The sequence below is a fragment of the Oncorhynchus mykiss genome, chromosome 27 (genome assembly GCF_057628025.1).
Source record: "Oncorhynchus mykiss isolate SJ-2025 chromosome 27, ASM5762802v1, whole genome shotgun sequence".
NCBI classification, from domain to species: domain Eukaryota; kingdom Metazoa; phylum Chordata; class Actinopteri; order Salmoniformes; family Salmonidae; genus Oncorhynchus; species Oncorhynchus mykiss.
This window is the reverse complement of record NC_143048.1, coordinates 43,217,740-43,289,828: the sequence shown is the minus strand read 5'-3', so window position 1 is coordinate 43,289,828 and position 72,089 is coordinate 43,217,740.

The window sequence follows — 72,089 nt, the reverse complement described above, 5'->3', positions numbered from 1 at the left end:
TCAATCGTACTCCACTCTGCAATTTCCCACCTGGACAAAAGGAACACCTATGTGAGAATGCTGTTCATTGACTACAGCTCTGCATTCAACGTCATAGTTCCCACAAAGCTCATCACTAAGCTAAGGACCCTGAGACTAAACACCTCCTTCTGCAACTGGATCCTGGACTTCCTGACAGACCGCCCCCAGGTGGTAAGGGTAGGTAACAACACATCTACCAAGCTGATCCTCAACAGTGGGACCCCTCCGGGGTGCGTGCTTTTTAAAATGTTATTTTACTAGGCAAGTCAGTTAAGAACAAATTCTTATTTTCATGATGGCCTAGGAACAGTGGGTTAACTGCCTGTTCAGGGGCAGAACGACAGACCTTGTCAGCTGAGTAGTTTGAACTTGCAACCTTCCGGTTACTAGTCCAATGCTCTAACCACTAGGCTACCCTGACGCTTAGTCTTCTTCCCTGTTCACCCACCACTGCGTGGCCAAGCAAAACTCCAAAACCATCATTAAGTTTGCTGACGACACAACAGTGGTCTGATCACCAACAACGATGAGACAGCCTATAGGAAAGAGGTCAGAGACCTGGCAGTGTGGGGCCAGGACAACAACCTCTCACTCAGCATGAGCAAGACAAAGGAGATGATCGTGGACTACAGGAAAAGGCGGGTCGAACAGGCCCCCATTAACATCGACGGGTCTGCAGTGGAGCGGGTCGAGAGCTTCAAGTTCCTTGGTGTGCACATCACCAACAAACTATCATGATCCAAACACACCAAGACAGTCATGAAGAGGGCATGACAACACCTTTTCCTCCACAGGAGACCAAAAAGATTCATGGATCACCAAATCCTCCCAAAATTATATAGCTGCACCATTGAGAGCATCCTGACTGGTTGCATCACCGCCTGGTATGGCAACTGTTCGGCATCTGACCGTAAGCCACTACAGAGGGTAGTGTGTACGGCACAGTACATCACTGTGGCCAAGCTTCCTGACATCAAGGACCTATTTTCTAGGTAGTGTAAGAGGAAGGCCCAAAAATAAATATTTTCTTAACTTTATTTCTTGACCTGCATTGTTGGTTAAGGACTTGTAAGAAAGCATTTCACCGTAAGGTCTACACCCTCTGTCATCCTCTCCCCCTCTCTGTCATCCTCTCATCCCTGTCATCCTCTCCCCCTCTCTGTCATCCTCTCCCCCTCTCTGTCATCCTCTCCCTCTCTCTGCCATCCTCTCCCCCTCTCTGTCATCCTCTCCCCCCTCTGCCATCCTCTCCCCTTCTCTGTCATCCTCTCCCCCTCTCTGCCATCCTCTCCCTCTCTCTGCCATCCTCTCCCCCTCTCTGTCATCCTCTCCCCCTCTCTGTCATCCTCTCCCTCTCTCTGTCATCCTCTCCCTCCCTCTGTCATCCTCTCTCTCCCTCTGTCATCCTCTCCCCCTCTCTGCCATCCTCTCTCTCTCTGCCATCCTCTCCCCCTCTCTGTCATCCTCTCCCCCTCTCTGCCATCCCTTCCCTCTCTCTATCATCCTCTCCCTCCCTCTGTCATCCTCTCCCTCTTTCTGTCATCATCTCACTCTCTCTGTCATCATCTCCCTCTCTCTTTCCTGTCCTAATTGAATTTCATTATGTCATGGTGTGACTGTGTGGTATTTCATTATGTCATGGTGTGACTGTGTGGTATTTCATTATGTCATGGTGTGACTGTGTGGTATTTCAGCATGTCATGGTGTGACTGTGTGGTATTTCATTATGTCATGGTGTGACTGTGTGGTATTTCATTATGTCATGGTGTGACTGTGTGGTATTTCATTATGTCATGGTGTGACTGTGTGGTATTTCATTATGTCATGGTGTGACTGTGTGGTATTTCAGCATGTCATGGTGTGACTGTGTGGTATTTCATTATGTCATGGTGTGACTGTGTGGTATTTCATTATGTCATGGTGTGACTGTGTGGTATTTCATTATGTCATGGTGTGACTGTGTGGTATTTCAGCATGTCATGGTGTGACTGTGTGGTATTTCAGTATGTCATGGTGTGACTGTGTGGTATTTCATTATGTCATGGTGTGATTGGCTGGTATTTCATTATGTCATGGTGTGATTGGCTGGTATTTCATTATGTCATGGTGTGACTGTGTGGTATTTAAGTATGTCATGGTGTGACTGTGTGGTATTTCATTATGTCATGGTGTGATTGGCTGGCATTTCATTATGTCATGGTGTGACTGTGTGGTATTTCATTATGTCATGGTGTGATTGGCTGGTATTTCAGCATGTCATGGTGTGACTGTGTGGTATTTCATTATGTCATGGTGTGAATGGCTGGTATTTCAGTATGTCATGGTGTGATTGGCTGGTATTTCAGTTGGTCATGCTGTGATTGGCTAGTATTTCATTATGTCATGGTGTGATTGGCTGGTATTTCAGTATGTCATGGTGTGATTGGCTGGTATTTCAGTTGGTCATGCTGTGATTGGCTGGTATTTCATTATGTTATGGTGTGATTTGTTGGTATTTCAGCACGTCATAGTGTGATAGTGTGGTGTTTCAGTATGTCACAGTGTGATTGGCTAGTATGTAATGTTGATGTTGTTGTCGAGATGCCCTAATCACAATGTGGTGCTGATTCCACTCCCCAGTAACCACAGAGACCGGCAGGCCCAGGGCCACTAATTATCCCATCATCTCTCTCTCTCTCCCTTTCTCTCTGCCCTGGTATTAGTTCTGTCCATCCCTCCCACAGAGCAGTAAGTCATGGACACCATGTATGGTTCTCAGAGGAGAGAGGGAGAGGAAGAGACGGCTGGCATGCAGGGCCTCAGGTCTCCATCTCTGTTTCTAGTACCAGTAATATCTGATCTCCCTCAACCCCTCTCAGGTCTCCATCTCTGTCTCTAGTACCAGTAATATCTGTTCTCCCTCAACCCCTCTCTGGTCTCCATCTCTGTCTCTAGTACCAGTAATATCTGTTCTCCCTCAACCCCTCTCAGGTCTCCATCTCTGTTTCTAGTACCAGTAATATCTGTTCTCCCTCAACCCCGCTCAGGTCTCCATCTCTGTCTCTAGTACCAGTAATATCTGTTCTCCCTCAACCCCTCTCAGGTCTCCATCTCTGTCTCTAGTACCAGTAATATCTGCTCTCCCTCAACCCCTCTCAGGTCTCCATCTCTGTCTCTAGTACCAGTAATATCTGTTCTCCCTCAACCCCGCTCAGGTCTCCATCTCTGTCTCTAGTACCAGTAATATCTGTTCTCCCTCAACCCCTCTCAGGTCTCCATCTCTGTCTCTAGTACCAGTAATATCTGCTCTCCCTCAACCCCTCTCAGGTCTCCATCTCTGTCTCTAGTACCAGTAATATCTGTTCTCCCTCAACCCCGCTCAGGTCTCCATCTCTGTCTCTAGTACCAGTAATATCTGTTCTCCCTCAACCCCGCTCAGGTCTCCATCTCTGTCTCTAGTACCAGTAATATCTGTTCTCCCTCAACCCCTCTCAGGTCTCCATCTCTGTCTCTAGTACCAGTAATATCTGTTCTCCCTCAACCCCTCTCAGGTCTCCATCTCTGTTTCTAGTACCAGTAATATCTGTTCTCCCTCAACCCCTCTGAGGTCTCCATCTCTGTCTCTAGTACCAGTAATATCTGTTCTCCCTCAAATCCTCTCAGGTCTCCATCTCTCTCTCTAGTACCAGTAATATCTGTTCTCCCTCAACCCCTCTGAGGTCTCCATCTCTGTCTCTAGTACCAGTAATATCTGTTCTCCCTCAACTCCTCTCAGGTCTCCATCTCTCTCTCTAGTACCAGTAATATCTGTTCTCCCTCAACCCCTCTCAGGTCTCCATCTCTGTCTCTAGTACCAGTAATATCTGTTCTCCCTCAACTCCTCTCAGGTCTCCATCTCTCTCTCTAGTACCAGTAATATCTGTTCTCCCTCAACCCCTCTCATACCCGATATCTGTCTCTAGTACCAGTAATATCTGTTCTCCCTAAACCCCTCTCATACCCGATATCTGTCTCTAGTACCAGTAATATCTGTTCTCCCTCAACCCCTCTCATACCCGATATCTGTCTCTAGTACCAGTAATATCTGTTCTCCCTCAACCCCTCTCATACCCGATATCTGTCTCTAGTACCAGTAATATCTGTTCTCCCTCAACCCCTCTCATACCCGATATCTGTCTCTAGTACCAGTAATATCTGTTCTCCCTCAACCCCTCTCATACCCGATATCTGTCTCTAGTACCAGTAATATCTGTTCTCCCTCAACCCCTCTCATACCCGATATCTGTCTCTAGTACCAGTAATATCTGCTCTCCCCCAACCCCTTTCATACCCGATATCTGTCTCTAGTACCAGTAATATCTGTTCTCCCTCAACCCCTCTGAGGTCTCCATCTCTCTCTCTAGTACCAGTAATATCTGTTCTCACTCAACCCCTCTCATACCCGATATCTGTCTCTAGTACCAGTAATATCTGTTCTCCCTCAACCCCTCTCATACCCGATATCTGTCTCTAGTACCAGTAATATCTGTTCTCCCTCAACCCCTCTCAGGTCTCCATCTCTGTCTCTAGTACCAGTAATATCTGTTCTCCCTCAACCCCTCTCATACCCGATATCTGTCTCTAGTACCAGTAATATCTGTTCTCCCTCAACCCCTCTCATACCCGATATCTGTCTCTAGTACCAGTAATATCTGTTCTCCCTCAACCCCTCTCATACCCGATATCTGTCTCTAGTACCAGTAATATCTGTTCTCCCTCAACCCCTCTCATACCCGATATCTGTCTCTAGTACCAGTAATATCTGTTCTCCCTCAACCCCTCTCATACCCGATATCTGTCTCTAGTACCAGTAATATCTGTTCTCCCTCAACCCCTCTCATACCCGATATCTGTCTCTAGTACCAGTAATATCTGTTCTCCCTCAACCCCTCTCAGGTCTCCATCTCTGTCTCTAGTACCAGTAATATCTGTTCTCCCTCAACCCCTCTCATACCCGATATCTGTCTCTAGTACCAGTAATATCTGTTCTCCCTCAACCCCTCTCATACCCGATATCTGTCTCTAGTACCAGTAATATCTGTTCTCCCTCAACCCCTCTCATACCCGATATCTGTCTCTAGTACCAGTAATATCTGTTCTCCCTCAACCCCTCTCATACCCGATATCTGTCTCTAGTACCAGTAATATCTGTTCTCCCTCAACCCCTCTCATACCCGATATCTGTCTCTAGTACCAGTAATATCTGTTCTCCCTCAACCCCTCTCATACCCGATATCTGTCTCTAGTACCAGTAATATCTGTTCTCCCTCAACCCCTCTCAGGTCTCCATCTCTGTCTCTAGTACCAGTAATATCTGTTCTCCCTCAACCCCTCTCAGGTCTCCATCTCTGTCTCTAGTACCAGTAATATCTGTTCTCCCTCAACCCCTCTCAGGTCTCCATCTCTGTCTCTAGTACCAGTAATATCTGTTCTCCCTCAACCCCTCTCATACCCGATATCTGTCTCTAGTACCAGTAATATCTGTTCTCCCTCAACCCCTCTCATACCCGATATCTGTCTCTAGTACCAGTAATATCTGTTCTCCCTCAACCCCTCTCAGGTCTCCATCTCTGTCTCTAGTACCAGTAATATCTGTTCTCCCTCAACCCCTCTCAGGTCTCCATCTCTGTCTCTAGTACCAGTAATATCTGTTCTCCCTCAACCCCTCTCAGGTCTCCATCTCTGTCTCTAGTACCAGTAATATCTGTTCTCCCTCAACCCCTCTCATACCCGATATCTGTCTCTAGTACCAGTAATATCTGTTCTCCCTCAACCCCTCTCATACCCGATATCTGTCTCTAGTACCAGTAATATCTGTCTCTAGTACCAGTAATATCTGTTCTCCCTCAACCCCTCTCATACCCGATATCTGTCTCTAGTACCAGTAATATCTGTTCTCCCTCAACCCCTCTCAGGTCTCCATCTCTGTCTCTAGTACCAGTAATATCTGTTCTCCCTCAACCCCTCTCAGGTCTCCATCTCTGTCTCTAGTACCAGTAATATCTGTTCTCCCTCAACCCCTCTCATACCCGATATCTGTCTCTAGTACCAGTAATATCTGTTCTCCCTCAACCCCTCTCATACCCGATATCTGTCTCTAGTACCAGTAATATCTGTCTCTAGTACCAGTAATATCTGTTCTCCCTCAACCCCTCTCATACCCGATATCTGTCTCTAGTACCAGTAATATCTGTTCTCCCTCAACCCCTCTCAGGTCTCCATCTCTGTTTCTAGTACCAGTAATATCTGTTCTCCCTCAACTCCTCTCAGGTCTCCATCTCTCTCTCTAGTACCAGTAATATCTGTTCTCCCTCAACCCCTCTCATACCCGATATCTGTCTCTAGTACCAGTAATATCTGTTCTCCCTCAACCCCTCTCATACCCGATATCTGTCTCTAGTACCAGTAATATCTGTCTCTAGTACCAGTAATATCTGTCTCTAGTACCAGTAATATCTGTCTCTAGTACCAGTAATATCTGTCTCTAGTACCAGTAATATCTGTCTCTAGTACCAGTACTATCTGTTCTCCCTCAACCCCTCTCAGGTCTCCATCTCTGTCTCTAGTACCAGTAATATCTGTTCTCCCTCAACCCCTCTCATACCCGATATCTGTCTCTAGTACCAGTAATATCTGTCTCTAGTACCAGTAATATCTGTCTCTAGTACCAGTAATATCTGTCTCTAGTACCAGTAATATCTGTCTCTAGTACCAGTAATATCTGTCTCTAGTACCAGTAATATCTGTCTCTAGTACCAGTAATATCTGTCTCTAGTACCAGTAATATCTGTCTCTAGTACCAGTAATATCTGTCTCTAGTACCAGTAATATCTGTCTCTAGTACCAGTAATATCTGTCTCTAGTACCAGTAATATCTGTCTCTAGTACCAGTAATATCTGTCTCTAGTACCAGTAATATCTGTCTCTAGTACCAGTAATATCTGTCTCTAGTACCAGTAATATCTGTCTCTAGTACCAGTAATATCTGTCTCTAGTACCAGTAATATCTGTCTCTAGTACCAGTAATATCTGTCTCTAGTACCAGTAATATCTGTCTCTAGTACCAGTAATATCTGTCTCTAGTACCAGTAATATCTGTTCTCCCTCAACCCCTCTCATACCCGATATCTGTCTCTAGTACCAGTAATATCTGTCTCTAGTACCAGTAATATCTGTCTCTAGTACCAGTAATATCTGTCTCTAGTACCAGTAATATCTGTTCTCCCTCAACCCCTCTGAGGTCTCCATCTCTGTCTCTAGTACCAGTAATATCTGTTCTCCCTCAACCCCTCTCATACCCGATATCTGTCTCTAGTACCAGTAATATCTGTCTCTAGTACCAGTAATATCTGTCTCTAGTACCAGTAATATCTGTCTCTAGTACCAGTAATATCTGTCTCTAGTACCAGTAATATCTGTTCTCCCTCAACCCCTCTCAGGTCTCCATCTCTGTCTCTAGTACCAGTAATATCTGTCTCTAGTACCAGTAATATCTGTTCTCCCTCAACCCCTCTGAGGTCTCCATCTCTGTCTCTAGTACCAGTAATATCTGTTCTCCCTCAACCCCTCTCATACCCGATATCTGTCTCTAGTACCAGTAATATCTGTCTCTAGTACCAGTAATATCTGTCTCTAGTACCAGTAATATCTGTCTCTAGTACCAGTAATATCTGTCTCTAGTACCAGTAATATCTGTCTCTAGTACCAGTAATATCTGTTCTCCCTCAACCCCTCTCAGGTCTCCATCTCTGTCTCTAGTACCAGTAATATCTGTTCTCCCTCAACCCCTCTCAGGTCTCCATCTCTGTCTCTAGTACCAGTAATATCTGTTCTCCCTCAACCCCTCTCATACCCGATATCTGTCTCTAGTACCAGTAATATCTGTCTCTAGTACCAGTAATATCTGTCTCTAGTACCAGTAATATCTGTCTCTAGTACCAGTAATATCTGTCTCTAGTACCAGTAATATCTGTCTCTAGTACCAGTAATATCTGTCTCTAGTACCAGTAATATCTGTCTCTAGTACCAGTAATATCTGTTCTCCCTCAACCCCTCTCAGGTCTCCATCTCTGTCTCTAGTACCAGTAATATCTGTTCTCCCTCAACCCCTCTCAGGTCTCCATCTCTGTCTCTAGTACCAGTAATATCTGTTCTCCCTCAACCCCTCTCAGGTCTCCATCTCTGTCTCTAGTACCAGTAATATCTGTTCTCCCTCAACCCCTCTCAGGTCTCCATCTCTGTCTCTAGTACCAGTAATATCTGTCTCTAGTACCAGTAATATCTGTCTCTAGTACCAGTAATATCTGTCTCTAGTACCAGTAATATCTGTCTCTAGTACCAGTAATATCTGTCTCTAGTACCAGTAATATCTGTCTCTAGTACCAGTAATATCTGTCTCTAGTACCAGTAATATCTGTCTCTAGTACCAGTAATATCTGTCTCTAGTACCAGTAATATCTGTTCTCTCTAAACGTCTCTCCTCAACACATCTGTTCCTGACATGACCTGTTCCATAAAATACCTATATTATACCCTGACCTGTAGTATTATACAGTAACTAGACTATATAATACCCTGACCTGTAGTATTATACAGTAACTAGAATATATAATACCTATATAATACCCTGACCTGTAGTATTATACAGTAACTAGACTATATTATACCTATATTATACCCTGACCTGTAGTATTATACAGTAACTAGACTATATAATACCCTGACCTGTAGTATTATACAGTAACTAGAATATATAATACCTATATAATACCCTGACCTGTAGTATTATACAGTAACTAGACTATATAATACCTATATTATACCCTGACCTGTTGTATTATACAGTAACTAGACTATATTATACCTATATTATACCCTGACCTGTAGTATTATACAGTAACTAGACTATATAATACATATATAATACCCTGACCTGTAGTATTATACAGTAACTAGACTATATAATACCCTGACCTGTAGTATTATACAGTAACTAGAATATATAATACCTATATAATACCCTGACCTGTAGTATTATACAGTAACTAGACTATATAATACCTATATTATACCCTGACCTGTAGTATTATACAGTAACTAGACTATATAACACCCTGACCTGTAGTATTATACAGTAACTAGACTATATAACACCCTGACCTGTAGTATTATACAGTAACTAGACTGTATAATACCTATATAATACCCTGACCTGTAGTATTATACAGTAACTAGACTATATAATACCTATATTATACCCTGACCTGTAGTATTATATAGTAACTAGACTATATAATACCTATATTATACCCTGACCTGTAGTATTATACAGTAACTAGACTATATAATACCTATATTATACCCTGACCTGTAGTATTATACAGTAACTAGACTATATAATACCTATATTATACCCTGACCTGTAGTATTATACAGTAACTAGACTATATAATACCTATATAATACCCTGACCTGTAGTATTATACAGTAACTAGACTATATTATACCCTGACCTGTAGTATTATACAGTAACTAGACTATATAATACCCTGACCTGTAGTATTATACAGTAACTAGACTATATAATACCTATATAATACCCTGACCTGTAGTATTATACAGTAACTAGACTATATAATACCTATATTATACCCTGACCTGTAGTATTATACAGTAACTAGACTATATAATACCTATATTATACCCTGACCTGTAGTATTATATAGTAACTAGACTATATAATACCCTGATCTGTAGTATTATATAGTCACTAGACTATATAATACCCTGACCTGTAGCATTATACAGTAACTAGACTATATAATACCTATATTATACCCTGACCTGTAGTATTATACAGTAACTAGACTATATAATACCTATATTATACCCTGACCTGTAGTATTATACAGTAACTAGACTATATTATACCCTCACCTGTAGTATTATACAGTAAATAGACTATATTATACCCTGACCTGTAGTATTATATAGTAACTAGACTGTATTATACCTATATTATACCCTCACCTGTGGTATTATACAGTAACTAGACTATATTATACCCTGACCTGTGGTATTATACAGTAACTAGACTATATAATACCTATATAATACCCTGACGTGTGGTATTATACAGTAACTAGACTATATTATACCTATATAATACCCTGACCTGTAGTATTATACAGTAACTAGACTATATAACACCCTGACCTGTAGTTTTATACAGTAACTAGACTATATAATACCTATATTATACCCTGACCTGTAGTATTATACAGTAACTAGACTATATAATATCTATATTATACCCTGACCTGTGGTATTATACAGTAACTAGATCTAGACCCTATGCTACCCTCATGCTATCAATCCCCTATAATTTAGAACCAGCGTGTCTACATGTGAGGAATTAGCCTTGGATTTAGATCCAGTTTAGAATCAGTCATTTTTTGTTATGCAACAAAGGAAAACATATTATATTGGGATCACAAGTTTTTTTTATATTTATATTTAGAACCAGCATGTCTACAGGTTTGTTAATCCCTTAGAATTTAGAACCAGCATGTCTACAGGTGTGTTAATCCCTTAGAATTTAGAACCAGCATGACTACAGGTTTGTTAATCCCTTAGGATTTAGAACCAGCATGTCTACAGGTTTGTTAATTCCCTAGGATTTAGAACCAGCATGTCTACAGGTTTGTTAATCCCTTAGGATTTAGAACCAGCATGTCTACATGTTTGTTAATCCCTTAGAATTTAGAACCAGCATGTCTACAGGTTTGTTAATCCCTTAGGATTTAGAACCAGCATGTCTACATGTTTGTTAATCCCTTAGGATTTAGAACCAGCATGTCTACAGGTTTGTAAATTCCCTAGGATTTAGAACCAGCATGTCTACAGGTTTGTTAATTCCCTAGGATTTAGAACCAGCATGTCTACAGGTTTGTTAATTCCCTAGGATTTAGAACCAGCATGTCTACAGGTTTGTTAATTCCCTTAGGATTTAGAACCAGCATGTCAACAGGTTTGTTAATCCCTTAGGATTTAGAACCAGCATGTCTACAGGTTTGTTAATCCTTTAGAATTTAGAACCAGCATGTCTACAGGTTTGTTAATCCCTTAGGTTTTAGAACCAGTATGTCTACAAGGTGAGGAATTCCTGTCTGCTATGCTTCGGATCCATATTTCTAAAATTATATTTCGATTTATATACAATGAGAAGTTGCCAGTTTAAAAGACGTGGCGTTATGGTTGTACCGCTGGCGCAGATGTGTTTTTTATTAGTTGTGGGATGACAGGATCCTGTTTTACATCATTTGAGTCAATGCTGATATTGTTTTCAATGTGCTGTTGTGTCTCGGCAGACCGGTCTGGTTTTCAGACTTTCAGAATTTGCTGGAGGTAGGAGGTATTTTGTTATTATAACGTATAGGCTTTCGAACACATACCCACGCACTAAAACGCACCTTGCACACACACACACACACCTTGCACACATCGACATATTAATCTGTGCAGGAGCACACAGCAGTTTGTGGAACAAGGAATGATAGATAGAAAACATTGGATTTGAAAGAATGAGAAAGAAAGAGAGAAAACAGTGCATTAGTGAAGAGGAAGGAGAGAAAACAGTGCATTAGTGAAGAGGAGGGAGAGGAATAATGCATTCCATTCAGCCTTAGACCTTGAGCCTTAAACTTGAACCTTAATTCTTGAGCCTTATGCTTTGAGCCTCAAACTTGAGCCTTACGCCTTGAGTATTACATTTGAGCCTTACACCTTGAGCCTTACACCTTGAGCCTTACGCCTTGAGCATTACATTTGAGCCTTACACCTTGAGCCTTACACCTTGAGCCTTAAGCCTTGAGCCTTAAGTCTTGAGTCTTGAGAATTGAAACATGGATTGTTTATGTGTGTCATTCAGAGAGATAATGGGCAAGACAAACTATTGAAGGGCCTTTGAATGGGGTATATCACCAGAACAGCAACTCTGCTGAGTTTTTTCATGTTCAACAGTTTCCCGTGTCTATCAAGAATGGTCCACCACCCAAAGGACATTCAGCCATCTTGACACAACTGTGGGAAGCATTGGAGTCAACATGGGGAATCCCTGTGGAATCCTTTGACACCTTGTAGAGTCTGTGCTCTGATTAATTGAGGCTGTTCTAAGGGCAAATAGGGGTGCAACTCAATATTAGAAAGGTGTTCCTAATGTTTTGTCCACTCAGTGTATGAAGTGCATTCCGATATATTCAGATCTGTGCCTCGACACAATCCTGTCTCTGAACTCTACGGACAGTTCCTTCGACCTCATGGCTTGGTTTTTGCTCTGACATGCACTGTCAACTGTGGGACCTCATATAGACAGGTGTGTGCCTTTCCAAATGGAATGGAAACAGGATGCACCTGCGCTCTTTTTTTCTCATAGCAAAAGGTCTGAATACTTAAGTAAATAAGTTATTTCTGTTTTTATTTTTTAATACATTTGCAAAAATTTCAAAAAACCTGGTTTTGCTTTGCCAATATGGGGTACTCTGTGTAGATTGCTGAGGATTCTTTTTTATGTACATTTAGGATAAAACTGTAATGTAACAAAATGGAAACTTTTTTAGTACAATGTATATATATATATATATATATATTCACACAGTACACTGTATATATATATATATATATATATATATATATATATATATATATATTCACACAGTACACTGTATATATATTTATTCACACAGTGCACTGTATATATATATATATTCACACAGTACACTGTATATATATATATATTCACACAGTACACTGTATATATATATATATTCACACAGTACACTGTATATATATTTATTCACACAGTGCACTGTATATATATATATATTCACACAGTACACTGTATATATATATATATTCACACAGTACACTGTATATATATATATATTCACACAGTACACTGTATATATATATATATATATATATATATATTCACACAGTACACTATTACAGGGGCTGAGTCACTGGCTTACTGGGGCTCTCTCATGCCATCCCTGGATGGGGTGCGTCACCTGAGTGGGTTGATTCACTGATGTGGTCATCCTGTCTGGGTTGGCGCCCCCCCCCCCCTTGGGTTGTGCCGTGGCGGAGGACTTTGTGGGCTATACTCAGCCTTGTCTCAGGATGGTAAATTGGTGGTTGAAGATATCCCTCTAGTGGTGTGGGGGCTGTGCTTTGGCAAAGTGGGTGAAAAGTGGGTCCTTCCTGTTTGGCTCTGTCCGGGGGTGTCCTCGGATGGGGCCACAGTGTCTCCTGACCCCTCCTGTCTCAGCCTTCAGTATTTATGCTGCAGTAGTTTATGTGTCGGGGGGCTAGGGTCAGTTTGTTATATCTGGAGTACTTCTTCTGTTCTATTTGGTGTCCTGTGTGAATCTAAGTGTGCGTTCTCTAATTCTCTTATTCTCTCTTTCTTTCTCTCTCTCGGAGGACCTGAGCCCTAGGACCATGCCCCAGGATTACCTGACATGATGACTCCTTGCTGTCCCCAGTCCACCTTACCGTGCTGCTGCTCCAGTTTCAACTGTTCTGCCTTATTATTATTCGACCATGCTGGTCATTTATGAACATTTGAACATCTTGGCCATGTTCTGTTATAATCTCCACCCGGCACAGCCAGAAGAGGACTGGCCACCCCACATAGCCTGGTTCCTCTCTAGGTTTCTTCACACAGTACACTGTATATATAGCCGAGCAGTTGCACACAAGCCTAAGATCACCATGCCCAATGTCAAGCGTCGTTCGGAGTGATGTAAAGTTCGCCGCCATTGGACTTTGGAACAGTGGAACGCGTTCTCTGGAGATATATATATATATATATATATATATATATATATATATATATATATATATATATATATATATATGTATATATATATATATTCACACAGTACACTGTATAGCTCAGTGACTTTACAGTTGGTACTATGCATTGGGGCAAGTATCGTTCTCCTGGCATCCTCCAAACCCAGATTCGTTTGTCAGATTGTCAGATGGTGAAGTGTGATTCATCACTCCAGAGAACGCGTTCCACTGTTCCAAAGTCCAATGGCGGCGAACTTTACATCACTCCGAACGACGCTTGACATTGGGCATGGTGATCTTAGGCTTGTGTGCAACTGCTCGGCTATAGAAACCTGTTTAATGAAGCTCCCGATAAACAGTTATTGTGTTATTGTGTTGACTTTGCTTCCAGAGTCAGTTTGGAAGTCAGTCGTGAGTGTTGCAACTGAGGATAGATTATTTTTTACGTGCTACGCACTTCAGCACTGGGCGGTACCGTTTGTGTGGCCTACCACTTTGCCGCTGAGCTGTTGTTGTTCCGAGACATTTCCACTTCACAACAGCAACAGCACTTACGGCTCTAGCAGGGCAGACAATTGATAAACTGACTTGACTGTACCACATTGAAAGTCACTGAGTTCATCTGTCCAGTGTCTGTGTTCCTTTGCCAATCTTAATCTTTTATTTTTATTGGCTTGTCTGAGATATGGATTTTTCTTTTCAACTCTGCCTAGAAGGCCAGCATCCCGGAGTCGCCTCTTCACTGTTGACATTGACACTGGTATTTTGCGGGTACTATTTAATTAAGTTGCCAGTTGAGGACTTGTGAGACATCTGTTTCTCGAACTAGACACTCCAATGTACTTGTCCACTTAATCAGTTGTGCACCGGGTGTCACACCCTGATCAGTTTCATCTGTCCTCATTATTGTCTCCACCCCCTCCAGGTGTTGCTTGTTTTCCCCAGTGTATTTATCCCTGTGTTTCCTGTCTCTCTGTACCAGTGTATTTATCCCTGTGTTTCCTGTCTCTCTGTACCAGTGTATTTATCTCTGTATTTCCTGTCTCTCTGAACCAGTGTATTTATCCCTGTGTTTCCTGTCTCTCTGTACCAGTGTATTTATCCCTGTGTTTCCTGTCTCTCTGTGCCAGTGTATTTATCCCTGTGTTTCCTGTCTCTCTGTACCAGTGTATTTATCCCTGTGTTTCCTGCCTCTCTGGGCCAGTGTATTTATCCCTGTGCTTCCTGTCTCTCTGTACCAGTGTATTTATCCCTGTGTTTCCTGTCTCTCTGAACCAGTGTATTTATCCCTGTGTTTCCTGTCTCTCTGTACCAGTTCATCTTGTATGTTTCCATGTCAACCAGAGGTTCTCCCGTTCTCCTGCTTTTTTGCATTCTCCTTTTTCTAGTCCTCCCGGTTTTGACCCTTGCCTGGTTCTGGACTTTGTACCCGCCTGCCTAACCATTCTGCCTGCCTTGACCACTAGCCTGTCTGCCACTTTTTATCTCCTGGACTCTGATCTGGTTTTGACCTTTTTGCCTGTCCACAACCATTCTCTTGTCTACCCCTTTGGATTAATAAACATTGTAAGACTCCAACCATCTGTCTCCTGTGTCTGCATTTGGGTCTCGCCTTGTGCCTTGATTCCGGGGCCTCCCACTCCTCCTTCTATTCTGGATAGGGCCAGTTTGCACGGTTCTGTGAAGGCAGTAGTACACAGCGTTGTACGAGATCTTCAGTTCCTCGCAATTCCTCGCATGGAATAGCCTTCATTTCTCAGAACAAGAATAGACTGACAAGTTTCAGAAGAAAGTCACAAATGCTGATGCTCCAGATACTCAACTAGTCTAAAGAAGACAAGTTTTATTGCTTCTTTAATCAACACAACAGTTTTCAGCTGTGCTAACATCATTGCAAATGGGTTTTCTAATGATCAATTAGCCTTTTAAAATGATAAACTTGGATTAGCTAACACAACGTGCCATTGGAACACAGGAGTGATGGTTGCTGATGATGGGCCTCTGTACACCTATGTAGATATTCCATTGAAAGATCAGCAGTTTCCAGCTACAATAGTCATTCACAACATTAGCATTTGTACAACTACAGCATATAGATAATCCCTTTAAAGAATCAGCAGTTTCCAGCTACAATAGTCATTTACAACATTAACAATGTCTACAATGTATTTTTGATCAATTTGATGGGGGAAATGTTTTGCTTTTCTTTCAAAAAACAAGGACATTTCTAAGTGACCCCAACATTTTGAATGGTCGTGTAGATGTACAGTATCAGTAAAACGTTTCAGAACACCTACTCACCTCTGAACAGTTGATGTTGAGATGTGTCTGTTACTTGAACTCTGTGAAGCATTTATTTGGGCTGTAATTTCTGAGGCTGGTAACTCTAATGAACTGATCCTCTGCAGCAGAGGTCTTTCTTTCCTGTGCGTAGGCCTCATTAGAGCCAGTTTCATCATGGTGCTTGATAGTTTTTGCGAATGCACTTAAAGAAACTTTCACAGTTCTTGAAATTTTACGGATTGACTGACCTTTATTTTTTAAAGTAATGATGGACTGTTGTTTCTCTTTGCTTATTTGAGCTGTTCTTGCCATAATATGGATTTTGTCTTTTACCAAATAGGGCTATCTTCTGTATATCACCCCTACCTTGTTACAACACAACGGATTGGCTCAAACACATTAAGAAGGAAAGCAATTCCACAAATTAACTTTAAACAAGGCACACCCGTTCATTTAAATGCATTCCAGGTGACTACCTCATGAATCTGGTTGAGAGAATGCCAAGAGTGTGCGAAGCTGTCATCAAGGCAAAGGGTGGCTATTTGAAGAATCTCAAATATATATATATATATATATAATATATTTCGATTTGTTTAACACTTTTGTGGTTACTACATGATTCCATATGTGTTTTTAATTGTTTTGATGTCTTCAGAATTATTCTACAATGTAGAACACAGTCAAAATAAAGAAAAACCCTTGAATGAGCAGGTGTTCAAAATCTTTTGACAACTACACAATGCCTTCGGACAGTATTCAGACCCATTGACTTTTTCCACATATCTACACGTTACAGCCTGATATGTAAAGGCACATGCATGTCTTTATAAGGTCTCTTTGTTGACTGTGCATGTTAGAGAAAAAACCAAGCCATAGGTCGAAGGAATTGTCCGTAGACCTCCGAGACAGGATTGTACCGAGCAACAGATCCCCAAAAAATCTGCAGCATTGAAGGTCTCCAAGAACACAGTGGCCTCCATAATTTTTTCTTGGATTTGGATCGATGTTTGGAACCACCAAGACTCTTCCTAGAGCTGGCCGCCAAACTGAGCAATCGGCGGAGAAGGATCTTGGTCAGGGAGTTACTCTGTGGAGATGGGAGAACCTTCCAGAAGTACAACCATCTCTGCAGCACTCCACCAATCAGGCCTTTATGGTATAGTGGTCAGACATAAGACACCCCTCAGTAAAAGGCACATGACACCCCACTTAGAGTTTGCCAAAAGGCACCTAAAGACTGAAAGAAGTTTCTCTGGTCTGATGATACCGAGATTGAACTCTTTGTCCTGAATGCTGTGTCACGTCTGGAGGAAAACTGGCAACACCCCTACGGTGAAGCATGGTGCTGTGGGTATGTTTTCCAGCGGCAGGGAATAGGAGACTCGAGGCAAAGACGAACAAGAGTATCCTTGATGAAAACCTACTCAAGAGCACTCAGGACCTCAGACTGGGGCGAAGGTTCACTTTCAAACAGGACAACGACCCTAAGCACACACCCAAGACAATACAGAAGTGTCTTTGGGTAAAGTTTCGGAATGTCCTTAAGTGGCCCAGCCAGAGCCCAGACATGAACCTTATCGAACATCTCTGGAGAGACCTGAAAATAGCTGTGCAGCAACGCTCCCCATTCAACCTGACAGAGCTTGAGAGGATCTGCAGAACAGAATGGGAGAAACTCCCCAAATACACGTGTACCAAGCTTGTAGTGTCATACCCAAGAAGACTTGAGGCATCACTGCCAAAGATGCTTCAAGAATATATTGAGTAAAGTGTCTGAATACTTATGTCAATGTCATTTTTCATTTTTGTAAGTGTTGCGTAACTGGCAGCAGGGAAGTCAGGAGCAGGAGAGCAGAAATGGGTAACAGCCGGAGCACTTTAATGACTCAAAAACAAACGGCACCCAGAACAGCAAAATACGGGTTGAAAAAACCTGTCGCCAACCAGTCAGAAATGCACAAACAATTCCACACACAGACATGGGGGGAACAGAGGGTTATATACACTACAAATAATGAGGGAATGTAAACCAGGTGTGTGAGAAAACAAGACAAAACCAATAGAAAATGAAAAGTACATCAGCGATGGCTAGAACACCGGTGACGTCGACCGCCGAACGCCCGATAAAGGAGAGGAACCGACTTCGGTGGAAGTCGGGACAATTTTATTTTTCATAAATTAGTAAAAATGTTTAAAAACCTGTTTTTGCTATGTCATTATGGTGTATTGTGTATGGATTGATAAGGGGAAGAAACTATTTAATACATTTTAGAGAACGGATGTAACCTAACAACATTTTGGAAAAAGAGAAGGGATATGAATAATTTCCGAAGGCACTGTTTATATATTTGTATATATATATTTTGTATATATATCTGTATATATATATATATCTGTGTATACATATCTGTATATACAGTGCCTTGCGAAAGTATTCGGCCCCCTTGAACTTTGCGACCTTTTGCCACATTTCAGGCTTCAAACAAAGATATAAAACTGTATTTTTTTGTGAAGAATCAACAACAAGTGGGAGACAATCATGAAGTGGAATGACACTTATTGGATATTTCAAACTTTTTTAACAAATCAAAAACAGAAAAATTGGGCGTGCAAAATTATTCAGCCCCCTTAAGTTAATACTTTGTGGTGCCACCTTTTGCTGCGATTACAGCTGTAAGTCACTTGGGGTGTGTCTCTATCAGTTTTGCACATCGAGAGACTGACATTTTTTCCTATTCCTCCTTGCAAAACAACTCGAGCTCAGTGAGGTTGGATGGAGAGCATTTGTGAACAGCAGTTTTCAGTTCTTTCCACATATTCTCGATTGGATTCAGGTCTGGACTTTGACTTGGCCATTCTAACACCTGGATATGTTTATTTTTGAACCATTCCATTGTAGATTTTGCTTTATGTTTTGGATCATTGTCTTGTTGGAAGACAAATCTCCGTCCCAGTCTCAGGTCTTTTGCAGACTCCATCAGGTTTTCTTCCAGAATGGTCCTGTATTTAGCTCCATCCATCTTCCCATCAATTTTAACCATCTTCCCTGTCCCTGCTGAAGAAAAGCAGGCCCAAACCATGATGCTGCCACCACCATGTTTGACAGTGGGGATGGTGTGTTCAGCTGTGTTGCTTTTACGCCAAACATAACGTTTTGCATTGTTGCCAAAAAGTTCAATTTTGGTTTCATCTGACCAGAGCACCTTCTTCCACATGTTTGGTGTGTCTCCCAGGTGGCTTGTGGCAAACTTTAACCAACACTTTTTATGGATATCTTTAAGAAATGGCTTTCTTCTTGCCACTCTTCCATAAAGGCCAGATTTGTGCAATATACGACTGATTGTTGTCCTATGGACAGAGTCTCCCACCTCAGCTCTAGATCTCTGCAGTTCATCCAGAGTGATCATGGGCCTCTTGGCTGCATCTCTGATCAGTCTTCTCCTTGTATGAGCTGAAAGTTTAGAGGGACGGCCAGGTCTTGGTAGATTTGCAGTGGTCTGAAACTCCTTCCATTTCAATATTATCGCTTGCACAGTGCTCCTTGGGATGTTTAAAGCTTGGGAAATCTTTTTGTATCCAAATCCGGCTTTAAACTTCTTCACAACAGTATCTCGGACCTGCCTGGTGTGTTCCTTGTTCTTCATGATGCTCTCTGCGCTTTTAACGGACCTCTGAGACTATCACAGTGCAGGTGCATTTATACGGAGAATGATTACACACAGGTGGATTGTATTTATCATCATTAGTCATTTAGGTCAACATTGGATCATTCAGAGATCCTCACTGAACTTCTGGAGAGAGTTTGCTGCACTGAAAGTAAAGGGGCTGAATAATTTTGCAAGCCCAATTTTTCAGTTTTTGATTTGTTAAAAAAGTTTGAAATATCCAATAAATGTCGTTCCACTTCATGATTGTGTCCCACTTGTTGTTGATTCTTCACAAAAAAATACAGTTTTATATCTTTATGTTTGAAGCCTGAAATGTGGCAAAAGGTCGAAAGGTTCAAGGGGGCCGAATACTTTCGCAAGGCACTGTATATATTTGTATATATACCTGTATATATATATATATATATATATATATATATATATATATATTTCTGTATATATATCTGTATATATATCTGTATTTCTATATCTGTATATATATCTGTATTTGTATATATATCTGTATATATATACAAGGAGTGTGCAGAAGTGTTTCTAAAGATGTGTTTCAAATGCTGTATTCAAACCATGTTTTACCAGCCGACATATGATGAAAACCTCTCCTCTACTGTAAATCTATTGTTCACTGGTTTAGTGGGTAATCTCTTTTTGTTTAGCTCCCCTACGTTTTGTCTTGTTCCCAATGTCTTTCCCTTTATGACTTGCCTGGCCTCCAGATCTTAGAGTGTTTTAATGGACCAGCTTTCCTCACTTGGCCAGAGAGATGTGTCTTACCTTCCTCCCTCGTCCATTACTTCACCAACTGTCTTTCTCTATATCGTTCCTTCTCTCCTCCTTCTCACTGCCCCTCATTCCTCCCTTATTCCTTCTTTATTTTATCCCAAGTGCATCTCAGTGCAAGAGGCGTCACTACAGTACTTGGTTCAAGTCAAGGTTGTGTCACATCCGGCCGTGATTGGGAGTCCCATAGGGTGCCCAGCGTCATCCGGGTTTGGCCGGGGTAGACTGTCGTTGTGTTCTTTACTGACTTGCCTAGTTAAATAAAGGTTAAATAAAACATTTGACATTTTTTTTTAATCTCCCTCCCTTCTCCCCTCCCTCCCTTCTCCCCTCCGTCCCTCCCTTCTCCCCTCCCTCCCCTCCCTTCTCCCCTTCCTTGTCCCCTCCCTCCCTTGTCCCCTCCCTCCCTTGTCCCTTGTCCCCTCCCTCCCTTGTCCCCTCTCCTCCCTCCCTTCTCCCCTCCCTCCCTTCTCCCCTCTCCCCTCCCTCCCTTCTCCCCTCTCCCCTCCCTCCCTTCTTCTCCCCTCCCTCCCTTCTCCCCCCCTCCCTCCCTTCTCCCCCCCTCCCTCCCTTCTCCCCTCTCTCCCTTCTCCCCTCTCTCCCCCCTCTCTCCCTTCTTCTCCCCTCCCTCCCTTCTCCCCTCTCTCCCTTCTCCCCTCCCTCCCTCCCTTCTTCTCCCCTCCCTCCCTTCTTCTCCCCTCCCTCCCTTCTTCTCCCCTCTCCCCTCCCTCCCTCCCTCCCTCCCTTCTCTCCTCCCTCCCTTCTCCCCTCTATTTTACCAGCAGTCTGTCTCTATATGAATATTTATGGCCTTTATCTCATCTTCTCTGTGTAAACACTACTTACTTTACTGTACCCCCTGACACACACACACACACACACACCCCTCAGGGAGTTGATGTAAATGAGAATGTGATCTCAGTCAACTGGTCTGGTAAAACAAGGGTTTAATAAACAACAAGCACACACACATCATCAACAACCGTGATCAGGATAGGGGTGTAAAGGGTGATAGGACAGGGGTGTAGGGGTGATAGGACAGGGGTGTAAAGGGTGATAGGGCAGGGGTGTAAAGGGTGATAGGGCAGGGGTGTAAAGGGTGATAGGGCAGTGATGTAAAGGGTGATAGGGCAGGGGTGTAAAGGGTGATAGGGCAGGGGTGTAGGGGTGTAAAGGGTGATAGGGCAGGGGTGTAAAAGGTGATAGGGCAGGGGTGTAAAGGGTGATAGGGCAGGGGTGTAGGGGTGATAGGACAGGGGTGTAAAGGGTGATAGGGCAGGGGTGTAAAGGGTGATAGGGCAGGGGTGTAGGGGTGATAGGACAGGGGTGTAGGGGTGATAAGACAGGGGTGTAGCGGTGATAGGACAGGGGTGTAGGGGTGATAGGACAGGGGTGTAGGGGTGATAGGACAGGGGGGTAGGGGTGATAGGACAGGGGGGTAGGGGTGATAGGACAGGGGGGTAGGGGTGATAGGACAGGGGGGTAGGGGTGATAGGACAGGGGGGTAGGGGTGATAGGACAGGGGGGTAGGGGTGATAGGACAGGGGGGTAGGGGTGATAGGATAGGGGTGTAGGGGTGATAGGATGAGGGTGTAGGGGTGATAAGACGGGGATGTAGGGGTGATCATGGTAGGGGTGATCAGGGTAGGGGTGATGGGGTGATAGAACAGGAGTGCAGGGGTGATAGGATCGGGGTGTAGGGGTGATCAGGGTAGGGGTGTAGGGGTGATCAGAAGGTAAACCATATGTATTTAAAGGATGTGTACTGCCCAGAGTGTGATGTCTTCCTGTATGTAGCAGAGCCAAGTTCAGCAAGCAGATACATTTTTCACACCTCAACAGCGTAACACCTTAACACCTTAACACCTTAACACCTTAACACCTGTCGCCTAATACCTATTGCCTTATTTTACCTGGTAAAATAAAAACCTACCAGAGTCTAACCAGTCTAACCAGAGTGTAACCAGTCTAACCAGAGTGTAACCAGTCTAACCATAGTGTAACCAGTCTAACCAGAGTGTAACCAGTCTAACCAGAGTGTAACCAGTCTAACCAGAGTCTAACCAGTCTAACCAGAGTCTAACCAATCTAACCAGAGTCTAACCAGTCTAACCAGAGTCTAACCAGTCTAACCAGAGTCTAACCAGTCTAACCAGAGTCTAACCAGTCTAACCAGAGTCTAACCAGAGTCTAATAAGAGTCTAACCAGTCTAACCAGAGTCTAACCAGTCTAACCATAGTGTAACCAGAGTCTAACCAGTCTAACCAGAGTCTAACCAGTCTAACCAGAGTCTAACCAGAGTCTAATAAGAGTCTAACCAGTATAACCAGAGTCTAACCAGTCTAACCATAGTGTAACCAGTCTAACCAGAGTGTAACCAGTCTAACCAGAGTGTAACCAGTCTAACCAGAGTGTAACCAGTCTAACCAGAGTCTAACCAGTCTAACCAGAGTCTAACCAATCTAACCAGAGTCTAACCAGTCTAACCAGAGTCTAACCAGAGTCTAACCAATCTAACCAGAGTCTAACCAGTCTAACCAGAGTCTAACCAGTCTAACCAGAGTCTAACCAGAGTCTAATAAGAGTCTAACCAGTATAACCAGAGTCTAACCAGTCTAACCATAGTGTAACCAGTCTAACCAGAGTGTAACCAGTCTAACCAGAGTGTAACCAGTCTAACCAGAGTCTAACCAGTCTAACCAGAGTCTAACCAATCTAACCAGAGTCTAACCAGTCTAACCAGAGTCTAACCAGAGTCTAACCAATCTAACCAGAGTGTAACCAGTCTAACCAGAGTCTAACCAGTCTAACCAGAGTCTAACCAATCTAACCAGAGTCTAACCAGTCTAACCAGAGTCTAACCAGAGTCTAACCAGTCTAACCAGAGTCTAACCAGAGTCTAACCAATCTAACCAGAGTCTAACCAGTCTAACCAGAGTATTACCAGTCTAACCAGAGTCTAACTAGAGTCTACTCAGTATAACCAGAGTATAAGCAAAGTATATGCAATCTAATCAGAGTCTAACCAGTCTAACCAGTCTAACCAGTCTAACCAGAGTCTAACCAGTCTAACCAGTCTAACCAGAGTATAACCAGTCTAACCAGTCTAACCAGAGTCTAACCAGAGTCTAACCAGTCTAACCAGAGTGTAACCAGTCTAACCAGAGTGTAACCAGTCTAACCAGAGTCTAACCAGTCTAACCAGAGTCTAACCAATCTAACCAGAGTCTAACCAGTCTAACCAGAGTCTAACCAGTCTAACCAGAGTCTAACCAGTCTAACCAGAGTCTAACCAGTCTAACCAGAGTCTAACCAGAGTCTAATAAGAGTCTAACCAGTCTAACCAGAGTCTAACCAGTCTAACCATAGTGTAACCAGAGTCTAACCAGTCTAACCAGAGTCTAACCAGTCTAACCAGAGTCTAACCAGAGTCTAATAAGAGTCTAACCAGTATAACCAGAGTCTAACCAGTCTAACCATAGTGTAACCAGTCTAACCAGAGTGTAACCAGTCTAACCAGAGTGTAACCAGTCTAACCAGAGTCTAACCAGTCTAACCAGAGTCTAACCAATCTAACCAGAGTCTAACCAGTCTAACCAGAGTCTAACCAGAGTCTAACCAATCTAACCAGAGTCTAACCAGTCTAACCAGAGTCTAACCAGTCTAACCAGAGTCTAACCAGTATAACCAGAGTCTAACCAGTCTAACCATAGTGTAACCAGTCTAACCAGAGTGTAACCAGTCTAACCAGAGTGTAACCAGTCTAACCAGAGTCTAACCAGTCTAACCAGAGTCTAACCAATCTAACCAGAGTCTAACCAGTCTAACCAGAGTCTAACCAGAGTCTAACCAATCTAACCAGAGTGTAACCAGTCTAACCAGAGTCTAACCAGTCTAACCAGAGTCTAACCAGTCTAACCAGAGTCTAACCAATCTAACCAGAGTCTAACCAGTCTAACCAGAGTCTAACCAGAGTCTAACCAGTCTAACCAGAGTCTAATCAGAGTCTAACCAGTCTAACCAGTCTAACCAGTCTAACCAGAGTCTAACCAGTCTAACCAGTCTAACCAGTCTAACCAGTCTAACCAGAGTCTAACCAGAGTCTAACCAGTCTAACCAGAGTCTAACCAGTCTAACCAGAGTCTAACCAGAGTCTAATAAGAGTCTAACCAGTCTAACCAGAGTCTAACCAATCTAACCAGAGTCTAACCAGTCTAACCAGAGTCTAACCAGTCTAACCAGAGTCTAACCAATCTAACCAGAGTCTAACCAGTCTAACCAGAGTCTAACCAGTCTAACCAGAGTCTAATACGAGTCTAACTAGAGTCTACTCAGTATAACCAGAGTATAAGCAGAGTATATGCAATCTAATCAGAGTATAACCAGTCTAACCAGAGTATAACCAAAGGCTAACCAATCTAACCAGAGTCTAACCAGTCTAACCAGAGTCTAACCAGTCTAACCAGAGTCTAATAAGAGTCTAACTAGAGTCTACTCAGTATAACCAGAGTATAAGCAGAGTATATGCAATCTAATCAGAGTCTAACCAGTCTAACCAGAGTATAACCAAAGGCTAACCAATCTAACCAGAGTATAACCAGAGTATTACCAGTCTAACCAGAGTATAACAAGTCTAACCAGAGTCTAACCAGAGTATTACCAGTCTAACCAGAGTCTAACCAGAGTCTAACCAGAGTATATCCAGTCTAACCAGAGTTTAACCAGTCTAACCAGTCTAACCAGAGTTTAACCAGAGTCTAACCAGAGTCTATCCAGAGTTTAACCAGTCTAACCAGAGTCTATCCAGAGTTTAACCAGTCTAACCAGACTATAACCAGAGTTTAACCAGTCTAACCAGAGTATAACCAGAGTTTAACCAGTCTAACCAGAGTATAACCAGAGTTTAACCAGTCTAACCAGAGTTTAACCAGTCTAACCAGAGTATAACCAGAGTTTAACCAGTCTAACCAGAGTCTATCCAGAGTTTAACCAGTCTAACCAGAGTATAACCAGAGTTTAACCAGTCTAACCAGAGTATAACCAGAGTTTAACCAGTCTAACCAGAGTATAACCAGAGTTTAACCAGTCTAACCAGAGTTTAACCAGTCTAACCAGAGTATAACCAGAGTTTAACCAGTCTAACCAGGGTCTATCCAGAGTCTGACCAGTCTAGCACTGTTCCCTGGTATTCCATCATTGTAAATAAGAATTTGATCTTCACTGACTGGCCTAGTTAAATAAAGGTTTAAAAATATATAAAGTTGGATCTCATTTCCATGTTTGACACACTCACTTATTGATACAGTATGTAACGTCTTTCTTCCTGGGAAAGAGAGGACCAAAGCGCAGCGTGGTGAGTGTTCATCTTCTTTAATAATAAATCCCAACTGAACACTTCAAATGACAAAACAACAAATGTGAAAACAGTCCTATCTGGTGCATCGACACAAAGACAGGAAACAATCGCCCACAAAACCCAACACAAAACAAGCTACCTAAATATGGTTCCCAATCAGAGACAATGACTAACACCTGCCTCTGATTGAGAACCACATCAGGCCCAAACACAGAAACAGACAAACTAGACACACAACATAGAATGCCCACCCAGCTCACGTCCTGACCAACACTAAAACGAGGAAAACACACAAGAACTATGGTAGAACGTGACACAGTATACATACTCACTCTAGCTCTTTGCAATTGGATGAATTAGATTAACAAAAATGTATAATTCAACACTGGTAATGCCAAGTTATATGTGATGTGAAAGCCTGCTATTAATTTAACACAAAGCTGTCTTTGTTAATTTTAATCATTCTGTTCTCCGTACACATAGTGTTCTTCATGGCCTCACACACACACACACGCACACACACACACACACACACACACATGCAAACGCACAAGCGCACACGCGCACGCACACACGCGCACACGTGCACACACGCACACACGCACACACACGCACATGCACACGCGCACGCACACACGCGCACACGCACACGCGTACACACGCACGCGCACAAGCACAAGCGCACGCGCGCACACACACACACACACACACACACGCGCACACGTACACACACACACACACACACACAGTGTCTTTGGGACTTGTTGTCTGATAAGGCTGACTCACAGTGCAGTGGTCTGCAGCACTCGAGAGGTGTATTGATATTAGATTAGCACTAACTACCCTGCTGCCTCCTCCCTGCTGAAGCCTCAATTAAACCAGCCATGTCTAACCCCGGCTTCACACCAATAACCCTGCAATAACCCGCTGACTACCCATCCAACCCCAACATCACACCATTGACCCTACACTAACCCCCTATAATATCCTCTCTCTCCCAGGCTACATTTCTGTCTCTCCCAATCTACCACTCCATCTCTCCCAGTCTACCTTTCTCTCTCTCCCATTCTACCTCTCTCTCTCCCAGTCTACCTCTCTCTCTCTCTCTCTCCTAGTCTACCACTCCCTCTCTCCCAGTCTACCTCTCTCTCCCAGGCTACATTTCAGTCTCTCCCAGTCTACCACTCCCTCTCTCCCAGTCTACCACTCCCTATCTCCTAGTCTACCACTCCCTCTCTCCCAGTCTACCACTCCCTCTCTCCCAGTCTACCTGTCTCTCCCAGGCTACATTTCAGTCTCTCCTAGTCTACGACTCCCTCTCTACAAACGTTGCTTCATCTTTTGCTCAAGACCTTGTCTCTATTGCTGACTAATTTCTTCCAGTATTTTCCCTCCTCCTTTATTTCCCATTGTCCTTCCTCCCTATCCTACCTTACTCCCTTTCTCCCTTGCACCCTTGCTCCCTTGCTCTGTTCCTCCCTTGCTCCCTTGTTTGTTGTTTAATTAATTTCTTAGACCTATATGAGAAGTGTAGTAGCCATTGTGAGCTGTGCATGTGGTTCCTAAAGCAACCTGCGGAGTGTGTGTGCCTGTGTGTGTTTGTGTGTGTGTGTGTGTGTGTGTGTGTGTGTGTGTGTGTGTGTGTGTGGTGTGTGTGACTTGATGAAGGTCTGGGTTCCCCTGCTCCCTGGCGTGGTGCTAAGGGGATTTGCTATGCTCTGGTAATGCTATTAGTGCTGCTGTGGATTATACTCACTCACAGAAGGGGTAGAGGGGTTTAGACATGCCGTGCTGTGCCACCGGGTTTGTGTGTGTGGATCAGTGGCTGTAGTGGCTGTGTTGTCAAGCGTTTGGGCCAGTGTAGGGTTGATGTATACAGACAAAACTGGCATGCAAGAACACAAACAAACACAAACATGCAAGAACACACACAAACACAAACATGCAAGAACACACACAAACACAAACATGCAAGAACACACACAAACACTCACACACTCATAATCAAAGACTCTCAAACATTCTCCACTGCTTCTCTCATTCTCCACTGCTTCTCTCATTCTCCACTGCTTCTCTCATTCTCCCCTGCTTCTCTCATCCTCCCCTGCTTCTCTCATTCTCCCCTGCTTCTCTCATTCTCCACTGCTTCTCTCATTCTCCACTGCTTCTCTCATTCTCCACTGCTTCTCTCATTCTCCCCTGCTTCTCTCATTCTCCACTGCTTCTCTCATTCTCCACTGCTTCTCTCATTCTCCACTGCTTCTCTCTTTCTCCACTGCTTCTCTCATTCTCCACTGCTTCTCTCTTTCTCCACTGCTTCTCTCATTCTCCCCTGCTTCTCTCATTCTCCACTGCTTCTCTCATTCTCCACTGCTTCTCTCATTCTCCACTGCTTCTCTCATTCTCCACTGCTTCTCTCATTCTCCACTGCTTCTCTCTTTCTCCACTGCTTCTCTCTTTCTCCACTGCTTCTCTCATTCTCCCCTGCTTCTCTCATTCTCCACTGCTTCTCTCATTCTCCACTGCTTCTCTCATTCTCCACTGCTTCTATTTGCTCTCTTATTGAATGATTACATGTATTACCCTGCGTTAGGCTGATGAGTCTTATCACCTCAGAGAACTATGGGTGTTAATAGAGCTCACAGAAAGAAGGCTTTCCTCAAACGTCATGTAACTCAAACGTCTGAATCTGAGACAGCAGGCAGAGGAGGAGTGGAGGCTCCAACCATTTCACGTTTTGTCATGCTCAAATCACCTACTCGATAGATGACGTTTTGTCATGCCCAAGTGACCTACTCCATAGATGACATTTTGTAAAGCCCAAATCACCAAGTTGATGAATGAAAATTTGTAAAACCCAAATCACCCACTCGATGGGAGACATTTTGTCATGCTCAAATCACCCACTCGATGGGAGACATTTTGTCATGCTCAAATCACCCACTCGATGGGAGACATTTTGACAGCAGAGACGCTGCCAAAACCTACCATTACATTTCAGAAACTTGGTGAAGCATTTAAATGAAGGTCTAACGTATTTTAACTGTAAGTTTTCACTGCTTCACAATCTGTCAGACGGTGGCCTGTTATCATACAACGTTATTGTAGACATCAGATCATCTGTCCGCCTGAAATCAATACAGGAAGCACAACCCAAGCTGCTCATAATCGTCTGACATTGAAGAGGTCAGAGGAGGATATGGATTTGGAAAGTTGGTAAAGGTACACATTTCACAAACACACACACACACACACACACACACACACACGCGCACGCACGCACGCACGCACACGCACACGCACACACACGCACCACCTCTGACTTCCAGTATTGGTTTTGCGACAGAACAGAGCTTCTAACGACCAGCAGTCTTCCCATAACATCAGTACAGCGTTTCATGGCATCAGCGTGCTTTCTCTTGGTGAAGAGGAGCTCCATTCCTGCCTTCCTTCCTTCCTTCACAGGGCTTTATTAAACTTGCTGTGTGAGGTGGAAGGGGAAATGTGTGGGATAGATGGTGAACAAGTCTAGTGGGCAATTCCCCTCGCCTCCCTGATGGCCAATCCCTTGCCTCCCTGACTGACAATCCCCTCACCTCCCTGACGGCCAATCCCTTGCCTCCCTGACTGACAATCCACTCGCCTCCCTGACGGCCAATCCCTTGCCTCCCTGACTGACAATCCCCCTTTCCCTGAACCCTCCCTCTGTATCGATCGTCTGTCTCCATAGGTTATGTTTCCGTAAACATCAGTGGACATGTGAGGAAAACGTCAGCGAGGGAAAACATTCCTATAGACCAGTGTTTCCCAAACTCAATCCCCTTCAAGTGGTGCACAATTTGGGGGTTTCCTACCACTGTACAGTTAATTCAAATGATCAACTCATCGTCAAGCTTGGCTTTAACCACGACATGTGCCATGAGGTCCCAAAAGGACAGAGTTTGGAAACATTTCAATAAACAGTCCAAACTATCGACAGTCCAAGCTATGGTCCAAGGATCGATGAAAAGGAGGGTTCCACTAGATTGCTTTCACCAATCCAGTTAAATCAGATTGGTGACTAACTACTTTGAAAGCGGTTTTGGCTTGAAGGGATGCAACTGTAAAAGTGATATATCAAAGGTAAAACTTTGGAAAGAATCGTTCAATTTTGATCTGAATAATTATTAGTTGTTGTTTTCTAGACAAAACCCATTACGGAGGACAGGAAGTAGGGGTGGCCTACTCATATCAAATAACATTTATTTTTAAAGCCCTTCGTACATCAGCTGATATCTCAAAGTGCTGTACAGAAACCCAGCCTAAAACTCCAAACAGCAAGCAATGCAGGTGTAGAAGCACGGTGGCTAGGAAAAACTCCCTAGAAAGGCCAAAACCTAGGAAGAAACCCGGCTATTTTTATTTATTTTTTTGCGTTTATTTTACTAGGCAAGTCAGTTAAGAACAAATTCTTATTTACAATGACGGCCTAGGAACAGTGGGTGAACTGCCTGTTCAGGGGCAGAATGACAGATTTGTACCTTGTCAGCTCAGGGGTTTGAACTTGCAACCTTCCGGTTACTAGTCCAACACTCTAACCACTAGGCTACCCTGCCTATGTGGGGTGGCCAGTCCTCCTCTGGCTGTGCCGGGTGGAGATTATAACAGAACATGGCCAAGATGTTCAAATGTTCATAAATGACCAGCATGGTCAAATAATAATAATCACAGTCGTTTTCGAGGGTGCAGCAAGTCAGCACCTTAGTTGGCTTTTCATAGCCGATCATTAAGAGTATCTCTACCGCTCCTGCTGTATCTAGAGAGTTGAAAACAGCAGGTCTGGGACAGGTAGCTTGTCCGGTGAACAGGTCAGGATTCCGTAGCCGCAGGCAGAACAGTTGAAACTGAAGCAGCATAATTTAAGTGTTGGAACAGGGCCTTAGACTTGGCTCATCCAAACAAACACTAAACCAGGGTTTTCTCTCTCTCTTGGTGCTGATCTGAGGTGTTTTGAAGTGAGCACTGTGGCCGACGCTCCTGTTGATGAATAGGTACAGGTAGTTATTTTGAGAAATATTCATGTAGCCACATAAAAGTTGAGGTTTGACCGCAAGCATTCCAGGAATTCTGAGAGTATCTCGAAATTCTTTAGGATCAGGCCTAACCCAATACACCCCTGTTCTGTCTCATCCACCATCCTTTACAGCTGTCTGTGTGTGTGTGTGTGTGTGTGTGTGTGTGTGTGTGTGTGTGTGTGTGTGTGTGTGTGTGTGTGTGTGTGTGTGTGTGTGTGTGTGTGTGTGTGTGTGTGTGTGTGTGTGTGTGGATGTGTGTGTGGATGTGTTTAACTATACTTGTGGGGACCAGAAGTCCCCACAAGAATAGGTAACAAACAAACATACAAACATTTGACCAACTGGGGACATTTTGTTAGTTCCCACAAGAGAAAATGCTATTTCTGGGGGGTTTTATGGTTAGTGTTAGTGTTGGGTTAGAATTAGGTTTAGGGTCAGGGTTAGGAGCTAGGGTTAGGTTTAGGGTTAATTATCAATTATGTTTTTGGGTTAGGGTTGAGGTTAGGGTTATGGTAAGGGTAAGGGTATGAGTTAGAGTACGGGATAGGGTTAGGTTTAATGATCAATTATGTCAATTATGGCAGCCCCCCAGACCTCTCTGATTCGAACGGGTTGGGTTAAATGTGGAAGACACATTTTAGTTGAAGGCGTTGACTTGTACAACTGACTAGGCACCTCCCTTTCCCCTTCTATTCACTATTTGAGGGCATACTGATGCACTTTCTTGATAATGGGCCATTCTAAATCAAAACAAGTTTGACATACTAGTAAATGCAAGATTACATTTAGAATAGTGGAAATCTGATCTGACATGATAAGAGAAAGGCGTGTGCAGGGGGTCATGACATGTTGTAAGCTGGCTGCTGTCATGCTGTGGGGGTCATGACATGTTGCAAGCTGGCTGTTGTCATGCTATGGGGGGTAATGACATGTTGTCAGCTGGTTATTGTCATGCTGTGGGGGTCATGACATGTTGTCAGCTGGTTATTGTCATGCTGTGGGGGCCATGACATGTTGTCAGCTGGTTATTGTCATGCTGTGGGGGTCATGACATGTTGTCAGCTGGTTATTGTCATGCTGTGGGGGCCATGACATGTTGTAAGCTGGTTATTGTCATGCTGTGGGGGTCATGACATGTTGTCAGCTGGTTATTGTCATGCTGTGGGGCTCATGACATGTTGTAAGCTGGCTGTTGTCATGCTGTGGGGGCCATGACATGTTGTAAGTTGGCTGTTGTCATGCAAAACACTGTCGGGCTCACGGTAGTTGACCATTAATCAACATAAACATGTTGAGCATCTCCAGTCCTCCAGGCATAAAAGCCGTATATAAACCGTTGATTCGCGCCTTTGGAATATCTACATTTAAAAAGTCTAATAAATATATTTAATATAAAACCTCACAATAAATCAATGATTTATCTTAGGCAGGTTTAAAGAAACATTATGATACTGTATGAAGAAAATGTATTACTAACCATACCCCAAAACCTAACCTTACTAACCCTAGCTCCTAAACCTAACTCTAAAACTAACCCTAGCTCCTAACCCTAACTCTAAAAGTAACCCTAGTTCCTAAACCAAACTCTAGAACTAACCAAAGCTCCTAAACCTAACTATAAAACTAACCCTAGCTCCTAAACCTAACTCTAAAACTAACCCTAAACCTAACTCTAAAGCAAATCCTAGCTCCTAAGCCTAACTCTAAAACTAACCCTAGTTCCTAACCCTAACTCTAAAACGAACATTAGTTCCTAAACCTAACCTTCCTAACCCTAGCTCCTAAACCTTACTCTATAACTAACCCTAGTTCCTAAACCTAACTCTAAAACTAATCCCAGCCCCTAACCCTAACTCTAAGACATACACTAGCTCCTAACCCTAACCCTAAAGCACACACTAGCTCCTAAACCTAAACCTAACTCTAAAACTAAAACTAACCCTAGCTCCTAAACCTAACTCTAAAACGAACCCTAGCTCCTAACCCTAACTCTAAAACTAACCATAGTTCCTAAACCTAACTCTAAAACTAACCCTAGCTCCTAACCCTAACTCTAACACTAACCATAGTTCCTAACCCTAACTCTAAAACTAACCCTAGTTCCTAACTCTAAAACTAACCATAGTTCCTAACCCTAACTCTAAAACTAACCATAGTCCCTAACCCTAATCCTAAAACTGACCCTAGCTCCTAAACCTAACTCTAAAACTAACCCTAGCTCCTAACCCTAACTCTAAAACTAACCCAAGATCCTAACCCTAACTCTAAAACTAACCCTAGTTCCTAACTCTAAAACTAACCATAGTTCCTAACTCTAAAACTAACCATAGTTCCTAACCCTAATCCTAAAACTAACCATAGCTCCTAACACTAAACCCTAAAACTAACCCAAGATCCGCACCCTAAATTTAAAACTAACCCTAGTTCCTAACTCTAAAACTAACCATAGTTCCTAACTCTAAAACTAACCATAGTTCCTAACCCTAATCCTAAAACTAACCATAGCTCCTAACACTAAACCCTAAAACTAACCCAAGATCCTAACCCTAACTCTAAAACTAACCCTAGTTCCTAACTCTAAAACTAACCATAGTTCCTAACCCTAATCCTAAAACTAACCATAGCTCCTAACACTACACCCTAAAACTAACGCTAGTTCCTAACCCTAACTCTAAAATTAACCCTTGCTCCTGACACTAAACCCTAAAACTAACCATAGCTCCTAACCCTAACTCTAAAACTAACCATAGCTCCTAACACTAAACCCTAAAACTAACCCAAGATCCTAACCCTAACTCTAAAACTAACCCTAGTTCCTAACTCTAAAACTAACCATAGCTCCTAACACTAAACCCTAAAACTAACCCAAGATCCTAACCCTAACTCTAAAACTAACCCTAGTTCCTAACTCTAAAACTAACCATAGCTCCTAACACTAAACCCTAAAACTAACCCAAGATCCTAACCCTAACTCTAAAACTAACCCTAGTTCCTAACTCTAAAACTAACCATAGTTCCTAACACTAAACTCTAAAACTAACCATAGCTCCTAACACTAAACCCTAAAACTAACCCAAGATCCTAACCCTAACTCTAAAACTAACCCTAGTTCCTAACTCTAAAACTAACCATAGCTCCTAACACTAAACCCTAAAACTAACCCAAGATCCTAACCCTAACTCTAAAACTAACCCTAGTTCCTAACTCTAAAACTAACCATAGTTCCTAACCCTAATCCTAAAACTAACCATAGCTCCTAACACTAAACCCTAAAACTAACCCTAGTTCCTAACCCTAACTCTAAAATTAACCCTTGCTCCTGACACTAAACCCTAAAACTAACCATAGCTCCTAACCCTAACTCTAAAACTAACCATAGCTCCTAACACTAAACCTAATTCTAATCCTAACACTAATTCTAACCACAACCCTTAACACCCTAGAAATAGCACCCCCACAAGTATAGTTAAACACACACACACACACAAACGCACAAACGCAAAAACACACAAACACACACAAACACACACAAACACACAAACGCACACACACACATGCTGTACAAAAACTCAAACACTCTCAAGAGTAAAATTGACTGCAGCTTCTACAACCAAACTATTTACCTAGCGATCACCATGGTTACAGATTCCATTTCCCTTAGTCATAGTCAATCACATGGCCAGTGGCTTCTCTCACAGTTTTACTTCGAAATGTTTGTCCACGTTTTTCAAAATGCCTATGGCGTTTTAAAAGAACATACTGTTTTGATGATAAGTGTTTGATGTTATTTTCCATTGTATTTGCATTGATGTCAGAATGGTTAGAGGGACATTAGAGCCCTGAGTACCAGGCCATTAGCAACCTGATCGAGGAACAATAGAGCCCTGAGTACCAGGCCATTAGAACCAGATGGAGGGACAAATGAGCCCTGAGTACCAGGCCATTAGCACCTGATGGAGGGACAATAGAGCCCTGAGTACCAGGCCATTATGACCTGATGGAGGGACAATAGCGCCCTTGATAACCAGGCCATTAGCAACCTGATGGAGGGACAATAGAGCCCTGAGTACCAGGCCATTAGCACCTGATGGAGGGACAATAGAGCCCTGAGTACCAGGCCATTGTGACCTGATGGAGGGACAATAGCGCCCTTGATAACCAGGCCATTAGCAACCTGATGGAGGGACAATAGAGCCCTGAGTACCAGGCCATTAGGACCTGATGGAGGGACATTAGAGCCCTGAGTACCAGGCCATTAGGACCTGATGGAGGGACAATAGAGCCCTGAGTACCAGGCCATTAGGACCTGATGGAGGGACAATAGAGCCCTGATTACCAGGCCATTAGCAGCCTGGTGATCATTAATGAGTTGGGTTCTCCTAACACATGTCCAGAGTAAATGAGACGAGATTACCGTAACTCAACGTTTACAAATAATTTTACTGCAGTCATGACTCATGACTGCCGGTGTAAAGGTCATACGGTCCCGGCAACAGCCTTAAGTGTGTGTATGTGTGTGTGTGTATGTATGTGTGTGTGTGTGTGTGTGTGTGTGTGTGTGTGTGTGTGTGTGTGTGTGTGTGGTAGGGTCAAAAAGAAGTGAGGCTCAGTTTGGGGATGAATGGGAGAGTGAAGTGATAACACAATACATGCAGGAGAGAGAGAGAGAGAGAGAGAGAGAGAGACGGAGACGGAGAGACTATTGACTTTTCATTAAAAACTCAACCCCACCCCGCAAAAAACAAAACACCCTAAAATCTCATGTACATGTACCATACTCATCTTGCCCTCTACCCCACGATGCAAAACACCACACATCACAATAACCAAAACCTCACCGCTTCTACAACCGTATATCCAACCCATCTCCCCAGCTGTACAGACAGCTCCCCCATCACACCATATCTCCTGAAACATCTCCACAATTTTTATCATTCTATAGAACCCAAATTCAACCCTAAGGTGCGCAGAGAGCATCCCATTAAATAATAGAAAAGGGTATTCCCCCCCCCCACCTTTGACCATGTTCCTCCTTGTTAGCCAAATAGCAAACTTTGCATGAGCAAACAGAAAATTCAACTCAACACATTTGGCCTTTTCCTTATTTGAATACCTGTACACCATTATAAACATCCCAACAGTAAAAACCACCCCCAACCTCTCACACAGACATTCCAACAAAGACATTAATGGCCTTAACCTGGCGCACAGAGAAAACACATGAATCACAGTTTCGCTCACAACACAGAAAGAACACCCGTGCCTGACTCCCGGTTCAACCTGTACCAACCAGCTGTTACTGTCCAGGGCTCCATGTAGAACCCTCCACTGGAGGTCCCCTGACCTCTTTGGTACTGGGGGTTTGTAGAGCCCCCTCTATCTAAAACCCACCATACTCTCCTCCCCACATACCTACTGCCACTGATGTGCCTTCACTCCTGTTAGGCTCCTAATGTTCTTTACCTTAATGCAAAGGTTGAAGAGAGCCTTACTTCTCACCGCCTCAAACTTCCCCAGGCTAGGAGTGTTAAAATCGAACAAGTCTTCCAGACCCCTTTGCCAATCCCCAGTCTCTGCCGTCACCTGCAGTGGCAGAAACATTAGTGGCCCCTCACCCTTTGGACGCTCAAACATCCCCCTCACAAGCTCAGACAGTGCCTCCTGGACCTCCTCCAGGAATCTCTCCAACAGCCTAAGAGACATTATTCCTGTTTGTTGTGCCAGGACTTCCTGGGTTTTCCACCCCTCCTCTCCCAGCAGTCTCAGGTCAACCAGCCTTTGTAAACCCACTACCATCAGTCGCCTCTGCAGGGTGGCCGACTGAACCGATCTCAAAGGGATGGCTGGGTTGTGGAAGAAAGGCTCCTCCCACACCCACAGCCCAGGCTCCACCCCCTTCTTGTGAGGGCCTTAGCAGCTGCCAGGCCTTCAGCACTGCAGAGTAAAAATCAGAGAGACCTGCTGTACTCAGCCTCTCCAGCTTCATGAGGAACAGCTACCAGGCCCTCAGCACTGCAGAGTAAAAATCAGAGAGACCTGCTGTACTCAGCCTCTCCAGCTTCATGAGGAGCAGCTGCTGGTCCACCTCTAATCCGCCAGCTCTCCTCAGCAGTGTGCATGCTGGTTCCCTCCAGCAGACATCAGTATGGTACAGCAGTCTCTGCACTGCCTTTAGTCGGAAAGCAGCCACCCTGCTCTTCAGTTCCACCAGGCCCTGACCTTCTTCGTGGACGGTCATGTACAACACTGCCGCCCTCAGCCAGTGATGGCCCTACCAGAAAAAGTCCACCAGCTTGCATTGCAGGTCTGCGAGCAGACCGGCGGGAGGGTTGAGGACAGTCAGTTTATCGCAAAGGGAAGATGCCACCAGGATGTTAATTATCAGCACCCTCCCTCTATATGACACTTGGGACAGGATCCACCTCCACCTGGCCAGTCTTGACACCACTGCCTGTGTCAGCTCCTCCCAGTTCTTCCTGACCCACCTCTCTGAGCCCAGGTACACCCACAACATTTTAAGCCCTTCACAACACCAATATGGCTGGTCCTTGTGTACTATAAAGTCCAGATGGGACATCAGTCTAGAATAGAAGACCTTGGCAAATATCTTGTGGGACTCCACTGGGAGTCCATTGACCACCGATGCACGGCCGGGGGACATCTGGGTTACGGCCTCTGCCAGTTCATGGGACAACAGAGAAATGTCAATTTTATCCCTCTGTGCCAGAGAGAGCTTAGGGAGTTCTGCAAACAAGACCTGAGCACACATAGGACCATACATTTCTGCCCTATACAATTCAGTATAAAACTCCACAGTCCGCTCCCACATCTCCCCCACCACAGAGGTCACCCACCCATCAGACAGCCTTAGACAATGCATAACCTTGGCTTCACTCCTCTGTCTTTCCAAACCAAAGAAGAAGGAGCTGAGAGCGTCCATCTCGTGGAGCATGGAGAACCTAGCTCTTACACGTGTTCCCTTTGCTTTAACCTGGAAAAAACTGCCCAGGTCCCTACGTAATACAGCTAAATTAGTCTGGATGCCTACATTGCCTTGCCCCACCATCTCCACCTGCATCTCACTAATACTACGCTTGAGTTCCCCCAATAATCTCCCAGCCTCTGAGAATAAGAGAGCTGTATACTATTGTCAGAAAAGCTGAATTTGGACTTTCCCCACATCCCACCATTGACTCAGAGACTCATACTTTTCTATTTGCTGCCCCCACTTTTCCCCAAAAATCTGGAAACCCGAGCAAAAAGTAGCTTCTTGTAAGAGCTTTACATTAAACTTCCAATAGGATGCATGGCGAGGCCCTGGTGAAATAGACAGCCGAGCCATGGTTATGTGGTGATCCAAATAACCCACTGGGAGAATGGTAGAACCCAAGAGCCTATGGCTCTGATTCCTGGACATGTAAAAACGAGCTGCACTCACCCTAGCCCCAAAAACCTTCACCCATGTACTGTATACTGTCTTGTTTCAGGATATTTAGTTTTCCAAACATCCACTAGGTCGAACTGATTAATGCCATCTGACTAAAAAAATGCCGATAGTACATGAAAAACTGCTAGCAAACTTACCAAAATGACTCAGCTCTTTCCTGATTTGATCATCCGTAATAAACACAAGCAAATTTGCAACTACCACCCTTGTCGAAGGGGTTGAAAGAGGTGAAATTGGCACCAACACACCCCTTAAAAATATTCCACTAGCAATGAGCCTACCAACCAAATTTGCTCTTTTCATGAACACAACCACAGCTTGGTTCATTCTGGAGAATGTATAAATTCAGCTCTCCTACTTGTTCACGACCGCGAGCAGAACCTCCTCCACCTTATTAAGTTGGATAAATGTAGATGAACTTGAATTTTTTTTCTCAAGGACTTATACAGGATACTAACCTCAACATCAAAACCTTCCATCCAAATCAAAATTCCATACCTCAAAACCTTGATTTTGGACAAAATTACCTGAATGGACTATTACTACCAAGGACTACCAAGAGTAAAACTTCTAAGAATCCAAAACCTGCAGAAGAAACACAGAGGAAATACCGTCCAACACAAAACTGAGTTAGTAATGTTCCGTTCCGAAAAGAATGACGCTAAAAAATTAGCTTCAACATCATCTTTGATAATACCAGCTACAGTAGCCGCCCCACACTAGCCTACAACAAAAACTAGCTATCTTAGACTGTGGGAAACTACTGCTCGCCATTGCACAGTTAAATGTGAGTCTTCGAGAACGACAAAGGTTACCTACAAGTCAAAATGTGATTGGTAGATTCCACTGTCACTTAAAAATTCTGATCTAATATGGTTGAATGGCAGATACCTTCTATTGAGCTTCTGAGGGCCTAGCCATTGGTGAAACATACTTCTGAAGCCAAAATGTAAAATACAATAATGTCTAATTACATAGGTCTACTAAGCTACCACTCTGCTAGGACAGAAACAGGCCTGGCGGCACCTACAGATAGCACTGAAGTGTGAAGTCAGATGTGTGAAAACTATTGAGCCCAACATTGGTAGGAGAGTTTCATGCCCCCCCCCCCCCCCCCCCCCCCACCTAAATGCAAAGGCCTTTGAAGCCCCCATGGCTTATTCCTGAGCAGATTACATCATTACAATACCTTACCCCATGGATATTAAAAATGTCTCTGAACGCGATCAGTACAGTTGAAGTTGGATGTTTACATACATCTTAGCCAAAGACATTTAAACTCAGTTTTTCCACAATTCCTGACATTTAATCCTAGTAACAATTCCCTGTCTTAGGTCAGTTAGGATCACCACTTTATTTTAAGAATGTGAAATGTCAGAATAAGAGTAGAGAGAATAATGTATTTAATATTTTATTTCTTTCATCACATTCCCAGTAGGTCAGACGTTTAACATATTCTCAATTAGAATTTGGTGGCATTGCCATTAAATTGTTTAGCATGGGTCAAAAGTTTCAGGTAGCCTTCCACAAGCTTCCCACAATAAGTTGGGTGAATTTTGAACCCATTCCTCCTGACAGAGCTGGTGTAACTGAGTCAGGTTTGTAGGCCTCCTTGCTCACACACACTTTTCAGTCCTGCCCACAAATTTTCTATGGGATTGAGGTCAGGGCTTTGTGATGGCCACTGCAATACCTTGACTTTGTTGTCCTTAAGCCATTTTGCCACAACTTTGGAAGTATCCAAATAATTTTCCTCCACATGATGCCATCTATTTTGTGAAGTGCACCAGCCCCTCCTGCAGCAAAGCACCCCCACAACGTGATGTTTGCCATCCCCGTGCTTCACGGTTGGGATGGTGTTCTTTGGCTTGCAAGCCTCCCACTTTTTCCTCCAACATAACGATGGATATTATGGCCAAACAGTTCTATTTTTGTTTCATCAGACCAGAGGACATTTCTCCAAAAAGTACAATCTTTGTCCCTATGTGCAGTTGCAAACCGTGGTCTGCCTTTTTTGTGGCGGTTTTGGAGCAGTGGCTTCTTCCTTGCTGAGCGGCTTTTCAGGCTAAGTATATAGAGGACTCGTTTTACTGTGGATGTAGATACTTTGTAAATGTTTCCTCCAGCATCTTCACAACGTCCTTTGCTATTGTTCTGGGATTGATTTGCACTTTTCACACCAAATAACGTTCATCTCTAGGAGACAAAACACGTCTCCTTCCTGAGCAGAATGACGGCTGCGTGGTCCCATGGTGTTTATACTTGTGTACTATTGTTTGTACAGACGGACGTGGTACCCTTAGGCATTTGGAAATTGCTCCCAAGGATGAACCAGACTAGTGGAGGTCTACAATTTATTTTCTGAGATTTTTTGATTTTTTGATGTCAAGCAAAAGAGGCACTGACTTTGAAGGTAGTTCTGGAAATACATCCACCGGTATACCTCCAATTGACTAAAATTATGTCAATTGGGCTATTAGAATCTTCTAAAGCCATGACATCATTATCTGAAATTTTCCAAGCTGTTTAAAGGCACAGTCAACTTAGTGTATTTAAACTTCTGACCCACTGGAATTGTGATACACTGAATTATAAGTGAAATAATCTGTCTGTAAACAACATTTCTACTGTGTCAGTGACTTGTTAATTGTTTACTCCATGTGTAACTCTGTGTTGCTGTCTGTTAACACTGCTCTGCTTTATCTTGGCACGGTAGCAGTTGTCAATGATAACTTGTTCTCAACTAGCCTACCTGGTTAAATAAAGGTGAAATAAAAATATAATAAAAATTGTTGGAAAAATTACTTGTGTCATGCACAAAGTAGATGTCCTAACCAACTTGCCAAAACTATAGTTTGTTAACAGGACATTTGTGGAGTGGTTGAAAAACTATTTTTAATGACTCCAACCTAGGTGTATGTAAACTTCCGAATTCAACTGTACATAACCTTTTTTTAAACTCATTTTGTACATAATATTGCTGCTACCGTCTCTTATGACAGAAAATAACTTCTTGACATCCGGACTGCGATTACTCATCACGGACTAGCAGAATCCTTTTTCTTCTTTCACGACTCTGATGAGCCCGGGGCGGAGGATATATGGCTCCCTCGGGAATAGGCCCTGACCCCCATGATCTGCGTGAAGAAGAGGCAGAGCAAGAGAGGCCGGAGAGCAGGCTGCCTTCTGAAAATTCAAAGGCTATTGAATAAACCACCACTTCCCTCAATTCTGCTAGCAAACATGCACTCTTTGGACAATAAAATCACCGATTTACGGGGAAGATTAAACTTCCAACGGGACATTAAAAAGTGTAACATCTTATGCTTCACAGAGTGGTGGCTGAATAACGACAATAACAACACACAGCTGGCTGGTTATACAACGTACCGGCAGGATTGAACAGCAGCATCTGGTAAGACAAAGGGCAGCGGACTATGTATTTCTGTAAATAACAGATGGTGCACTATATATAAGGAAGTCTCAAGCTATCGCTCGCCTGAGGTTGATTAAATTATGATAAGCTGTAGTCCATACTACCTATCGAGATAGTTTTCATCTGTATTCGTTGTAGCTGTTTACATACCACCACAGTCAGAGGCTGGCACTAAGCCAGCATTGCTTGAGCTGTATTCCGACATAAGCAAACAAGAAAACGCTCACCCAGAGACGGCGCTCCTGGTAGCCGTAAACTTCAATGCAGGGTAACTTAAATCAAATTTATATCAGCATGTTAAAAGTGCAACCAGAGGGAAAAGAACTCTAGACCATCTTTACTCCACACACAAAGACGCATACTAAACTCTCTCCTCACCCTCCTTTTGGCAAATCTGACCATATTTCCATACTCCTGATTCCTGCTTACAAGCAAAAATTAAAGCAGGAAGAACCAGTGACTAGATCAGTAAAAAAGTGATCAGATGAAGCAGATGCTAAGCTACAGGACTGTTTTTCTGGCACAGACTGGAATATGTTCAGGGATTCCTCAAATGGCATTGAGGAGTACATCACATCAGTCACCGGCTTCATCAATAAGTGCATCGATGACGTCGTCCACACAGTGACAGTACGTACATACACCTACCAGAAGACATGAAACAGGCAGCATCCACACTGAGATAAAGGCTAGAGCTGCCGCATTCAAGCAGCAGGACTCTAACCCGGAAGCTTAAAATAAATCCCTCTATGCCCTCCAGAAGGACCATCAAACAGGCAAAGCATCAGTACAGAACTTAGATCGAGTCGTTCTACACCGGCTCTGATGCTCGTCGGATGTGACAGGGCTTGCAAACCATTACAGAATACAGAGGGAAGCACATCCGCGAGCTAGCCAGTGACACAAGCCTACCAGACGAGCCAAACTGCTTCTATGCTCGCTTCGAGTCAAATCACACTGAAACATGCATGAGAGCACCAGCTGTACCAGAAGACTGTGTGATCATGCTCTCCGCAGCCGATGTGAGTAAGACCTTTACACAGGTAAACATTCACAAGGCCGCAGTGCCAGACGGATTACCAGAACATGTACTGCGAGCATGCGCAGACCAACTATCAAGTGTCCTCACTGACATTTTCAACCTGTCTGACTGAGTCTGTAATACCAACATGTTTTAAATAGTGCCCAAGAACACTAATGTAACCTGCCTAAGTGACTACGGGTCATAGCACTCAGATCTGTAGCCATGAAGTGTTTTGAAAGTCTGGTCATGGCTCACATTAACACCATCATCCCAGAAACACTAGACCCGCTCTAATTTGCATACCGCCCCAACAGATCCACAGATGATGCAATCTCTATTGCACTCCACACTGCCCCTCTCCCACCTGGACAAGAGGAACACCTATGTGAGAATGCTGTTCCTTGACTACAGCTCATGGTTCAGCACCATAGTGGCCTCAAAGCTCGTCAATAAGCTAAGGTCCCTGGGACTAAACACCTCCCTCTGCAACTGGATCCTGGACTTCGCGACGGGCCGCCCCCAGGTGGTGAGGGTATGTAACAACACATCTGCCACGCTGATCCTCAACACAGGGGCCCCTCAGGGGTGCGTGCTCAGCCCCCTCCTGTACTCCCTATTCAAACATGAGCGCACGGCCAGGCACGACTCCAACGCCATCGTTACATTTGCCGATGACACAACAGTGGTAGGCCTGATCACCGACAACAACCTGACAGCCTATAGGGAGGAGGTCAGAGACTTGGCCGTGTGGTGCAAGGACAACAACCTCTCCCTCAACGTGATCAAGATGATTGTGGACTACAGGAAAAAGAGGACCGAGCATGCCTCCATTCTCATCGACGGGGCTGCAATGGAGCATTTTGAGAGATTCAATTTCCTTGGTGTCCACATCACCAACAAACTAACATGGTCCATGAACACCAAAGACAGTTGTGAAGCTGGCACAACAAAACCTATTCCCCCTCAGGCGACCATCAAGAGCATCCTGGTTGCATCAATGCCTGGTATGGCAACTGCTCTGCCTCCGACCGCAAGGCACTACAGAGGGTAGTCGGAACGGCCCAGTACATCACTGGGGCCAAGCTTCCTGCCATCCAGGACCTCTATACCAGGAGATGTCAGAGGAAGGGCCTAAAAATTGTCAAAGACTCCAGCCACCCTAGTCATAGACTGTTCTCTCTGCTACAGCACGGCAAGTGGTACCGGAGAGCCAAGTCTAGGTCCAAGAGGCTTCTAAATAGCTTCTACCCCCAAGCCATAAGACTCCTGAACATCTAGTCAAAAGGCTACCCAGACTTTTTGTATTGAAACTGCACTGTTGGTTAGGGCCTGTAAGTAAGCATTTCACTGTTGTATTCGGCGCATGTGACTAATACAATTTGATTTGATTTGAATCAGATGCTCAACATGCTCTGCTCACACCTACTGTGATGGTCCGGGCCTAAACCATACAAAAACAACACTAGACGGTATGGAACACAAAGCTTGTACTGTCTCATCCTGGAATGTACAAGGTCTGAGATCATCTGGAAATACAGACATTGTCATCGTACAATAAACATGGTATAGAGGAGATGGACCCACTGGTTGCCCTCTAGGTTACAGATACAGCTGGTAGTCCCATCCACCACACTACCAGGTGGGTGGTATAGAGGAGACGGACCCACTGGTTGCCCTCTAGGTTACAGAGAGCTGGTAGTCCCATCCACCACACTACCAGGTGGGTGGTATAGAGGAGATGGACCCACTGGTTGCCCTCTAGGTTACAGAGAGCTGGTAGTCTCATCTACCAAACCACCAGGAGTGATGCAGGGAAGAGACTCGGGGGGTATGCTAATTTGGAATAGAGCACTCTAACCCACTCTATTAAATTATTCAAAACAGGAACATTTTACATCAGGCTAGAAATGAATAAGGAAATTATCTCAACAGAGAAAAATGTCCTGATGTGTGTTACCTATATACACCAAATAGAATCCCCATACTTTAACGATGACATCTTCTCCATCGTAGAGGGGGATATAAACCAATTCCAGGCCCAGGGACATGTACTAGTCTGTTGCGACGTAAATGCCAGAACTGGACAAGAACCTTACACCCTCAGCACACAACGGGACAAACACCTTCCTGGAGGTGACAGCATTTCCTCCCCCATAAGCCCCCCATAGACACAACTACTACAACATAACCCACAAAAACGGGTCACAATTCCTGTAGCTCTGTTGGACACTGGTTATGTCAAGGTCAATGGTCAATGGTAGGCTTCAAGGAGACTCCTATGGAAGGTGCACCTATAGCTAATCTCTTGGAAGTAGTACTATAGATTTCTTTATCATTGACCTCAACCCAGAGACTCTTAGAGCGTTCAGTCCACTGACACTCCTATCAGATCACAGCAAAATAACACTATACTTCAACAGAGCTATGCTCAGTCATGAGGCATCAAAGCCAAATAAACTGAATAATATTAAGAAATGCCATAGATGGAAGGAAAGCAGTTTGGAAATCTACCAAAAAACATTTAGGCAATAACAAATTCAATCCCTTCTAGACAATTTCCTGGACAAAATGTTGCACTGCAAAAGCAAAGGTGTACATTTGCTAGTAGAAAACCTAGACATTACATTTGACCTCTCAGCTTCCCTATCAAATCAAAAAATGTCAAGCATGCAACCTAAGAAAATTAAGAAACAATTACAAATGGTTTGATGAAGAATTTAAAAAAGAATGAAAGAAATTGAGAAACCTGTCCAACCAAAAATATTGAGACCTATAAAAACTAAGCCTATGCCTTCACTATGGTGACTCACTGAAACACTATAGAAATACATTACGGAGAAAGAAGGAACAGCACGTCCTAAAGCTGCTCAATCTAATTGAAGAATCCATAGACCACTTCTGGGAAAATTGGATAACACAAAGAGTTATCTATCTGAAACGGAGACCTATGAATAAACCACAAGTGCAAACTTTTTTGGCTGTATAACAAAGAACACACAGCAAAAACATATACATGATCAAGTAAAAATCTTAAAATCAACTTTTAAAGACTACCTGAATGCTCTACAGGGGGTAAATTCAATCTCTCCAACCCAAAACGACCTGTGGGGTTGATGGTATCCTAAATGAAATGATCAAATATACAGACCACAAATTCCAATTGGCTATACTAAAACTCTTTAACATCATCCTCAGCACTGGCATCTTCACTAATATTTGGAACCAAGGACTGATCACCCCAATCCACAAAAGTGGAGACAAATTTGACCCCAATAACTACTACTACGTGTCAACAGCAACCTCGGGAAAATCCTCTACATTATCATAAAAAGCAGACTCGTACATTTCGTCAACAGAAACACTGTACAGAGCAAATGTCAAACTAGCTCTCTAACAAGTTACTGTACGACAGACCACATATTCACCCTGCAAACCCTAATTGAAAAACAAACAAAACAAAACAAAGGTAAGTAAAAACACACAACATTATAAAATCCATGTACAAACAACAAGTGTGCGGTTAAAATTGGTAAAAAAAAAACACACATGTATTTCCACAGGGCCGTGGGGTGAGACAGGGATGCAGTTTAAGCCCCACGCTCTTCAACATACATATATCAACGAATTGGCGAGGGCACTAGAACAGTATGCAGCACTCAGCCTCCCTACTAGAATCTGAAGTCAAATGTATCCTGTTTGCTAATCTGGTGCTTCTGTCACCAACCAAGGAGGACCTACAGCATTACCTTCTGCACAGATTCTGTCAGACCTGGGCCCTGACAGCAAATCTCATTAAGACCAAAATAATGGTGTTCCACAAAAGGGCCTTCTATGCCATCAAAAGGAACAAAAAATGTGACTTACCATTTAGGATCTGGCAAAAAATACTTGAATCAGTTATAGAACCCATTGCCCGTTATGGTTGTGAGGTCTGGGGTCCGCTCACCAACCAGGAATTCACAAAATAGGAAAAACTCAAAATTGAGACTCTGCATGCAGATTTCTGCAAAAGTATCCTCAGTGTAAAACATAAAACACCAAATAAAGCAGGCAGAGCAGAATTAGGCCGTTAACCGCTAATTATAAAAATCCAGAAAAGTGCCATTAAATTCTACCACCTAAAAGGAAGCGATTCCCAAACCTTCCATAACAAACCTGGTCCTGGGGCTCTGTTCACAAAAACAAAAAGACCTCACAGAGCCTCAGGACAGCAACACAATTAGAGAGACACAAACAGGAAAGAGGGAAAGAGAGACTAACAGGAGTGAAGGAGAGAGAGACTAACAGGAGGGAGAGAGAGAGCAACTTACAGGAGGGAGGGAGAGAGACTAACAGGATGGAGGGAGAGAGACTAACAGGAGGGAGGGAGAGAGAGACTAAAAACAGGGAGAGAGAGAGAGACTAACAGGAGGGAGGGAGAGAGAGAATAAAAACAGGGAGAGAGAGAGAGAGACTAACAGGAGGGATGGAGAGAGAGACTAAAACAGGGAGAGAGAGAGAGACTAACAGGAGGGAGGGAGAGAGAGACTAACAGGAGGGAGGGAGAGAGACTAAAACAGGGAGAGAGAGAGACTAACAGGAGGGAGGGAGAGAGAGAGACTAACAGGAGGGAGGGAGAGAGAGACTAACAGGAGGGAGGGAGAGAGACTAACAGAAGGGATGAAGAGAGAGAGAGAGAGAGAGAGAGAGAGGGAGAGAGACTAACAGGAGGGAGGGGGAGAGAGACTAACGGGAAGGAGGGGGAGTGAGACAAGCGGGATGGGGAGGGAGAGACCAAGACAGCGAGGGCGAGGAAATGTGTTGCTATAGTAACCTATGTCACGGTGGTCGTCATGGTGATGCTGCTCCTGCGTTTTGAGACACATTTGGTGCGTGTGTATGTGTGACGTGTAGAGCGAACAAGTGTTTATCCATCTCTCTCCAGACAGGGGAGGATGACATCCCCCATCACTGTGCCAACAGAGGGAGAGAGGGAGAGAGAGAGAGAGAGAGAGAGAGAGAGAGAGAGAGAGAGAGAAACTGCAACCCCATAAGGCACTTTATGGTACGGTGCTTGTGTCAGATTCATAAGTTCCTCTTGGGAGAATCGACTAGGGACAGAGACACACACCCAGTCAGGCTGTGAGACACACAAACACACACAGGTAGGTAAGCTCAACTCTTCTGTGTCCATCTGTCTGTCTGTCTGTCTGTCCTAACTGTCAGTTTGGAGTATTCACAGCTCTATACCTGTCTGTCTGTCTGTTTAGAGTATTCACAGCTCCATACCTCTGTCTGTCTAGAGTATTCACAGCTCCATACCTGTCTGTCTGCCTGTTTAGAGTGTTCATAGCTCCATACCTGTCTGTCTGTCTGTTTAGAGTATTCACAGCTCCATACCTGTCTGTCTGTTTAGAGTATTCACAGCTCCATACCTGTCTGTCTGTCTGTCTGTCTGTCTGTCTGTTTAGAGTTTTCACAGCTCCATACCTGTCTGTCTGTCTGTTTAGAGTTTTCACAGCTCCATACCTGTCTGTCTGTCTGTTTAGAGTTTTCACAGCTCCATACCTGTCTGTCTGTCTGTTTAGAGTTTTCACAGCTCCATACCTCAGTCTGTCTAGAGTTTTCACAGCTCCATACCTGTCTGTCTGTCTGTTTAGAGTTTTCACAGCTCCATACCTCTGTCTGTCTGTCTGTTTAGAGTTTTCACAGCTCCATACCTGTCTGTCTGTCTGTTTAGAGTTTTCACAGCTCCATACCTCTGTCTGATTCAGTCTATTTCCAGGGAGATAGTAATATTTATATTTCAGTTGTCTGTTAGTTACAAATACAAAAACAGAAGAATAGCATGAAGATATGATGTATTGTGATTGTTACAACTTCTCTGGCTGCCTGTTGCTGCTATTGTACGCCTCCTTCTCTGGCTGCCTGTTCCTGCTACTGCACGCCTCCTTCTCTGGCTGCCTGTTCCTGCTACTGCACGCCTCCTTCTCTGGCTGCCTGTTCCTGCTATTATATGCCTCCTTCTCTGTCTGCCTGTTTCTGCTACTGCACGCCTCCTTCTCTGGCTGCCTGTTCCTGCTACTGTATGCCTCCTTCTCTGGCTGCCTGTTTTAGTTACTGCACGCCTCCTTCTCTGGCTGCCTGTTTCTGCTACTGTATGCCTCCTTCTCTGGCTGCCTGTTTCTGCTACTGTATGCCTCCTTCTCTGGCTGCCTGTTTCTGCTACTGTATGCCTCCTTCTCTGGTTGCCTGTTTCTGCTACTGTATGCCTCCTTCTCTGGCTGCCTGTTTCTGCTACTGTATGCCTCCTTCTCTGGCTGCCTGTTTTCTGCTACTGCACGCCTCCTTCTCTGGCTGCCTGTTTCTGCTAATGTACCCCTCCTTCTCTGGCTGACTGTTCCTGCTACTGCACGCCTCCTTCTCTGGCTGCCTGTTTCTGCTACTGCACGCCTCCTTCTCTGGCTGCCTGTTTCTGCTACTGCACGCCTCCTTCTCTGGCTGCCTGTTCCTGCTACTGTATGCCTCCTTCTCTGGCTGCCTGTTTCTGCTACTTCACGCCTCCTGCTCTATACATGACATCAACTGGTAGATAATTAACATTTGCAAAACCAAGGTTCAATCGTTGACTAAATGAACCTTGTTGGAGGTTTGGACGTCTTAGTGAGCTTGGTCCTAAAGCTCAAGGCTGTCTTGTGACTGTCTTGTGTTTTTTACTTTTGCAGTCTACTAGTCACTCTCCTAATGTCGTACTGTTTCTCTTATCCTCTGTCGTACTGTTTCTCTTAGCCTCTATCGTACTGTTTCTCTTAGCCTCTATCGTACTGTTTCTCTTAGCCTCTGTCGTACTGTTTCTCTTAGCCTCTATCGTACTGTTTCTCTTAGCCTCTGTCGTACTGTTTCTCTTAGCCTCTAGGACTGATGGTTCAGTTGAATGTTTGAAATGAGGGTGCAGTTGATTGTTTGACATTTAGTGTGACAGGTCGTCTAGCGGATAAGCGAAAGAATGTTTGTTTCAACCCCCGGAGCCGACTAAGTGAAAAATCTGTCGACGAGCTCTTGAGCAAGGCACTTAACCCTAATTGCTCCTGCAAGTCGCTCTGGATAATAACGTCTTCTAAATGACAAAAAAATGTCATATGTAAATTTGCCACTGGGCTTGTTCGCATGCAGTCAAATTAGGTATCAAGACAAACATTTTACATCATACTGTATCTATTTAAATATGTATAAGCTACATATTCTATTGGGCCCCCTAGCGCTTTAACACAAAATATTCTGACACATCTTTTGAAAAATATATTTGAAATGCGTCACAGCAACTGTCTTTCTTGATTATAACTTTTAAATATTATTGAGAATTCCTTTTGTTTATGTTTGGGGGACAATAGAAAAACAAGTAACCTCTGTTGATGTGGTTTGTTGTCACTTGGTTGATGCTTAAAAATCCATGACCCCTCCAGTACAGGTCACTTTGTGGTTGACCCCTTTCTGGGGGCCATTATCTCTTCACCAATCTGTAGCTGTGAATGGCTGTGACATATAAACAGAAAATGGCAACAAATTCAACCTCTGTTTGAGACTGAGCAGTTTCTGCTGAATATGCATGTACACAGTGTATGTAATAGAAAGCCATGAAGGAAGAAACACAAAACACTTATCTAGCTACACTTAGAATAACATAGCTTTGAAACACAACACAATTTAAACCAATGTTCACAACAGCCTATCTGTCAAAACAGATGCTTTTTCCCTGCCATCTCTCCAGTCTCTCCCCTCTCTCCAGTCTCTCCCCTCTCTCCAGTCTCTCCCCTCTCTCCAGTCTCTCCCTTTTCTCCCGTCTCTCTCTTTTCTCCAGTCTCTCCCTTCTCCCCTCCGCCCTCTATCCTGTCTGTCTCCATCTCCCCTCTCTCCAGTCTCACCCCTCTCTCCAGTCTCTCCCTTCTCCCCTCCGCCCTCTATCCTGTCTGTCTCCTTCTCCCCTCTGTGTCTCTGCCTTTGCTGTTTCATAGAAATGTCCAGAGACCTATTTAAAAGGACTGACAGTGCTGGAATTATCTCTGTCTCTCCGCACTAATACTAATTTGGTGCTGCTGTCCTGGAGTCTCAAAGCCCATGAGAAGAGAGTATGGTCAGGGTGAATTTGTGATGGAGGTAAGTGTACTTTGTTGTGTTTGCCCAGCGCTAAGTTGTAGGTAGGTACAGTGAACAATGTTTGAAATGGATTAAAACATTTGGAACGCTGAGGTAAATGTCAATTGAGGTTGGGATGATGGGAATTCGTTCAGAGAGACAATCAGTTTAATTCTCAAGCAGGCCTGATTATGTACTGTAGAGACTTGTGGTCTATATTCTGGTGGGGGAGGTGTGCAGGTTTATATTCTGCTGGTGTGTAGGTCTATATTCTGGTGGTGGTGGTGGTGATGGGTACTGTAGTTTTATGTTCTGGTGATGGTGGTGGTGGTGGTGGTGGTGGTGATGGGTACTGTAGTTCTATATTCTGGTGGTGGTGGTGGGTACTGTAGTTCTATATTCTGGTGGTGGTGGTGGTGGTGGTGGGTACTGTAGTTCTATATTCTGGTGGTGGTGGTGGGTACTGTAGTTCTATATTCTGGTGGAGGTGGTGGTGGCAGTGGTGGTGGTGGTGGTGGGTACTGTAGTTCAATATTCTGGTGGTGGTGGTGGGTACTGTAGTTCTATATTGTGGTGGTGGTGGTGGTGGTGGTGGGTACTGTAGTTCTATATTCTGGTGGTGGTGGTGGTGGTGGTGGTGGTGGTGGGTAATGTCGGCCTATATTCTGGTGGTGGTGGTGGGTACTGTAGTTCTATATTCTGGTGGTGGTGGTGGTGGGTACTGTAGGTCTATATTCTGGTCGTGGGTACTGTAGGTCTATATTCTGGTGGTGGTGGTGGTGGTGGTGATGGGTACTGTAGTTCTATATTCTGGTGGTGGTGGTGGGTACTGTAGTTCTATATTCTGGTGGTGGTGGTGGGTACTGTAGTTCTATATTCTGGTGGTGGTGGTGGGTACTGTAGGTCTATATTCTGGTGGTGGTGGTGGTGGGTAATGTAGGTCTATATTCTGGTCGTGGGTACTGTAGTTCTATATTCTGGTGGTGGTGGTGGTGGTGGTGGTGATGGGTACTGTAGGTCTATATTCTGGTGGTGGTGGTGGTGGTGGGTACTGTAGTTCTATATTCTGGTGGTGGTGGTGGTTACTGTAGTTCTATATTCTGGTGGTGGTGGTGGTGGTGGCAGTGGTGGTGGTGGTGGTGGCGGTGGTGGCAGTGGTGGTGGTGGTGGTGGTGGCGGTGGTGGTGGTGGTGGCGGTGGGTACTGTCAGTCTATATTCAAATGGTGGTGGTGGGTAATGTAGGTCTATATTCTAGGGGTGGTGGTGGTGGTGGGTACTGTAGTTCTATATTCTGCTGGTGGTGGTGGGTACTGTAGTTCTATATTCTGCTGGTGGTGGTGGGTACTGTAGTTCTATATTCTGCTGGTGGTGGTGGGTACTGTAGTTCTATATTCTGCTGGTGGTGGTGGGTACTGTCAGTCTATATTCAAATGGTGGTGGTGGTGGTTGTGGTGGTGGTGGGTACTGTAGGTCAATGTTCTGGTGGTGGTGATGGGTAATGTAGTCCTATATTCTGGTGGTGGTGATGGGTAATGTAGGTCTATATTCTGGTGGTGGTGGTGGGTACTGTAGGTCTATATTCTGGGGGTGGTGGTGATGGGTACTGTAGTTCTATATTCTGGGGGTGGTGGTGGTGGGTACTGTAGGTCTATATTCTGGTCTTGGGTAATGTAGGTCTATATTCTGGTGTTGGTGGTGGGGATGGGTACTGTTGGTCTATATTCTGGTGGTGGTGGTGGAGGTGGTGGGTACTGTAGGTCTATATTCTGGTGGTGGTGGTGGTGGTGGTGGTGGTGGGTACTGTAGGTCTATATTCTGGTGGTGGTGGTGGGTAATGTAGGTCTATACTCTGTTGGTGGTGGTAGTGGTGGGTACTGTAGGTCTATATTCTGGTGGTGGTGGTGAGTAATGTAGGTCTATACTCTGGTGGTGGTGGTGGATAATGTAGGTCTATACTCTGGTGGTGGTGGTGGGTACTGTAGGTCTATATTCTGGTGGTGGTGGTGGTGGTGGTGGGTAATGTAGGTCTATATTCTGGTGGTGGTGGTGGGTAATGTAGGTCTATACTCTGGTGGTGGTGGTGGGTACTGTAGGTCTATATTCTGGTGGTGGTGGTGGTGGGTACTGTAGGACTATATTCTGGTGGTGGTGGTGGTGGGTAATGTAGGTCTATACTCTGGTGGTGGTGGGTAATGTAGGTCTATACTCTGGTGGTGGTGGTGGGTACTGTAGGTCTATATTCTGGTGGTGGTGGTGGTGGGTAATGTAGGTCTATACTCTGGTGGTGGTGGTGGGTACTGTAGGTCTATATTCTGGTGGTGGTGGTGGTGGTGGTGGGTACTGTAGGACTATATTCTGGTGGTGGTGGTGGTGGGTACTGTAGGTCTATATTCTGGTGGTGGTGGTGGTGGGTACTGTAGGTCTATATTCTGGTGGTGGTGGTGGTGGGTAATGTAGGTCTATACTCTGGTGGTGGTGGTGGGTACTGTAGGTCTATATTCTGGTGGTGGTGGTGGGTACTGTAGGACTATATTCTGGTGGTGGTGGTGGTGGGTACTGTAGGTCTATATTCTGGTGGTGGTGGTGGTGGGTACTGTAGGACTATATTCTGGTGGTGATGGGTAATGTAGTCCTATATTCTGGTGGTGGTGATGGGTAATGTAGGTCTATATTCTGGTGGTGGTGGTGGGTACTGTAGGTCTATATTCTGGGGGTGGTGGTGATGGGTACTGTAGTTCTATATTCTGGGGGTGGTGGTGGTGGGTACTGTAGGTCTATATTCTGGTCTTGGGTAATGTAGGTCTATATTCTGGTGTTGGTGGTGGGGATGGGTACTGTTGGTCTATATTCTGGTGGTGGTGGTGGAGGTGGTGGGTACTGTAGGTCTATATTCTGGTGGTGGTGGTGGTGGTGGTGGTGGTGGGTACTGTAGGTCTATATTCTGGTGGTGGTGGTGGGTAATGTAGGTCTATACTCTGTTGGTGGTGGTAGTGGTGGGTACTGTAGGTCTATATTCTGGTGGTGGTGGTGAGTAATGTAGGTCTATACTCTGGTGGTGGTGGTGGATAATGTAGGTCTATACTCTGGTGGTGGTGGTGGGTACTGTAGGTCTATATTCTGGTGGTGGTGGTGGTGGTGGTGGGTAATGTAGGTCTATATTCTGGTGGTGGTGGTGGGTAATGTAGGTCTATACTCTGGTGGTGGTGGTGGGTACTGTAGGTCTATATTCTGGTGGTGGTGGTGGTGGGTACTGTAGGACTATATTCTGGTGGTGGTGGTGGTGGGTAATGTAGGTCTATACTCTGGTGGTGGTGGGTAATGTAGGTCTATACTCTGGTGGTGGTGGTGGGTACTGTAGGTCTATATTCTGGTGGTGGTGGTGGTGGGTAATGTAGGTCTATACTCTGGTGGTGGTGGTGGGTACTGTAGGTCTATATTCTGGTGGTGGTGGTGGTGGTGGTGGGTACTGTAGGACTATATTCTGGTGGTGGTGGTGGTGGGTACTGTAGGTCTATATTCTGGTGGTGGTGGTGGTGGGTACTGTAGGTCTATATTCTGGTGGTGGTGGTGGTGGGTAATGTAGGTCTATACTCTGGTGGTGGTGGTGGGTACTGTAGGTCTATATTCTGGTGGTGGTGGTGGGTACTGTAGGACTATATTCTGGTGGTGGTGGTGGTGGGTACTGTAGGTCTATATTCTGGTGGTGGTGGTGGTGGGTACTGTAGGACTATATTCTGGTGGTGGTGGGTACTGTAGGTCTATATTCTGGTGGTGGTGGTGGTGGTGGGTAATGTAAGTCTATATTCTGGTGGTTGTGGTGGGTAATGTAGGTCTATATTCTGGTGGTGGTGGTGGGTACTGTAGGTCTATATTCTGGTGGTTGTGGTGGGTAATGTAGGTCTATATTCTGGTGGTGGTGGGTAATGTAGGTCTATATTCTGGTGGTGGTGGGTAATGTAGGTCTATATTCTGGTGGTGGTGGTGGGTACTGTAGGTCTATATTCTGGTGGTTGTGGTGGGTAATGTAGGTCTATATTCTGGTGGTGGTGGGTAATGTAGGTCTATATTCTGGTGGTGGTGGGTACTGTAGGTCTATATTCTGGTGGTGGTGGTGGTGGGTAATGTAGGTCTATGTTCTGGTGTTTGTGATGTTTGTGGTGGGTTACTTTAGATCTTCCATGATAGCTCACAAAATAACAAAACACAAAAATATGAATTAACAGGAGATATTTTCTGAAAGATGGATAGTGTATGGGTCTAAACTACACGATTACAACCTTAGACACAATGGAACACAAAGCTTTTGCCATCTCATCCTGGAATTTACCATGTCTGAGGTCATCTTCCTTTAGCCTAAAGAGCAGTCACACAGACTTTATTAAAGAAATTGGAAATGCAGACATTTTCATCCTACATTAAACATTGCATAGGGGAGATGGACCCACTGTTTGCCCTCTAGAGAGTTGATTGTCCCATCCACCAAATTACCAGGAATGAAACAGGGAAGAGACTCAGATTTGTGCTGATTTGGTATAGAGCAGACCTAACCCACTCTATTAAATGAGTCAAAACAGGAACATTTTACATCTGTCTAGAAATGAATAAGGAAATGATCTCAACAAAGAAAAATGTCCTCATGTGTGTTACCTATATCCCCAAATAGAACCCCCATACTTTAACGATGACAGCTTCTCCATCCTAGACGGGGAGATCAAACATTTCCAGGCCCAGGGACATAACTAGTCTGTGGCGACCTAAATGCCAGCACTGGACAAGCACCAGACACTCTCAGCACACAGGGGGACAAACACCTACCTGGAGTTGACAGTATTCCCTCCCAAATATTCCCCCCAAGACACAACTATGACAAACAACCAACAAAAATGGGTCACAACTCCTGCAACTCTGTCGCACGCTGGGTATGAACATAGTCAATGGTATGCTTTGAGGAGACTTCTAGGGAAGGTACACCTATAAGTCATCTCTTGGCAATAGTACTGTAGATTTCTTTATCACTGACCTCAAACCAGAGACTCTTAGAGTGTTCACAGTTCACAGTCAAACCCTTTTAGACAACTTCTTGGACAAAACATTTCACTGTAATAGTGAAGGTGTAAACTTGGCAGTAGAAAGCCTAAACAGAATATTTTACCTTTCAGCTTCCCTATCAAATCAAAAATGTTGAGCATGCAACTTAAGAACATTAACGACAATGACACAATGGTTTATTGAAAAATCCAAAAACCTAAGAAATGAATTGAGAAACTTTTCAACTAAAAGCATGGAGACCCAGAAAACCTGAGTCTGCTCGTTCACTATCGTGAATCACTATAACAATACAGAAATACACTGCAGAAAATAAGGAACAGCTAGTCAGCATTCAGCACAATGTAATTGAAGAATCCATAGAATCTAACCACTTCTGGGAAAATTGGAACACAATGAACAAACAACAACACAAATAGTTATCTATCCAAAATGGAGATGTGTGGATAAACCACTTTTCCAATCTTTTTGGCTCTATAACAAAGAACAAACAGCAAAAACATATACATGATCAATTACAAATCTTAGAATCAGACTACCAGGACCGACTGGATTCTCCAATTACATTGAATGAACTACAGGACAAAATACAAACCTTCCAACCCAAAACGGCATGTGGTGTTGATGGTATCCTCAAAAAAATTAAATACACAGACTTCAAATTCCAAATGGCTATACTTAAACTCTTTAACATCATCCTGACCTCTAGCATCTTCCCCAATATTTGACCAATTTGATCACAACAACTACCATTTGTTTTGCGACAAAAGAAACCCTGGGAAAATCCTCTGCATTGTCATTAAAAGCAGACTTGTACATTTCCTCAGTAAAAATAATGTACTGAGCAAATGTCAAAGTGGTTGTTTACCCAATTACCGTAAGACAGATCACATATTCACCCTGCTCACCCTAATTTGACAAACAAACAAACCAAAACAAAGGCAAAGTCTTCTCATGCTTTGTGGATTTCAAAAAAGGTTTTGATTCAATTTGGCAGAAGGTATACAAATAAAAGGAAATAGGTGTTGGGGGAAAAACATACGACATTATAAAATCCATGCACACAAACAACAACTTTGTTGTTCAAATTTGCAAACAACACACATTTCTTTCCACAGGGCTGTGGGGTGAGACAGGGATGCAGTTTAAGCCCAGCCCTCTTCAATATGCTGTTGAAGTCGAAAGTTTAAATACACCTTAGTCAAATACATTTAAATTCAGTTTTTCACAATTCCTGACATTGAATCCTAGTAAAAATTCCCTGTCTTAGGTCAGTTAGGATGACCACTTTACTTTAAGAATGTGAAATGTCAGAATAATATTAGAATTAATTACTTATTTCAGCTTTTATTTCTTTCATCACCTTCCCAGTGGGTCAGAAGTTTACATACACTCAATTAGTATTTGGTAGCATTGCCTTTAAATTGTTTAACATGGGTTAAACGTTTCGGGTAGCTTTCCACAAGCTGCATTTTGGCCCATTCCTCCTGACAGAGCTGGTGTAACTGAGTCAGGTTTGTAGGCCTCATTGCTCGCACACACTTTTTTAGTTCTGCCCACACATTTTCTATGGGATTGAGGTCAGGGCTTTGTGATGGCCACTCCAATACCTTCACTTTGTTGTCCTTAAGCCATTTTGCCACAACTTTCGAATTATGCTTGGGGTCATTGTCCATTTGGAAGACCCATTTGCGACCAAGCTTTAACTTCCTGATTGATGTCTTGAGATACTGCTTCACTATATTCAAATACTTTTCCTTCCTCATAAGCCATCTATATTTGTGAAGTGCACCAGTCCCTCCTGCAGCAAAGCACCCCCACAACATGATGCTGCCACCCCCGTGCTTCACGTTTGGGATGGTGTTCCTCGGCTTGCAAGACTCCCCCTTTTTCCGATGGTCATTATGGCCAAACAGTTCTATTTTTGTTTCATCAGACCAGAGGACATTTCTCCAAAAAGTACAATCTTTATCCCCGTGTGCAGTTGCAAACAGAAGTCTGGCTTTTTATGACAGTTTTGGAGCAGTAGCTTCTTCCTTGCTGAGCGGCCTTTCAGGTTATGTCCATATAAGACTCGTTTTACTGTGGATATAGTTACATTTGTACCTGTTTCCTCCAGCATCTTCACAAGGTCCTTTGCTGTTGTTCTGGGATTGATTTGCACTTTTTGCACCAAAGTACGTTCATCTCTAGGAGACAGAACGCGTCTCCTTCCTGAGCGGTATGACGGCTGCATGGTCCCATGGTGTTTAAACTTGCGTACTATTGTTTGTACAGATGAACGTGGTACCTTCAGGTGTTTGGAAATTGGTCCCAAGGATGAACCAGACTTGTGGAGATCTACACATTTTTTTCTGAGGTCTTGGCTGACTTCTTTAGATTTTCCCATGATGTCAAGCAAACAAGCATTGTATTTGAAGGTAGGCCTTGAAATACATCCACAGATACACCTCCAATTGACTCAAATGATGTCAATTAGCCTATCAGAAGCTTCTAAAGCCATGACATCATTTTCTGGAATTTTCAAAGCTGTTTAAAGAAACAGTCAACTTAGTGTATTTAAACTTCTGACCTACTGGAATTGTGAAACAGTGAATTATAAGTGAAATAATCTGTTTGTAAACAATTGTTGAAAAAATGTCTTGTGTCATGCACAAAGTAGATGTCCTAACTGACTTCCCAAAACTATTGTTTGTTAACAAGACATTTGTGGAGTGGTTGAAAAACAAGTTTTAATGACTCCAACCTGCAGTGGGGAGTATTTGATACACTGCCGATTTTGCAGGTTTTCCTACTTACAAAGCATGTAGAGGTCTGTCATTTTTTTATCATAGGTACACTTCAACTGTGAGAGACGGAATCTAAAATAAAAATCCAGAAAATCACATTTTTATTATTTTTAAGTAATTCATTAATTCATTTTTATTGCATAAGTGTATCTAATCTTCTGACTTCAACTGTATATTTCTACAAATTGGCACTATAACAGTCTGCAGCACCCGGGTTCACCCTACTTGAATCTGAAGTCAAATGTCTACTGTTGTTTGCTGAAGATCTGGTGCTTCTGTCCCTAGCCAAGGAGGGCCTACAGCAGCACCTACAGTGCCTTGCGAAAGTATTCGGCCCCCTTGAACTTTGCGACCTTTTGCCACATTTCAGGCTTCAAACATAAAGATATAAAACTGTATTTTTTTGTGAATAATCAACAACAAGTGGGACACAATCATGAAGTTGAACGACATTTATTGGATATTTCAAACTTTTTTAACAAATCAAAAACTGAAAAATTGGGCGTGCAAAATTATTCAGCTCCCTTAAGTTAATACTTTGTAGCGCCACCTTTTGCTGTGATTACAGCTGTAAGTCGCTTGGGGTATGTCTCTATCAGTTTTGCACATCGAGAGACTGACATTTTTTCCCATTCCTCCTTGCAAAACAGCTCGAGCTCAGTGAGGTTGGATGGAGAGCATTTGTGAACAGCAGTTTTCAGTTCTTTCCACAGATTCTCGATTGGATTCAGGTCTGGACTTTGACTTGGCCATTCTAACACCTGGATATGTTTATTATTGAACCATTCCATTGTAGATTTTGCTTTATGTTTTGGATCATTGTCTTGTTGGAAGACAAATCTCCGTCCCAGTCTCCGGTCTTTTGCAGACTCCATCAGGTTTTCTTCCAGAATGGTCCTGTATTTGGCTCCATCCATCTTCCCATCAATATTAACCATCTTCCCTGTCCCTGCTGAAGAAAAGCAGGCCCAAACCATGATGCTGCCACCACCATGTTTGACAGTGGGGATGGTGTGTTCAGCTGTGTTGCTTTTACGCCAAACATAACGTTTTGCATTGTTGCCAAAAAGTTCAATTTTGGTTTCATCTGACCAGAGCACCTTCTTCCACATGTTTGGTGTGTCTCCCAGGTGGCTTGTGGCAAACTTTAAACGACACTTTTTATGGATATCTTTAAGAAATGGCTTTCTTCTTGCCACTCTTCCATAAAGGCCAGATTTGTGCAATATACGACTGATTGTTGTCCTATGGACAGAGTCTCCCACCTCAGCTGTAGATCTCTGCAGTTCATCCAGAGTGATCATGGGCCTCTTGGCTGCATCTCTGATCAGTCTTCTCCTTGTATGAGCTGAAAGTTTAGAGGGACGGCCAGGTCTTGGTAGATTTGCAGTGGTCTGATACTCCTTCCATTTCAATATTATCGCTTGCACAGTGCTCCTTGGGATTTTTAAAGCTTGGGAAATCCTTTTGTATCCAAATCCGGCTTTAAACTTCTTCACAACAGTATCTCGGACCTGCCTGGTGTGTTCCTTGTTCTTCATGATGCTCTCTGCGCTTTTAACGGACCTCTGAGACTATCACAGTGCAGGTGCATTTATACGGAGACTTGATTACACACAGGTGGATTGTATTTATCATCATTAGTCATTTAGGTCAACATTGGATCATTCAGAGATCCTCACTGAACTTCTGGAGAGAGTTTGATGCACTGAAAGTAAAGGGGCTGAATAATTTTGCACGCCCAATTTTTCAGTTTTTGATTTGTTAAAAAAGTTTGAAATATCCAATAAATGTCGTTCCACTTCATGATTGTGTCCCACTTGTTGTTGATTCTTCACAAAAAAATACAGTTTTATATCTTTATGTTTGAAGCCTGAAATGTGGCAAATCGTCGCAAAGTTCAAGGGGGACGAATACTTTCGCAAGGCACTGTAGATATTCTCTACAGATTCTCTCAGACCTGGGCCTTGACAGTATATCTCAGTACGACACAAATAATAATAATGTGTACCAAAAAGTACAGTTTCCAGGACCACTAAAACAATCTTAATCTAGACACCGTTGCCCTAGTGCACACAAAAAAACTATACATACCTCGGCCTAAACATCAGCGCCACAAGTAACTTCCACAAAGCTGTGAACGATCTGAGAGACAAGGCAAGAAAGGCCTTCTATGTCACCAGAAGGAACACAAAATGTAACACACCAAAGCTTCATAAAAAAAGCCATCACCTACAGAGAGATAAAACTCTTGAGTAGAGTCCCCTAAGCAAGCTGTTACGGAGGCTCTGTTACCAAACACAAACACACCCCACAGAACCCCAGGACAGTAACACAATTAGACTCAAACAAATCATGAGAAACACTTTGGAAAGAATGTATGGAAAACAGAGCAAACTAGAATGTTATTTGTTATAAAATGGGACAAACACCAAATTGAGGCTATGCACGCAGAATTCTGCAAAAATATCCTCTGTGTACAACGTAGAACACCAAATAATGCATGCAGAGCAGAATTAGGCCGATACCCACTAATTATCAAAATCCAGAAAAGAGCCGTTAAATTCTACAACCACCTACAAGGAAGCGATTCCCAAACCTTCCATAACAAAGTCATCACCTACAGAGAGATGAACCTGGAGAAGAGTCCCCTAAGCAAGCTGGTCCTGGGGCTCTGTTCACAAACACACCCTACAGAGCCCCAGGACAGCAGCACAATTAGACCCAACCAAATCATGAGAAAATTACTTGACACATTGGAAAGAATTAACAAAAAAATGGAGCAAACTAGGATGCTATTTGGCCCTAAACAGAGAGTACACAGTGACAGAAAACCTGATCAATGTGACTGAGCCAAAATTAAGAAAATCTTTGACTATGTACAGACTCATTGAGCATAGCCTTGCTTTTGAGTAGGTCACCGTAGGCAGACCTGGCTCTCAAGAGAAGACAGGCTATGTGCACACTGCCCACAAAATGAGGTGGAAACTGACCTGCACTTCCTAACCTCCTGCCCAATGTATGACCATATTAGAGAGACATATTTCCCTCAGATTACACAGATCCAAAATGTATTAGAAAACAAACACAATTTTGATAAACTCCAATATCTACTGGGTGAAATTCCACAGTGTGCCATCACAGCAGCAAGATTTGTGTCCTGTAGCCACAAGAAAAGGTCAACCAGTGAAGAACAAACACCATTGTAAATATGGTAAATGCTAATTATTTTCCCTTTTGTACTTTAACCATTTACATAATATGACATTTGTAATGTTTTTATTCTATTGGAACTTCTGTGAGTGTAATGTTTATTGTTCATTTTTATTGTTTATTTCACTTTTGTATATTATCTACTTCACTTGCTTTGGCAATGTTAACATTTGTTTCCCATAAAGCCCCTTGAATTTAATTGAATTGAGAGAGCGCTAGAGAGTGAGAGAGAGCGAAAGACCTTGGGAGGGAGAGAGAGAGAGAGAGAGAGCAAAAGACCTAGAGAGGGAGAGAGAGAGAGAGAGAGAGAGAGAGAGAAAGAGAGAGGGAGAGAGAGAGAGAGAGAGAGAGAGAGAGAGAGAGAAAGAAAGACCTAGGGAGAGAGGGAGAGAGGGGGGAGAGAGAGAGAGAGAGAGAGGGGGAGAGAGAGAGAGAAAGAGAGAGAGAGAAAGAGAGAGAGAGAGAGAGAAAGAGAGAGAGAGAGCTACAGAGAGAGATCTACAGAGAGAGGGAGAAAGAGGTTTCAAAGATCTCTCTAATGAGAGTAGACTACCCGTCCTGTGGGGGGACGACGCAGAGAGCTGTGGGTTGGCAGCACACTAAATTGCTGCCTGCCATAAGTTAAGGGACAGTGTCTGACAGACCAATCAACCTGCACATGTACTCTACTGTATGCTTATTGTTATTGTTGAATGTATGGTTATTTTGACACTTGATTATTGTTGTTACTGTTGTCCCGTTGACAATTTTGATTCTCATTTTTCATATTGTAAATGCCAATAAAGCAAATGAAGTTGAATTGAATTGAATTGAATTGAGAGCTAGAGAGAGAGAGCTAGAGAAAGAACGAGAGAGAGAGCTAGAGAAACAAAGAGAGAGAGAAAGAGAGAAAGAGAGAGAGAGCCAGAGAGGGAAAGAGAGCAGGAGCTAGATAAGGATAGAGAGAGTGACCTAGAGAGAGAAAGAGAGAGAGCTAGAGAGAGAGCTAGAGATAAAAAGAGAGAGAGAGACCCAGAGAGAGCTAGAAAGAGAGCTAGAGAGAGAGCTAGAGAGAGAAAGAGAGCAAGAGTTAGAGATAAGGAGAGAGAGAGAGTGACCTAGAGAGAGAAAGAGAGAGAGCTAGAGAGAGAGAGAGAGCTAGAGAGAAAGAGAGAAATAGAGAGAGAGAAATAGAGAGAGAGAGCGAGAGAGAGAAAGAGAGAATGAGCTAGAGATAAGGAGAGAGAGTGACCTAGAGAGATAAATAGAGAGAAAGATAGAGAGCTAGAGAGAGAGCTAGAGAGAGCTAGAGGGAGAGCTAGAGAGAGCTATAGAGAGATCAATAGAGAGCTAGAGAGAGAGCGATAGAGAGAGAGCGATAGAGAGAGAGAGTTAGAGATAAAGTGAGAGAGAGAGACCTAGAGAGACCTAGAGATAGCTAGAGAGAGTGCTAGAGAGAGAGCGATAGAGAGAGAGAAAGAGAGAGCGATAGAGAGAGAGAGCTAGAGAGACCTAGAGAGAGCTAGAGAGAGAGCAATAGAGAGTGCGAGGCTAGAATGAGGGGGAGGGGAGAACAATTGGAGTGGCACAAGGTTGTATGGTTGTCTTGGAAATATAAAATCTAGGATGCGTTATGGAGCGGCACACTATAACAGCCTTTAAAGGTAATGTACGCTCCAACATATGGAGCACTTACCATGAATGTGATCTCTGCAAATATCTGGGAAAATGCCTTTAATAGAGGCTTTGTCGTTTGTACACTGTGCCGCCTTCTATTTAATGCCTTAGTTTTACTGTGAATTTGATGTGTTGACGTCTTGACCTCAGATCTGGCCTTTTCACATATACGTACAGTAGAAGTCTGTTTGAACATTCCAACCTTATCACACATAAATTACACTCCAAGCTGGCAAGATTTTCTGGAGTTTCCATTCAGACAGTAATGTGGTTTCCCGTGGTAGATGTCTGTAGAATGTGCTTTGCTGTCCTTCCAGCTCTGGTTCTGGTTAGCATGGATCAAAGCTGATATACGAGATCAGATCTCTCTTTCCAGCTTTCTCTCCACGTTCCTCTCCTCCGTTTTCCACTCTTGTCTGTCTTTATGGCCTGGCAGTGGCCACATGTGTTCATCGCTCCATAGCCTCATTGTGACATCATCAGGGGGGTACAGAGCTCGTCCAGGGTTTTGTGTCCTGCTAGAGCGGACAGGCCTAAAATAGACTTTTGACTTCTCACTCTGTTTAAGTGTCACAGGTGGCCTTCCACGTTCTCACCCAAACCCCTTCCTCCTTATCCTCCACTCCTCCTGCCCCTCCCCTTCTCTCCTCCCCTCCTCTTCCCCTCCTCCTCCATTCCCCTCCCCTTCTCTCCTCTCCTCTCCTCCTCTTCCCCTCCTCATCCATTCCCCTCCCCTTCTCTCCTCCCCTCCTCTTCCCCTCCTCCTCCATTCCCCTCCCCTTCTCTCCTCTCCTCTCCTCCCCTCCTCTTCCCCTCCTCCTCCATTCCCCTCCCCTTCTCTCCTCCCATCCTCCTTCCTCCTTGTCCTCCACTCCTCCCGCCCCTCCCCTTCTCTCCTCCCCTCCCCTCCTCTTCCCCTCCTCCTCCATTCCCCTCCCCTTCTCTCCTCTCCTCTCCTCCTCTTCCCCTCCCCCTCCATTCCCCTCCCCTTCTCTCCTTCCCTCCTCTTCCCCTCCTCCTCCATTCCCCTCCCCTTCTCTCCTATCCTCCCCTCCTCTTCCCCTCCTCCTCCATTCCCCTCCCCTTCTCTCCTCCCCTCCTCTTCCCCTCCTCCTCCATTCCCCTCCCCTTCTCTCCTCCCCTCCTCTTCCCCTCCTCCTCCATTCCCCTCCCCTTCTCTCCTCCCCTCCTCTTCCCCTCCTCCTCCATTCCCCTCCCCTTATCTCCTCTCCTCCCCTCCTCTTTCCCTCCTCCTCCATTCCCCTCCCCATCTCTCCTCCCCTCCTCTTCCCCTCCTCCTCCATTCCCCTCCGCTTCTCTCCTCCCCTCCTCTTCCCCTCCTCCTCCATTCCCCTCCCCTTCTCTCCTCTCCTCCCCTCCTCTTCCCCTCCTCCTCCATTCCCCTCCCCTTCTCTCCTCCCCTCCTCTTCCCCTCCTCCTCCATTCCACTCCCCTTCTCTCCTCTCCTCCCCTCCTCTTCCCCTCCTCCTCCATTCCCCTCCCCTTCTCTCCTCTCCTCCCCTCCTCTTTCCCTCCTCCTCCATTCCCCTCCCCTTCTCTCCTCCCCTCCTCTTCCCCTCCTCCTCCATTCCCCTCCCCTTCTCTCCTCCACTCCTCTTCCCCTCCTCCTCCATTCCCCTCCCCTTCTCTCCTCTCCTCCCCTCCTCTTGCCCTCCTCCTCCATTCCCCTCCCCTTCTCTCCTCCCCTCCTCTTCCCCTCCTCCTCCATTCCCGCCCCTTCTCTCCTCTCCTCCCCTCCTCTTTCCCTCCTCCTCCATTCCCCTCCCCTTCTCTCCTCTCCTCTCCTCCCCTCCTCTTCCCCTCCTCCTCCATTCCCCTCCCCTTCTCTCCTCTCCTCCCCTCCTCTTTCCCTCCTCCTCCATTCCCCTCCCCTTCTCTCCCCTTCTCTCCTCCCCTCCTCTTCCCCTCCTCCTCCATTCCCCTCCCCTTCTCTCCTCTCCTCCCCTCCTCTTTCCCTCCTCCTCCATTCCCCTCCCCTTCTCTCCTCTCCTCTCCTCCCCTCCTCTTCCCCTCCTCCTCCATTCCCCTCCCCTTCTCTCCTCTCCTCCCCTCCTCTTCCCTTCCTCCTCCATTCCCCTCCCCTTCTCTCCTCTCCTCCCCTCCTCTTCCCCTCCTCCTCCATTCCCCTCCCCTTCTCTCCTCTCCTCTCCTCCTCTTCCCCTCCCCCTCCATTCCCCTCCCCTTCTCTCCTTCCCTCCTCTTCCCCTCCTCCTCCATTCCCCTCCCCTTCTCTCCTATCCTCACCTCCTCTTCCCCTCCTCCTCCATTCCCCTCCCCTTCTCTCCTCCCCTCCTCTTCCCCTCCTCCTCCATTCCCCTCCCCTTCTCTCCTCCCCTCCTCTTCCCCTCCTCCTCCATTCCCCTCCCCTTCTCTCCTCTCCTCCCCTCCTCTTTCCCTCCTCCTCCATTCCCCTCCCCTTCTCTCCTCCCCTCCTCTTCCCCTCCTCCTCCATTCCCCTCCCCTTCTCTCCTCCCCTCCTCTTCCCCTCCTCCTCCATTCCCCTCCCCTTCTCTCCTCCCCTCCTCTTCCCCTCCTCCTCCATTCCCCTCCCCTTCTCTCCTCCCCTCCTCTTCCCCTCCTCCTCCATTCCCCTCCCCTTCTCTCCTCCCCTCCTCTTCCCCTCCTCCTCCATTCCCCTCCCCTTCTCTCCTCCCATCCTCCTTCCTCCCTTTTCCTCTTCTCCTCCTCTTCTCTCCTCTGTTTCACTCCTCCTCTTTTCTCCTCCTCTTTTCTCCTCCTCTTCTCTCCTTCTCTTCTCTCCATGGTAACTCACTTCCTGACATCAGGTTATCAATTTAGTGTCACCAGTTTTATTGCCTCTGAAATTCAATCTTCGGGCAGCATCTTGGGCTTGTTAGGCCACATTATGGCCACTCCCCCTTACAGACTTACACACACACACACACACACACACACACACACACACACACACACACACACACACACACACACACACACACACACACACACACACACACACACACATTGGCAAATAAACATGCGCACACAAAATGACACAAACACATCCCCATCTCCACCCGGTCCCACTCTAAACAACACAAGAGGCCAGCCTGCCTTTTTTTGCACACAAGACAGAGGTGTGCCCGGTCCTAAATCTCAACTCCCAGAACAGACCAAGGCCCACTGAGCAGACAATGCATATTTATAGAAACTTAAAGGGGTACTTGGTTATTTTGGCCATGAGGACCTTTATTTACTTTTAATTTATTTTTTAATTTCACCTTTATTTAACCAGCTAGGCCAGTTGAGAACAAGTTCTCATTTACAACTGCGACCTGGCCAAGATAACGTAAAGCAGTGCGACACAAACAACAACACAGAGTTACACATAAACAAACATACATAAACAAAGTCGTTTATACCATTTGTGTGTCTCTGTGTCCATTATGAAGGAAGTTAGAGGTAATTTCGCAAGCCAATGCAAGCTAAAGCAATGAATGGACGTGTATGGGTATCCATGAGTTCATCTGACTCTGGGGAAGAGGATAAAGGAGCTCATTGCCAACATGCTGAAGTATCCCTTTAAGCTAAAAATTCACACTCAGGCAGGCAACAAGATTCATCATATGAGGTTCAGAGGACTCTGCTCCACTCAGAAAGTAGGCTTCTTCTCCTTTCAGCCAGTGGGCTGCTGCTCCCCTCAGCCAGTAGGCTTCTTCTCCTTTCAGCCAGTGGACTGCTGCTCCTCTCCCCCAGTAGGCTGCTGCTCCTCTCCCCCAGTAGGCTGCTGCTCCTCTCAGCCAGTAGGCTGCTGCTCCTCTCCCCCAGTGAGCTGCTGCTCCTCTCCCCCAGATGGCTGCTACCCCTCTCCCCCAGTAGCCTGCTGCTCCTCTCCAACAGTGAGCTGCTGCTCCTCTCCATCAGATGGCTGCTGCTCCTCTCAGCCAGTAGGCTGCTGCTCCTCTCCCCCAGTGAGCTGCTGCTCCTCTCCCCCAGTAGGCTGCTGCTCCACTCAGCCAGTAGGCTGCTGCTCCTCTCAGCCAGTACGCTGCTGCTCCTCTCAGCCAGTAGGCTGCTGCTCCTCTCCCCCAGTAGGCTGCTGCTCCTCTCCCCCAGTAGGCCGTTGCTCCTCTCCTCCAGTAGGCTGCTGCTCCTCTCCCCCAGTAGACTGCTGCTCCTCTCCTCCAGTAGGCTGCTGCTCCTCTCCCCTTGTAGGCTGCAGCTCCTCTCATCCAGTAGGCTGCTGCTCCTCTCAGCCAGTACGCTGCTGCTCCTCTCAGCCAGTAGGCTGCTGCTCCTCTCCCCCAGTAGGCTGCTGCTCCTCTCAGCCAGTAGGATGCTGCTCCTCTCAGCCAGTAGACCGCTGCTCCTCTCCCCCAGTAGGCTGCTGCTCCTCTCAGCCAGTAGGCTGCCGCTCCTTAGCCAGTAGAGTTCTGCTCCTCTCAGCCAGTAGACTGCTGCTCCTCTCCCCCAGTAGGCTGTTGCTCCTCTCAGCCAGTAGGCTGCTGCTCCTCAGCCAGTAGACTGCTGCTTCTCTCAGCCAGTAGGCTGCTGCTCCTCTCAGCCAGTAGGCTGCTGCTCCTCTCAGCCAGTAGGCTGCTGCTCCTCTCAGCCAGTAGGCCGCTGCTCCTCTCCCCCAGTAGGCTGCTGCTCCTCTAAGCCACTCAGCCAGTAGGCTGCCGCTCCTCAGCCAGTAGAGTGCTGCTCCTCTCAGCCAGTAGACTGCTGCTCCTCTCCCCCAGTAGGCTGTTGCTCCTCTTAGCCAGTAGGCTGCTGCTCCTCAGCCAGTAGACTGCTGCTCCACAGCCAGTAGACTGCTGCTCCTCTCCCCCAGTAGACTGCTGCTCCTCTCCCCTAGTACGCTGCTGCTCCTCTCAGCCAGTAGACTGCTGCTCCTCTCAGCCAGTGGGCTGCTGCTCCTCTCCCCCAGTAGGCTGCTGCTCCTCTCCCCCAGTGAGCTGCTGCTCCTCTCCCCCAGATGGCTGCCGCTCCTCTCCTCCAGTAGACTGCTGCTCCTCTCCCCCAGTAGACTGCTGCTCCTCGCCCCTAGTAGGCTGCTGTGCCTCTCAGCCGGTAGGCTGCTGCTCCTCTCAGCCAGTGGGCTGCTGCTCCTCTCCCCCAGTAGGCTGCTGCTCCTCTCCCCAGTAGGCTGTTGCTCCTCAGCCAGTAGGCTGCGGCTCCTCTCCCCCAGTAGGCTGCTGCTCCTCTCAACCAGTAGACTGCTGCTCCTCTCCTCCAGTAGACTGCTGCTCCTCTCCCCCAGTAGGCTGCTGCTCCTCTCCCCCAGTAGGCTGCTGCTCCTCTCAGCCAATAGACAGCTGCTCCTCTCCCCCAGTGAGCTGCTGCTCCTCTCCCCCAGATGGCTGCTAATCCTCTCCCCCAGTAGGCTGCTGCTCCTCTCCGCCAGATGGCTGCTGCTTCTCTCCCCCAGATGGCTGCTGCTCCTCTCCCCCAGTAGGCTGCTGCTCCTCTCCCCCAGTATGCTGCTGCTCCTCTCCCCCAGTAGGCTGCTGCTCCTCTCAGCCAGTAGGCTGCTGCTCCTCTCCCCCAGTGAGCTGCTGCTCCTCTCCCCCAGATGGCTGCTGCTCCTCTCCCCCAGTAGGCTGCTGCTCCACTCAGCCAGTAGGCTGCTGCTCCTCTCAGCCAGTACGCTGCTGCTCCTCTCAGCCAGTAGGCTGCTGCTCCTCTCCCCCAGTAGGCTGCTGCTCCTCTCCCCCAGTAGGCCGTTGCTCCTCTCCTCAAGTAGGCTGCTGCTCCTCTCCCCCAGGAGACTGCTGCTCCTCTCCTCCAGTAGGCTGCTGCTCCTCTCCCCTTGTAGGCTGCAGCTCCTCTCATCCAGTAGGCTGCTGCTCCTCTCAGCCAGTACGCTGCTGCTCCTCTCAGCCAGTAGGCTGCTGCTCCTCTCCCCCAGTAGGCTGCTGCTCCTCTCAGCCAGTAGGATGCTGCTCCTCTCAGCCAGTAGGCCGCTGCTCCTCTCCCCCAGTAGGCTGCTGCTCCTCTCAGCCAGTAGGCTGCCGCTCCTTAGCCAGTAGAGTGCTGCTCCTCTCAGCCAGTAGACTGCTGCTCCTCTCCCCCAGTATGCTGTTGCTCCTCTCAGCCAGTAGGCTGCTGCTCCTCAGCCAGTAGACTGCTGCTTCTCTCAGCCACTAGGCTGCTGCTCCTCTCAGCCAGTACGCTGCTGCTCCTCTCAGCCAGTAGGCTGCTGCTCCTCTCAGCCAGTAGGCTGCTGCTCCTCTCAGCCAGTAGGCTGCTGCTCCTCTCAGCCAGTAGGCCGCGGCTCCTCTCCCCCAGTAGGCTGCTGCTCCTCTAAGCCACTCAGCCAGTAGGCTGCCGCTCCTCAGCCAGTAGAGTGCTGCTCCTCTCAGCCAGTAGACTGCTGCTCCTCTCCCCCAGTAGGCTGTTGCTCCTCTTAGCCAGTAGGCTGCTGCTCCTCAGCCAGTAGACTGCTGCTCCACAGCCAGTAGACTGCTGCTCCTCTCCCCCAGTAGACTGCTGCTCCTCTCCCCTAGTACGCTGCTGCTCCTCTCAGCCAGTAGACTGCTGCTCCTCTCAGCCAGTGGGCTGCTGCTCCTCTCCCCCAGTAGGCTGCTGCTCCTCTCCCCCAGTGAGCTGCTGCTCCTCTCCCCCAGATGGCTGCCGCTCCTCTCCTCCAGTAGACTGCTGCTCCTCTCCCCCAGTAGACTGCTGCTCCTCGCCCCTAGTAGGCTGCTGTGCCTCTCAGCCGGAAGGCTGCTGCTCCTCTCAGCCAGTGGGCTGCTGCTCCTCTCCCCCAGTAGGCTGCTGCTCCTCTCCCCCAGTAGGCTGCTGCTCCTCAGCCAGTAGGCTGCGGCTCCTCTCCCCCAGTAGGCTGCTGCTCCTCTCAACCAGTAGACTGCTGCTCCTCTCCTCCAGTAGACTGCTGCTCCTCTCCCCCAGATGGCTGCTGCTCCTCTCCCCCAGTAGGCTGCTGCTCCTCTCAGCCAGTAGACAGCTGCTCCTCTCCCCCAGTGAGCTGCTGCTCCTCTCCCCCAGATGGCTGCTACTCCTCTCCCCCAGTAGGCTGCTGCTCCCCTCCCCCAGATGGCTGCTGCTTCTCTCCCCCAGATGGCTGCTGCTCCTCTCCCCCAGTAGGCTGCTGCTCCTCTCCCCCAGTAGGCTGCTGCTCCTCTCCCCCAGTAGGCTGCTGCTCCTCTCAGCCAGTAAGCTGCTGCTCCTCTCCCCCAGTGAGCTGCTGCTCCTCTCCCCCAGATGGCTGCTGCTCCTCTCCCCCAGTAGGCTGCTGCTCCTCTCAGCCAGTAGGCTGCTGCTCCTCTCAGCCAGTTAAGACCTTCCTGACACACACTCACTCAGAGAGAATTGTCTGCATCTGCAATGTATCCACGCACACAGCTGGTGCATTGTTTTAATTAGCCTGAACTGGTTCTCAGCCACTTAACACCATCCTAACAGACACACACACACCTGACTTATTATTTGAAGGAGTTAGAGTTAGAAACCATGGCAACAGTGCTTACTGCTTGTCTTACTGCTGGTCTTACTGCTGGTCTTACTGCTGGTCTTATTGCTGGTCATACTGCTGGTCATACTGCTTGTCTTACTGCTGGTCATACTGCTGGTCATACTGCTGGTTTTATTGCTGGTCTTATTGCTGGTCATACTGCTGGTCATACTGCTTGTCTTACTGCTGGTCATACTGCTGGTAATACTGCTGTTCATACTGCTGGTCATACTGCTGGTCTTACTGCTGTTCTTACTGCTGGTCTTACTGCTGGTCATACTGCTGGTCTTACTGCTGGTCTTACTGCTGGGGACTGAGGGCTGGGAGCTATGTGATGAGGGCTGGGGGCTGAGGGCTGGGTGATGAGGGCTGGATGATGATTGCTGGGGGCTGGGTGATGAGGGCTGGGTGATGAGGGCTGGGTGATGATTGCTGGGGGCTGAGGGCTGGGTGATGAGGGCTGGGTGATGAGGGTTGGGGGCTGAGGGCTGGGTGATGAGGGATGGGTGATGAGGGCTGGGTGATGAGGGTTGGGGGCTGAGGGCTGGGTGATGAGGGATGGGTAATGAGGGTTGGGGGCTGAGGGCTGGTTGATGAGGGCTGGGTGATGAGGGTTAGGGGCTGAGGGCTGGGTGATGAGGGTTAGGGGCTGAGGGCTGGGTGATGAGGTTTGGGAGGCTGAGGGCTGGGTGATGAGGGCTGAGTGATGAGGGCTGGATGATGAGGGCTGGGTGATCAGGGTTGGGTGATGAGGGCTGGGTGATGAGGGTTGGGGGCTGAGGACTGGGTGATGAGGTTTGGGAGGCTGAGGGCTGGGTGATGAGGGCTGGGTGATGAGGGCTGGGTGATGAGGGCTGGGTGATGATTG